Here is a 60,948-nt window from a genome sequence, read left to right as displayed (position 1 = left end):
ATATGCACAAAGGGCTGTCAGCTTGGAAATTAAGGAATTCATGATGCAAATGAATGTATAAACACAAGAGGCTTTTGACACCTTGGAATCCATGTGTTAGAGGCAGAACTTCTAGGCGTCATCTAGGGGTCCCTGAAATGAGGCATAGAGCAGAGCAGATCATGGACATAATCAAAGACTAGATTTCTGTTGTGTGACATTTTCCAATGTATCTTCACAACACCTAGGTCACTATTTTTTCCTCAGTATTTCTAGCCATTCCCCTTCAGTCAGATGTGCCCTCAATCATGTTTCATTTTTGACTATGGTTGGTAAAATCTAGGTAAAGAATGTGTGATTGATTTGTTCACAAATTATTTATTGAGCATGTATCATGGGACACTGTTGCAGCAACTTATAAGTACTTCAGTGAGCATAGATCTTTGCCCTCACTGCATTCTATCAATAGCAAAGAACAATTATACAATGTTTAAAAAAAAAAAACAGCAAAAGGGAAGCAGATCATGCTGAACATGCCCTGCCTGAGATGGCGTTTGAATAAAAAGATTTAGCCATGATTTTATGGAAGAAGTGCATTTTAGATAGAGAACAGCAATAACAAGGGAAGTACGCAAGCTGCACTGGAGGAACAGCGAAGGCGGCCAGTGTGGGACACACAGTGAGCAGCAGGGAAACTCAGAACTGAATGAGGTGGAGTGGAGAGCTGTAGACCACTGTAAGGTCTTTAACTTTTATACGTAGGAAGCCATCTAAGCCATCCTTTCAGTTCAGTCCAGTCGTGTCTCTTTGCGACCCCATGAATCACAGCACGCCAGGCCTCCCTGTCCATCACCAACTCCTGGAGTTCACTCAGACTCACGTCCATCGAGTCAGTGATGCCATCCAGCCATCTCATCCTCTGTCGTCCCCTTCTTCTGCCCCCAATCCCTTCCAGCATCAGAGTCTTTTCCAATGAGTCAACTCTTCGCATGAGGTGGCCAAAGTACTGGAGCTTTAGCTTTAGCATCATTCCTTCCAAACACCACCCAGGACTGATTTCCTTTAGGATGGACTGGTTGGATCTTGCAGTCCAAGGGACTCTCAAGAGTCTTCTCCAACACCACAGTTCAAAAGCATCAATTCTTCGGCACTCAACTTTCTTCACAGTCCAACTCTCACATCCATACATGACCACAGGAAAAACCATAGCCTTGACTAGATGGACCTTTGTTGGCAAAGCAATGTCTCTGCTTTTGAATATGCTATCTAGGTTGGTCATAACTTTCCTTCCAAGGAGTGAGCGTCTTTTAATTTCATGGCTGCAGTCACCATCTGCAGTGATTTTGGAGCCCCAAAAAATAAAGTCTGACACTGTTTCCCTATTTATTTCCCATGAAGTGATGGGACCAGATGCCATGATCTTAAGTTTTCTGAATGTTGAGCTTTAAGCCAACTTTTTCACTCTCCTCTTTCATCAAGAGGCTTTTTAGTTCCTCTTCACTTTCTGCCATAAGGGTGGTGTTACCTGCATGTCTGAGGTTACTGATATTTCTCCCGGCAGTCTTGATTCCAGCTTATGCTTCTTCCAGCCCAGCATTTCTCATGATGTACTCTGCACATAAGTTAAATAAGCAGGGTGACAATATATAGCCTTGATGTACTCCTTTTCCTATTTGGAACCAGTCTGTTGTTTAGAAAGACCTTTAAAGGATCACTGGCTATGAGAATTGACTGGAATAGGTGAGGAGACACAAATGAGGCAAAACAAAGACCACTTTGGAGGTCACTGGAATCACCCAGGCAAGACACAAATGTCTCCTACAAGGGTAGTAGTAGAGATGGTTGAGATTTTAGATGGAAAACAAGATTGGATGAAGGATGTGAGGAATTCAGTACTCTCTGAAAAGCTTCTGAATGGCGATGCCATCAACTGAGGAGTTGATACTAGAGGCAAGGAGCCCCAGGTCATCTCTAGACATGCTTTAAAGTTCGGAGAAAAGACCAGGCCAGCAACCAGCAAAGGAAAGAAAATCAGGCCAGTGTGGTGGTATCTTGCCACCAACTGAACAAAGTGTTTCAAATGTTGATTAGATTTAGCAATGCACAAAATGTTGGTGGCTAATGAGTGGCTGAAGAGTGAAGACAAAGCCTGGCAGGCATCACCTATCATAGCACTTTGTGTGATATAATAACAGAGATCATAGCATCATCTTATACCATGAAGTTTTAACATGAAACTAATAAATGCTTTAGACTTAACTTCCAGATTACAGTACGTTTAAAGCAATAGAAGAGTTAATGACATTAATTATGACAAATATTCAATAAGATGACAAGTTTAGTTGTTCCAGAAAGTCAGAATCTTAATTGAATTCTGCTTTAGGGAGAAAAAAACCTGCAAAAGACATTTTGAGGACAAATGGGGAAACCTGAATATGGATTAGATGTTAAATTAGGAAAGCATTCCTTTAAGTAGGAGGTAAAAGAGTCCACCTGCTAGTGCAGGAGACCCGGGTTCAATCCGTGGGTCAGAAAAAGGACAACCCACTCCAACAGTCTTGTTGGGAAATCCCATGGACAGAGGAGCCTGGTGGGCTACATGTTCTTAAACAATATACATACAAAGCAAAAAGGGCAGAATAATTGTTCCCTTTAAGAGGATTGCTGGACTGTATTTTTAGCTTTTGATTTTCTAATAAAATTGACCAAAAAAGTGGGAGAAGAATAGAAGTTTAGAAAATTCTCGAGTTTTGTTCTAAAGATTATAGAACACAAAAATAGGTTAATACCTAGAGAGGAATTATAGGATCAAAAGACTTAGTCTTTTGTCAAGTTTTTTATGAGAATTAGATATAAAAGGAAAATAGGTGCAGGAGAGGACTGTTGGCCCTACCTTTGAATGAGCTAATGCTCCCCAGCTGGGGCAAAGGTAGGAGCACATAACTGCTGGAGCCCTATCTATGAGTAGACAGGGACAGGCTCATCAGGTGCTTTAGCAGGATATTCACTTACTAACAGCAGTTACTGTGTAATTTTGAAGTAAGGGAGTAACCCAAAAAAGGCGGATACAATCATTTCCAACCTTGGATCAGCTGGGGAACATGTCAAACAGATTCCAACAGTCTTCACCCCCCCTCAGTCTTCTAAAGCAGTCTCTAGGGGTAGAACCTGTAAAGGGCTCCAGTTAATGTTGCTGATGCAATAAATGTCTCATTTGGAAACCATTTTCTTTAGGATGTAAGTTCTTGCCATAGGCCAAAGATAGCATTGATATTTTTAAACTTACTGTATTTTTTTCACATTGCCTGTTTTTCCTATACAGGAAATTATATCCGGTGATTTACCCTAGTTACATTACAGTAACCGGGTACAGCTCAATACCAGCAGGGCCTTTTACTGTAAAGAATATGACGACTGTTGGCCGACTAAATTCTGTACTTACTGGAAGCAATTTCAGAGCTTTTTGGGAATTCAAAGTGAGGCTTGTATCCACTAATCGCCACCTACTGGGTCCATCTAAATCTTAACTGTTAATAAATCCAAGAAGTTGCCCACATTTTTCATTTTCTGAAATTACGTCACACACTAAATTAGTTAAAATCAGGAAGCAGCCCATAAGACAGAATTTTGGGGTCAGGTGGATAAGCAGAAATTTGGCTGTGGGGGAAATTTTGTTCTTGACCAAAGTTGAATCTAGAATTAAAAGGTTATTTGAGGGTCCATTCAGACTGCCAGCACTGGTTTTCCTTATAGCATATCCTCTATACCAGATCAGTTTATAAACTTTAAATCTACACGAAAAGTCACATGTGCTTATTATATGAAAAGAATGTTCATTTTGGAATGAAGAAGAGATGAAGCATATTTACATTCTATCCTCACTCCTCCATAATTTTTACTTACTCTTGCATTCTAAAATGCTGTCCCACTAGACCAGTGGTTCTCAGCTGGGGACCATTTTAACCCCCCTGCCCTGACATTTGTCAGCATCTGGAGGCACATTTTTGGTTGTCAGGACTGGGGGAGGGCATTACTGGCATCTAGTGGTAGAGGCCAGAGATGCTGCTAAACATCCTACATGCAGTAGTCTCCCCACAACAAAGATTGAATCTGGCCCCAATTGTCAGTAATGCTGAGGCTGAGAATCTGTCAGTCCATTAAAACCAGGTAGGATTATCCACCTTATGGCCACCCTTGCTATACCAACGTTTCTAAAGCACTTAATGGGCATATGGATTACCTGAGGATCTTGCAAAGGCCCTCTACCACTTTTTGGCCTTGTTTTAGACAAAGAATATAATTTTGGTGAAATATAATCACTAAAGTTAAAAAGGAAAAATAATCTTTTTTGTCTTCTACTAATTAGGTCAATTATAAACATATCCCAGTATATTTATGACTTAATTAGTAGAAATATGTTAATAGAATTTAAAAGAATTCACTGAAGCACTCTTTGGTCACTTCATTATAGGAAAGCTGTGTCTGGAAAGCACATATGGAATGGGAATTAGATGTACTGAATGACGCTTTCATAGATTTTCCTTTAAAGTATACAGCTGTTAAAACTAACCTTCAATCATGCAATGAGAAGAGAGACAACTTGGAATCAGAACTCAGTTTATGAAAAGACTGATTTTGAAATCTTATCAGAAAATTGATTCCTGGAAAATGCTTACATTTAAAACACTGGCTTTATTCAAATACTACCCATCTGTACATTAAGAACAAGCAGATTAGAAGTAAATGGTTTATTCTTCCAACTAAATTCCAGTACTACAAGGGCAGTAAAACAATGATACACGGTGGGGGGAATGCAGCTATAAACATTCGTTAAAAAGACTGATAGAATAAATAAAAACTACCAAAAAAAAAAATCCCAACAGGGAAATCATATAAACCCATTTGAAACCCCAAGAAGTCCTGGAATACAGAAATGCCCTCCTCCTCCACTAGTTCATAGGAAGCACTGTAGGCTATTTGCTTAATAATGTCCTGGGATTACATCCTAAATTATTAACAACTGGTTATAGCTTGGTTGTAGTGCACAATTAAAATCACACTAACTTCATCTGAAGTGTCTTTCTACAGTTTTATTTACACAACCAGTGAAGGGCATGTTCTTAGAATACCAGCTTTAATCCTTTCCAAACATATTAATAGAAGCCAAATTGTAATGATACAGCAAATGAGGCCACTGGCATTAATACAGGTAGCAAAGGTCCACATCCGGGTGGTATTGACATCAAGGAAATTTCCAAATCCGGTTGCTGCCTAAGAGTGGTTGCCACTGACGAAAGCTTGAAATAACCTGTATTCACAGAGGGGTATTGGCATTGCTGCATGTCATAATTGGGACCTCTTGCAACAACTCAACAAGGAACAAGGCAGCCCATAAATGCAGAAAACGTGATTCATGAAACATCTAAAGGGAGAGAAAAGGAAAATGAGTGCAAAGTTCAGATCAAAATTTAAACACGCCAAAGCTTCATCCCTAATATACTGCCCTAGATATTTAAATAAGCAAAAGTAATAAGCCTGAGTAAAATTTTACTGCTTATTTCCTCCAAACTTTTTCTCCTTGATACTGTTAAGTTCTCTTGTGTATGAAGATAATTATAATAAATTATAACAAACATCTCCATAAGACTGTCTTGTATTTGGTTCAAAGATGAAATACTTACAACTAGCAGGCTGTTCTCCATATCGTCGCATTATCTGATCATGTGTAAACTTCACAAATGCATCATATTGTTCTATAAATAGAGGTAATTATCAATTACATGATTTGTAAAAATGCCCTCTTAATCTCTCAAGGCCAGAGAAACTCAAAAGTCCAATATATATATAGTGAAATAATTCTTATTTGGCACTTAGACACACAACCTCAATAGTAACAGCTTTTCAAATGGAAAGAGCATGGAGCTTAGGAAACCCACATCAGCTCAAATCACACAACCTCATGTATAAGCTGGGTGGGGCTTATTTCTTATTAAAAGTAAAGATATTTTTCCTCTGAAAATTATTATAAGTAGTCTATGAATGGTAATGTACTGCAATGAGAGGAAACAGGACAAAAAAGCATAGTAAAATATGTAATTAATCCAAATATCCACCTGTAACCTAATTAGATGCCACAGAAAAAGATGTTATATAACTAACAAATTCTCTTACCTATATTAGCACTAACTCCCTAAGCATGAAGTTTACAATATCAATATCCATTAAATCTGTGGCTTAAAAATCAGGGGGGAAAGTCTGATTATGTTAGCACACATATTTTATTTACTACACTTAAATTATCAAATTTTATGGAAAAAAATTTTCTGGATAATTAAAAGAATGCAGCAGATTGATAAAATTATGTACACAGTGCCAGTTAAAATTATGTACACAGTGCCAGTTAAATTTCAAGTCTTCAGATTGATCCAAAATTATCGTGAAAGGTACAAAGTCAAAAACCTCTTCAAACAATGTGACCGATAAAGAATTAATCTCCAAAATTTACAAGCAGCTTATGACAACAGCATCAAAACAAACAATCCACTCAAAATGGGCAGAAGACCTGAACAGACATTTCTCCAAAGAGGACAAACAGATGGCCCAATATGCACATGAAAAGATGTTCAACATGGCTAGTTATTAGAGAAATGCAAATCAAAACTACAATATCACCTCACAGTGGTCAGAATGGCTATTATCAAAAAATCCAAAAAACATGCTAGAAGATGTGGAGAAAAGGGAACCCTTCTACACTGTTGGTGAAATGTAAATTGGTACAGCCACTATGGAGAACAGTTTGGAGGTTCCATAAAAAAGTGAAAATACAGCTACCATATGACCCTGCAATCCCACTCATGGGCATATATCTGGAGAAAAACGTGATCTGAAAGGATACATGCACCCCAGTATTCACTGCAGCACTGTTTACAAGAAGACGTGGAAACCACCTAAATGTCCACTGACAGAGGAATGGATAAAGAAGATGTGGTGTATATATATATACACAATGGAGTATTACTCAACTATTAATAAAAGTGAAACAATGTCCTTCGCAGCAACATGGATGGACCTAGAGAGTGTCATACTAACTGAAGTCAGAGAAGGAGAAATTATATATATCTGGAATCTTAAAAAAAAACAATACAAATGAACTTATAAAACAGAGAGACTCACAGACTTAAGAAAATGAACTTATGATTGCTGAGAAGGAAGGAAGGGTTAGTCACTCAGTCAAGTCCAACTCTTTGCAATCCCATGGACTGTAGCCTGCCAGGCTCCTCTGTTCATGGGATTTTTCAGCAAGAAAACTGGAGCAGGTTGCCATTTCCTTCTCCAGAGGATCTTCCCAATGCAAGGATTGAACCCACATATCCTGCACTGCAGGCAGATTTGTTACTGTCAACTACCAGGGAAGCCTGAGGAGAAGAGTTAGTTAGGGACTTTGGAAAGGTCATGTACACACTGCTATAGTTAAAATGGATAACCAACAAGGCCCTATTGTATAGCACATGAAACTCTGCTCAATGTTATGTGCCAGCTTAGATGGGAGGCGGGGGGTTTGGGGAGAATGGATACATGTATATGTATGGCTGAGTCCCTTCACTCTTCACCTGAAACTACCTCAAACATTGTTAATCGGCTAATACCCCAATACAAGATAAAAAAGTTCAAAGTTTGGAAAAGTAAAATAACTTAAACAACCAAGTGTTTTAAAAAAAAAAAAACCCCACAAGCAAACTGTAGCCCTCCAGGCTTCTCTGTAAACAGCCAAAGCATAGGGTATTATCAAAAGAAATATCTAGTTTCCTAATAATGCTGCTCATCTACATGGCTAACAAATACTATTTCTTAAAGTCACTAAGGAGGGCCATGAGCTATAGCCAAGTTCATTTCCTTTCTTGAAATGAAATTCTCTGGTTCTTAGAGAGTATGCCTACCAGTGTATAGAAGGGGTAATTTAATTGATGTGTAAAATGTATGTGAGAAAGAATGCATTTCTTCGGATGAGTTTCTGGAAAGACTCTAAAACTCATCTCTTACCTGCAAGTTTTGTGTTCAATATTTCTTCATATTCTTCTCGAACTTTCTCCTCACGTTCTTTCAATAAACGTTCACAGATCATCCCAACCTGCCGTAGAGTGAATAAGGGCTGTTCTTTTTTTAATGGTGAGGATGTTCCTGATGGAGTCCCTATGTACAACATGAACAAAAACCTCATCAGATTTAGAGGCATCATAGAAAAGCATCATCTAACTGAGGTGGTTTCATGTGAGTATTTCCAGTGCTCATATAAAAGCATTTTTCTATCAGTCTTTAGCACAGTATTTCCCTAGTCTTAAATCAGGTTTAATCCTATCAGCTTACAACTTTGGAAAGACACAGCAAAATGTATGCCATCAAACATAAGGGGGGAAAATGTGAAGGTGAGTTGAGAGAATAACAAAATACAAACAATAAATTTTTTGGTTTTAAATTAATTATTAGCCACGAGAGACTTTGTAAAAATAAATACTGAGAATATATTCCTAATATTCAACATTAAATTTTACAGTTCAGCATCCTTAAAGACTATTAATGTAGCAGCCACTTATACAGTGATAGATTTCTTCAGAATGCATTCCTCTTGAAGTATTTACTTAGGGTACTTTTATTTTCCAAAAACATCATTCCTCTTTTCTTGAAAAGAACATCTGAAATTAATATTTTTTAGAACTCAGGTTATGACAGTCACTCAAGATAACACTGCTGCAAGTATCCTATAAACAGAAATACACAGATTTGCTATCAATTGTTTGTCCTGTTTATCTGCCCCAATTCCTCTTTATACCTGCTCTTTATTAACTTGATGGCTGGGACCAGTTAACTGAGTATGTTTGTCCTGTGTCCAGCATCAGCTGGACAGAATACCAGAATTCTTGTGTACTGCTTTACAAGAATAAAGCATACCAGCTTTAGTCCACAGCTACCAAACTATCTTTATTTACTTTCAAAATCTCAGCTTTGCTGAGGCTGCCAGTTAATTGAGCTTATAAGAAGTAAACTGACAAATGAGAGGAGCTTGCTTTCCCACGATACAATCCTGTCTCTACCCTTACCTCCCCTTACCAAATTTCACCAACTTATCCCCTTCACGTGAGAGTCCCTTGGACAACACGGATATCAACCAGTCAATCCTAAAGGAAATCAGTCCTAAATATTCACTGGAAAAATTGCTGCTGAAGCTGTAACTCCAACACTTTGGCCACCTGATGCGAAGAACTGAGTCACTGGAAAAGACTGTGATGCTGGGAGAGACTGAAGGCAGGAGAAGGGGACGACAGAGGATAAGATGGCTGGATGGCCATCACCAACTCGATGGACATGAGTTTGAGCAAGCTCCAGAATTGGTGATGGACGGGAAGCCTGGTGTGCTACAGTCCATGGGGTTGGAACAGTTGGACCGAGCGACTGAACTGACTGAAAATTTTAAGTGTATATGCAAACTATCCTCTCCAATAAAAGGTAGGTAAAAACAGATGTAGCATCAAAATAATCAACCTTTAGGCATTATCCTAAAAGACAAGTGTGTGTGAGGGTGCATGTTCAGGGACATTTTTGGTAATAGGAGAAATCTCAAGTCTATCATTATTAAATAATTATGGGAAATCCGTAGAATGCAGTATTTAGCCAAGGCAAAGTATATCTATACCTGACAGAGAAGCATATGGCTGTATTTTTTTTTTTCTTTAATAGAGGCTATGAATCATAGCATTTATGGGGAAGTCCACTTAAGGGATGTTACCTACAGATGGCTGTCTTTGAGTCATGGGAATCCAAGTGGCTATTACCTTTTTTGTACCATATTTTTAAGAGATTATGAGTTACCTGTATTAATGTTTTTTCAAAAATCAAGGAGAAATAGGAGCTTGATGACTAAAGGCAATTTGTTTTCCTTTTTCCCATACTAAGTAACATTCCTTTCACACTTATCAATTCTTTTATTACCTGGTGAAGCTGGTCCGCTGAGGAGAAATGCAGGTGGCTGTGCATCAGAAGTACAACATGGATCTGTCTGTTGAAAACTAGTTTCTAAATGTCTTCTCTTCTGCATGCGTTTATACTCTTGTTTTATGTTGTACAGAATTTGTTCTAGAAGAAAAAAAGTCAAAATTTGGCAAGACAAACACTTTCAAGTTAAAAAATAGGTTGGGTTCTACTGAAAATATTCTCTTCAAATATCTAGAAAACTTATGTTTTGGGAGGAATTCATTTCAGCATAACGGGAACACTCAATCAGAAATAACACATACACACCATCTGGAATCCAGCTATTCCAAAATGCCATTCTTTCTGAGCACTCATTAGTTTAAAAATAAGTTTTTAATTCAATGGTAAAGATAAGGGAGTCTGAACTGAAACATGTATGTATTTCACTCATATTCTAAGAGTATCAGACTCAAAGGTCATTTATTCACCACACAGAGAACTATTAAACAGGCTTTTCCAAGACCATAAATAATTAGAAGCAGGGAGAAGTATGTAAAATACAGGTACACAAGAGTGAGAGGTGACAGCAATAGGTCAGCAAAATGTCAGAGTTGATGTCAACTAAAAAACCATTATACATTAAGCAGCCATGGCCATTAATATTAAGCTCAACAGAACTGATGAGTATCACAGTCTTAGCAGCAAAGTTCTGTCCTATATCTTTGGGGTAAAAACCCATGTAAAGTGATTGGTACATCACTCATTAAAAGATGATTAATTAAAAACCACTACACTACAGTGCCACCCTCTTGAACCACGACCATCAAATGAGGAATGAAAAAGAAGCAGCATATCCTTTAGGCCAGTATGATAAGTTTCAGAAGACTTCTAATTCAAAATAGTGACAGTTAGCCAGCCTCTTCAGAAAATCCCTCCCTCAGGTTCCCACTCCCTTCAAACAGACTTTCTTACCACCACCACAGTTCTTAAATTCATAGGATATCCATGGGAAACTACATCCCAGGGAGCTTGTTATTCCCGACTCAAAAGCAAAAGTAAACAAAAATAACAGGCAATAAAATGTTTTGTAAATATAATGGAGTGTAATTCCACACCATTCTAAAATGATGCAATTTTAAAATGAACTGAAATGCAACTGAAGGCTAAAGATTTATATAAAATGAAAACAATCCTTTTTTGAAAAAGTTAATACTAGAAGGTGTTTTTAGGTATACACTTAAATCTTACTTCTCTTTTCTCAGTTTAATTTCCCCAGTAAGAACTTTTAGAGCTTTTGAGAGAGAGACTGTAAGGGTATCAATCAGTCCCTTAAGCATTTAGAGTCTGCCAGTTTCAGTACTATAACCAGAAAGCAATTAAAAAATAAAGTCTTGCAAATAAAATAAAAATTTTAAAAATGTCTTGCAAAAGACATCTAGTGAAGAGTCCATTTATGTAAAATTTTGTGTGTAAACCAATCTGTTTTAAATATACATGAATACAAAAATCACACATTGGAATGACTAACCTCAGGATGGTTGTTTGAAAGTCTATAACATTTCTCAAAATGTTCTATCATTTGTTTATATTAAACATGGTCATCATTTTCAGTCCTTTTCCATTTATGTGAAATTGTAATTTAAAACAAAGTTACCAATGTGAAATAAAATAGCAATAGCTATCTACTAAACAGCTAAGCACCATAAGAGAAACACGCTTCCTAAGATTCAGAGGTGTCCAATAAAACCAGTGCAACATCCTGTACCAACCAGGTCAGGCACACATATCCTTTTTTCAAAAAATAACTCTTTCAGTAGCAAAATTCTTTAAGAGGTTTCTAAAATAATGATGTTTCGATCTCATAGCAGGCTTCACTCATTTATCATTTTATGTTCAGTTACCATCATGCTGATCAAAAGTACCATTCAAAGCTTACTCACGAAGACTTCAAATATAATAGCACAAAGTAATTTGGCTTTAACTTCTTTTGTGTGACTTATTCTTTGATCAGTGTGGTGACAAAACTGTTCTCAAGATTACTTATTCTTCCTTTTGCTTCACCCAAAGCACAACCAAATGTACCAAAAGAATAGCTGTAACAATTTGTTCATTTGAAAGTCTTGAACAAGTTCTAGCCTGAGAAGAAATATATGGTAAAACTTTTAAAAATTTAGCTTTATATATATCTCCATACTATCTAAAATTTAAGAGATTTTATTAAGGACCTGTAAGGCACAACTTACAAATGAATTCACCAATTTAAAAGTACAATTTGATGAGTTCTGACAAGTGCATACATAGTTCTGGAACCACCACAACCACAATAAAGAATTTTATCACCCCAGCTGTTCTCAGTCACCACCTTTACCGCCACTACTTTCTCTGCTGTCAGTTTTGTGTTTTCTAAAACTGCTATCTTAAAGAGTAGATTTTTGTCTTCTTTCACCCAGCAAAATGGTTTTGAGATTCATACATGATGTTACATCAACAAGTAATCCCTTTTTGTTAATTAGTATTCCACTGTGTATATACGGTATATATCACACCTTATCCATTCTCCTTTTGGTGGACATTTGGACCGTTTCCAACTGGGGGCTATTATGAATATTCAAGTACAAGCCCATAGGTGGACAAATTTTTATTTCGCTTAAGTAAATACCTAGGAGTGGAACTGGATGGACTGATTATATGGCTAAGAAATTGACAAACCATTTTCCAGAGTAACTGTATGTTTTGCATTCCCACCAGCAATGTGAGTTCCAGGTGCTCCACATCTTTGTCAACACTTGGCAGAGCTGAAGAATTCTGAATGCTACAGCATTGCTTTTTATACCTATTAAGATAGAACTATGTCATCTAAGCCTCACTGTGCTCTTAAGATGCTTTAATACTGGTAACATGCGATCAACAATGTTACTTAGTGAATGGCCCAATTTCAGTTCAGTCAGTTCAGTGGCTCAGTCATGTCAGACTCCTTGTGACCCCAGAGACTGCAGCACGCAAGGCTTCCCTGTTCATCACCAACTCCCGGAGCTTATTCAAACTCATGTCCATTGAGTCGGTGATGCCATCCAGCCATCTCATCCTCTGTCGTCCCCTTCTCCTCCCACCTTCAATCACTCCCAGCATCAGGGTCTTTTCAAATGAGTCAGTACTTTGCACCAGGTGGCCAAAGTATTGGAGTTTCAGCTTCAGCATTGGTCCTTCCCAATGAAAATTCAAGACTAACTTCTTTTAGGATGGACCGGTTGGATCTCCTTGCAGTCCAAAGGACTCTCAAAAGTCTTCTCCAACACCACAGTTCAAAAGCATCAATTCTTCAGCACTCAGCTTTCGTCACAGTCCAACTCTCACATCCATACATGACTACTGGAGAAACCAAAGCTTTGACTAGACGTTTGTTGGCAAAGTAATGTCTCTGCTTTTTAATATGCTGTCTCGGTTGGTCTTTTTTTCCAAGGAGTAAGCATCTTTTAATTTCATGGCTGCAATCACCATCTGCAATGATTTTGGAGCCCCCAAAATTCAACTCTATCACTGTTTCCATTGTTTCCCCATCAGTGATGGGACCAGATGCCATGATCTTAGTTTTCTGAATACTGAGCTTTAAGCCAACCTTTTCACTCTCCTCTTTCACTTTCATCAAGAGGCTCTTTAGTTCTTCTTCGCTTTCTGCATAAGGGTGGAGTCATCTGCATATCTGAGGTTATTGATATTTCTCCCAGCAATCTTGATTCCATCTTGTGCTTCATCCAGCCCAGCATTTCTCATGATGTACTCTGCATATAAGTTAAAGAAGCAGGATGACAATATATAGCCTTGACATTCTCCTTTCCCGATTTGTAACCAGTCTGTTGTTCCATGTCTACTTCTAACTGTTGCTTCCTGACCTGCATACAGATTTCTCAGGAGGCAGGTCAAGTGGTCTGGTATTTCCATATCTTGAAGAATTTCCCACAGTTTGTTGTAATACACAGTCAAAGGCTTTAGCATAGTCAATAAAGCAGAAGTAGATGTTTTTCCTAAATCAACCATGAATATTCATTGGAAGGACGGATGCTGAAGCTGAAGTTCCAATATTTTGGCCACCTGATGCGAAGAGCTGACTCACCACTCTGATGGTAGGAAAGATTGAGGGCTGGAGAAGAGGGTGACAGAGGCTGAGGTGGTTAGATGGCATCACCGACTTAAAGCACATGAGTTTAAGCAAACTCTGGGAGGTGGTGAAAGTCAGGGAAACCTGGTGTGCTGCACTCCATGGAGTTACAAAGAGCCTGACACCACTGAGTGACTGAACAACAACAACAAAGGAGCAAACAGCTAACTAGTAATACAAGCCTCAAGTTCAATCTCCATCAGTTCAGAGGTCTAGGCAGTTTTGAAGCCAATAACCAAGAAATCTCCCCAGATTCAGTATTCCAGAATTCACAAGTTCAATTTACATATCTGGTCAACTTAAGTTGCTTCCATATCAGCAAGATAAAGGCCTTACATACATCAACAATGTACCTATATTCACTTAATCTTAAACTAAAATCTAGCCATCTCTTATGGATCTAAAATGACATTATATTCCAAGTACATGTAACATCTGACATTGTGTTGCCAACAAATTTACTAGTCCATTAAAGAAAGTGAAGCTTTACTAACATTATCAGTTGCACATTCCAGTTTTAATCATGCAGACTTCATATTTGGTTTGTGAAGCATAGATTAAATTCGCAGCAAATCACAGAGCAAAATATGTATTTTCAGACAATCTACACTCAAATGGTTGTAGTATATCCCTTTCCAAAATCCTTAAAACTACATCACCCTTGTTCTTACATATACTTTTATCTTGAACAACATGGGGATTTTCAGGGTGCAGAATTCCTACTGTTGAAAGTCCATGTAACTTGTAGTTTGACCCTGTATCCAAGGATGTGGTTCCTCTACATCAGCAGGGTTCCACATCCTTGGATTTAACCACCTTTAGATCGTGTATTTACTATTTTATTTACTAGTGAAAAAAATCCACATAAATGGACCTGTCACTTCAAGCCCACATTGTTCGAAGGTTAACTGTAAAATATTAAGACTTTTTGCACTTATTAGGTTAAGTGAAAGTCAGTATTAGCAGATTTATGACTAAGGGCATTTTCATTCCCAAATCTAGTAAATATCACTGAGGTTGCTAAAGAAATTCTCTGTAATAAGCAGATTATCAATGAGCCTATTCCTTTGGAATATCTGAAATATATATATATAAGCAAAAAACCTAGGTAAATGTGAAAAGAAAAGGCCTGGCCTGAGACAATAAAGCCTGTTTACTCATCTTAGTTGCCAACGACTACTTTAAAAACCCTGGACACAATGAACAAGGTCAACAATATAAACAGGAGAAAGCAGGGATTAAAAAAAAAAAAAGCTGCTAATGATGGTAGAAGAAATAGCATCAAGATAGGACTGAGAGTGAAGGGAAAATGGAATTAGAAGCAATTAGAAATGTGTTTAAAGGAGAATCTCGAAATGGGGGATGGGGGTGCAGGGTCATCATCAAGTATCTTTCTAGAGTAGAGCCCATAACTATAAGATGTCTAAAAATTGGTGATACATGAAACTAAATATTTTTGCTCCAGACCTGTATGGACTTCCTGTTTTCCTACTGACATAGTTACTAGATCAAACATTAACAGTTTCAAATTCAGGTATGAAAGCCCCGTTTATCTTCACCTTACATGCTAATTTCTCTATGGAGTACCTTTGGAAAGAAACAAGCTAAAAGTTCATCTAAACAGATTAACTCAAACAATGAGATTAAAAATGAAATAAATCTTGAAAGCCTGTCAGATCTAGGGAGGAACACAAATGAAATGGAAAATCTGTACACAATTAAGTACAGAAAACCTGCAGTAGCTATTAAGACCTAAAACTGAAACTGTTCCAAATAAAATAACAGACCAAATCTAGAGCTCTGAACTACAGACACTGCCATGTCTGTATTTTAATTTATCAAGCAGACAATTCAGAGTTGCTATGGAGACCCATCTTTGTAATTTCAATTATTCTCCTAGATCATCTGATCAGAAACTAACATAGTTCTTAAGCACTCCTTTAAGGGAACCTTAAGGATAATATTCTTATCCAGTCAAGAGCTATCCAATTTAAAAAAATGAGCTGATGGCATTTTAAATTTACTTTACAATTATTGATATGTTAAAGGAACCTGAAACCAAATTTTAACAGAAGATTATCAAGGTATATCTACAGTTTTAACTTCTGTTTGGATTACCATGAATCCTAATAAGCATAATATAGCTGCATATATTTATATAAACACCAGAGTATTGGCTACAGTATTTTAAAGGCAACTGACTCAGATTCTAAATTTACATTATATTTCACTGCATTAGAGTCATCCATTTATCCCCTACAAGAAGAAGGATAACTATAATTAGTACAGGTCAAATTCTATTACTTCACTGGTACCACACAGTAATTACTTATTTGAAGTAAATGGCTCAATTTATTAAATTCTTCAGGTCTAAGTATAAATTACAAGTTAAATGCACAATGGAAGTCACTAATGAAAAGAATCCAAACCATGCTCAGTCAGCAGGTAGCGCCTCCCCGATACACATGCAGTTTCATACCTCTATTTTATATTACATTAGATTCTATGTGCTAACCATGATGCTTTTGTTGTTTACTTCTTTACTATCTTCTCAAGTAGCTTACAAGCTAGAAAGAGAGTAATAAGAACAAAAAATGAAAGAAGTAAATGGTGAAGAGAAAGAGGAAACTGAACTATCCAAAACAAAATATGCAAGCTGTGGAAAACATTTAGTGCCAAGTTTCAGCTTCTATTTCAAATAACCATGGGCCATCAAAACAAGATAAGGTCTGGAAGGATAAAGAGCAGGCTCCTTGAGGAGGACTGTAGGGCAACACAATCAAGCTAAACAACTAACCTGTTTCTCATAACAACTTATCAGGGCCCCCAAAACACACTTACACACATAAATACTGAGATACAGCATATCTGGAAACCAGAGGTTGCAAACTGATGATTCATGAATTAAATGGAGTCCAAAGACATGTCTGGCCTGAACTTTTTTCAAAACAATGTGGCCAACATTCAAAAGTTGAATGATCAGATTTCTGGCTACTGTTGATGGGGAGGGAGTGGCTGGGGGTGGGTATTGGACTGTGTGGCATAGTTCAGTTCAGAGTGGCTGCTGCCTTTTGGATGTAAGTTCTCAAGTGCTTCTAAAACTTTAACACACACACAAATCACCTAGGGACTCTGTTAAAATGAACCCTATAAAGGATGGAGCCTGGGTTAAGCATTTTCTAATGAGTTTCCAGGCATTGCAGCAGGTCAGGAGCAAGACTGGAATTCACAAGTCCCCATCTTGTTTATTTCAATCATTACTTGCCTGGAACTATGGACATTTAAGTTTCTATCCCCTGCTTAAAATAACTCTACTGGCAATTAAAAAGAAAAGTGTTTGGTTTATGTATTATTGGACATACCAGGAAATGGGAGAGGAAGAGAAGGAAAGCAGTAGCAGCTGAGATTATTACAAGCACAAAAACATTAAGGATGATCTAATTTATGTTGCCACTCTCACCTGGATGGCTTTTATAATTCTAACACATATACTTCCCAAGCATGAAAATACCTTGTAAATCAATTTAAACTTCACTGGCCCTACTTAAGGAGATTCATCACATGACATTAACATAATCACTATGTTCATTATGTGACTGATAGTGAATAAACACGTTTGCTTTTTGATTTCTGCTATATATATATATATATATATATATATATATATGCCTATGTGTATATATATAGGTATATACACTTAAAGGAACTATTAAGCCAGCCAGGAGTGGAGCTGAATGAATCTAGAACTAACGAACTCATGGCCAGATGAAGACCAAAAAACAGCTGGAAAAGTAGAAGAAAACAGTTTGCTGTCATAGTTAAAATACACAAGATATTTCAAAAAGAAGGGAGTGTCAGCAGTGTAAATGCTATAAGGACGGTCAAACAAGATGAGGATTGATTGTGTGCCATGGAAGTCATCACTGGCTTGACAAAAGCCTCAGAAGGTACAAATATACTAGGAGTAAGCTGAGAGCCCAGTGGAATTAAGCAGACTGAAACCTCTTTGAATCTAGTTTTGAAATGGAGGAATCTGGATGCCTGCTGGAGGAAAAATAAGGATGCTTCATTTCCTTTATAATGGGAGGCTTGACACTATTTCAAGCCAAAAGCAAAGATCTGGTTGACAGACAAAAACCAGAGGTTAAGGTTCCTCTGGAGACAAGTGGGATCCTTCCTTCACTATGTAAAGGGCTTTAATTATCTCATTTAATCTTCCCCAGTGATACTAAAAACAAAATATGCAAAAACACTGGTAGAGTAGGTACTGGGAAAATTAAGACACTGCCATTTGCTGGCCTCTATTTTTTCCATGAAGTACAAGTAAAAGGCAAGGTTATTCACTAAATAAATGGCAGGACTGCTGGACAATGTAAAAAGTCCCATTTGAGGTTGCCCAACTGTAACTATCTCCAGTACTCAGGGGCAGGAAATGCTCTTAATTCTCATGACATCCCCAGAAGGCAGATACTACTATCAAGTGCATACAGATGAGGAAAATGAGGCTTTACTGCAATGTCTTCTGAAAGGTCATACAGCTGGAATAAGGCAAACCCAAGCCTTATTTTAACTTATACGCAGAGTACATCAAGAGAAACGCTGGGCTGGATGAAGCACAAGCTGGAATCAAGCTGGGAGAAATATCAATAACCTCAGATATGCAGATGACTCCACCCTTATGGCAGAAAGCGAAGAACTAAAGAGCCTCTTGATGAAAGTGATAGAGGAGAGTGAAAAAGTTGGCTTAAAGCTCAACATTCAGAAAACTAAGATCATGGCATCTGGTCCCATCACTTCATGGCAAATAGATGGGAAAGCAATGGAAACAGAGAGTTGATTTGGGGGGCTCCAAAATCACTGCAGATGGTGACTACAGCCATGAAATTAAAAGATGCTTGCTCCTTGGGAAAGAAGTTAGACCAACCTAGACAGCATATTAAAAAGCAGAGACAATTACTTTGCCAACAAAGGTCCATCTAGTCAAAGCTTTGGATTCTCCAGTAGTCTTGTATGGATGTGAGAGTTGGACTATAAAGAAAGCTGAGCGCTGAAGAATTGGTGTTTTTGAACTATGGTGTTGGAGAAGACTCTTGAAGAGTCCCTTGGACTGCAAGGAGAGCAAACCAGTCCATCCTAAAGCACAAAAACATAAAGGAAATCAGTCCTGAGCATTCACTGGAAGGACTGATGCGGAAACTGAAACTCCAGTACTTTGGCCACCTGATGTGAAGAACTGACTCACTGGAAAAGACCCTGATGCTGGGAAAGATTGAAGGCAGGAGAAGTAAACTCTGGGAGTTGGTGATGGACAGGGAGGCCTAGCTTGCTGCAGTCCATGGGGTCGCAAAGAGTCGGACACGACTGAGGGACTAAACTGAACTGAAGCCTGATCTCAGGGCCTAACCTCTTAACATCTACTACCCTCTCCAGTATCATATTGGTACACCTAGTCAATATTCTATGAGTACCTGAAGTGAAAATAAATCAGAAAACAGAATGTCAGTTAGAATAGAGGGATCCACCGCCATGTACTACTAATACTTCACACAATGAAACATCAAACTCTCTGACTGTTAAGGTAGTAAGCTTTTGGCACATAATTTTCATCTACTTAGAACCCTGCAAATACAATCATTGACTGTAACAGGTTAATTGTAAGAAATGTTTGTATTACATTCAGATATTTATACAAGGGATGCTTCAAGTGTCTTTAAACTGCTTCCTCTGAGGATAGGCATCTGTAACTAACTAGAATGATATATTGGTGTTTCAACAGTTAGGAATTATTCTAAACTGACAAGTCAGCATTACCACACATGCTGAGTACAAGAACAGCCTCTGATAATGTACTATTTCACCCTGAGCTATGGATCAGGTTCCCCCATCTGTCACAACCACCTAAAACCTCCTACAGTTTTAACCAATTATACTGCTTAGAAAAGTTTTTCTTCCAGAGAATTATGCATCAGCATTAGGAACAAGGCAATCTTTTGTAACAAAAGGCAAAGTTCAAGGAAAGTAATGTTTGAAAAGCTGGCTTTCTGCAACCTTTCAAATTCTACTCCCATTCTATTAAACTGCTACATCAGTTCAATGATGCTGTGCTTTTTAAAAAAAAGAAAAGAAAGAAAAGCAACTCTTCCAGGTCCCTCTCTCCAAACTTCCTCCCTTTAGTTCGATTTTTAGAGGGAGTTTTCTAAGAATTAACATTAAGGGAAATGAAAATAAATACTAAACCAAAGTCTGAATGTACACTACAGACTAAAACAATTTCAGAAACAGTCAATAAATAAGCTTCAGTAGTAAAAGTGTGATGTAATCAGTAAGCCAATTTCAATGCTCAGGCTGTCAAAGGTGAAAATAATGCTAATATGGACAACTGTCCACAGAGAATTAAAATAGGTATTTGATAAACCATAAAGTTTATGGTATTTTTCTTCATGTTTAGATAGTTTTATAAGTACCAGCAGTTGCAACTCTTGTCAGTACCCAGAGACTGTCTTTTCTTTGCCTAACCAGCCTAGAATCTGAAACTCAAAGGAGGTTCACAAAAACTTGAGTAAGTCACTTTCAGAGAAAGTACTTACATTTTTTAATAATGGTAAGAAAATCCAGGTACATGAACAGAGAACTTAAAAATACAGTCAAGTTCAAAAATTGCATTACCGAAAAAAAAAATCATAGGTTTAATAAAATCAAAATGGTATAAAGCATTTATACTTCAGGATGATCTATGATATCTGACATATAAAAATTAGTGACTTACAGTTTGTAAAGAGAAGAAAGCAGTTATACTCTAAGACAAACTACAAGCATATTGTGAACTATTTTTCTAGCGCTGGAAGGATAAAAACCACTACCACTACCCCCAAAAATCTATCATCACAAGAAAGATTATACAATCTGGCACAATGCAAAACTGTGATCAAAGGGCTCAAAATAAATATCAAAGCTGACACTAGAATTTTAATTTACCTGCAAGGATTCTCTCCCTGCTCAATTATAATTGTAGTATCTTCCCATCAAAAAAAAATTGTTTTAACTTAAATCATTCAATTCCTTTAGAAATGAAAGCTCAGAACTTCATAGTACAAATTATTAGTCCTAAAAATCATGTAAAATCTTTGAAAATGGTAAAATCCTTGTAAATGGGGCTATTTCAAATATTGTAATACACATAACCATGTGGAGAAGGAAATGGCAACCCACTCCCGTACTCTTGCCTGGAAAATCCCATGGATGGAGGAGCCTGGTAGGCTACAGTCCATGGGGTCAGGAAGAGTTGGACACTACTGAGCAACTTCACTTTCACCTTTAACTTTCATGCAATGGAGAAGGAAATGGCAACCCACTCCAGTGTTCTTGCCTGGAGAATCCCAGGGACGGGGGAGCCTGGTAGGGTTGCCGTCTATGGGGTCACAGAGAGTCAGACACGACTGAAGTGACTTAGCAGAAGCAGCATAACCATGTTTATCATCACTATTCAGAAACATGAAGGAATACTTTTGGTGCACTTCAAGAGCCTCAAAATACTATTTGAAGTCTTTAAAATAAATACTATATTTCTTGTTACTACTCATCTGAGTCACAGTTTTAAAAAATGTCACATATTGTGGCTTTATTGTCACAGAAGGAGAAGTGAAATTATATTTTTTTCTTAAAACTGCCCAAACCTTAATTCAACAAATATTTAGTAGATATTTTAAAACTCTGTATAAGACATTAACTGAGAAGATATAGCAGGTAATTCTCAAACTAGACAAGTCCCACCTATCCTCTCAAAATTCAGAGGACATTCCTTTTCACTAACAGTCTTTGCTACAAAACTGCCACTCATATTTCTCAGGTGTGTTTAGAAAGTTGAGAAACAATGGTAAGCTGCTGAGTTCTAGAAGTCCTATGCTCAGTAGTAAAATTGAAGATGCATCTCTTAAACTAAGGTCATTTATGAAGACCTCTTCACCATCTGCAGATGCCAGACAGGTTCATATAGGCTTTAACAAGTATTCCACTCTTCATACTTTTCTGAAAGTAGGCAGTCTTCTCAAAGTCAGGAAATGCATTGTGGTTTTACATATGCATAGACAGCATTCTGTACCAGCAGAGGGTTAGCAGTAGTAACTGTTAGTGCTACTAAGTACTAGCAAGGACTGTAAGTTGCTGGTTAATTCACCTATGGGGCTTCCCAGGTGGCTCAGTGGTAAAGAATCCACTTGCCAAGGTAGGAGATGCAGGTTTGAAACCAGGGTTGGGAATGGAGGAGGGCATAGCAACCCACTCCAGTATTCTTGCCTGGAAAATCCCATGGACAGAGGGTCCTGGTGGGCTACAGTCCATGAGGCTGCAGAGTCAGACACGACTCCACCTTGAAAATCCCATGGACAGAGGGTCCTGGTGGGCTACAGTCCATGAGGCTGCAGAGTCAGACACGACTCAACCTTGTAAACAATTCACTTATGGGCACTTGAAAAGACCCAATACCATTTGTTTCTTGTTTCGTGAACCAACTACCCAAGAGGTCCAAACTTAACCTATGCTATCATTATGCATTTTTCTTTAAGTGGAAGAATCATTAAAGGTTTCTTTTCAAAGAAGAAAAATACACAAAAATGGGCACTTCCAATGAGCCTCTTTCTCAACCTTTCAAAACTAAAGCATTTCTATCACTGTCTTCCTGTCTATCTAAACACTTAGGAAAGGCCTATCTGAGTAATATACAATATATTCTTTTTCCTATAAAGCCATTCAAGAAAACTGAGGAAATTTTATTATTCTCCTTTACATTGGAGCATTTTCACCTAACAAAGAGTTAGCAAATCTATTCTCTGATCTAGACATGTTTACACTATGTGTTTCTGTGCTCAAGATAGGCTTTCATTTTTCTACTTTCAAAACAAAATAGCTTAATAATGAATACAACTGCACTCTGCTTTTAATGGCTTATAGACTTACATGATTCTTAAATGCATAATTCACAGAACTATTAAATAACTGCAGCTACATACACAGTCCTAAATAAAATATCAGGTTTAAAATCCAAAGTACAAAGACCATTAAAAACAGTTTATTTGCCAAATCCACTGAGAAACTAGAAGCAACCTAACAGCTGTCTAAATAACCACAAAATATTAAAAACACTTCTGGCTCAATATAAATGACATCTGAAGTGAAATGTTGCCTCCTCCAACAGACATCTCATTTGTTTGTGTAGAACCATTTATACTTCATTTAAGCCAGCTGGTGTCTCCATTTGCAGGCATGCATCAATGTCTACAGAACAATCTAAGTTCCTGTAAACCCTTCCCCATTCACAAACTGCAATTTCCATTCTTAATGGCAAGTTTCCAGCAAATACAATGAGCTTTTACAAAGGAATTTAACTCTTCATCCAACTCAATTCCTAAGGCAGACTAGAGCAATAGTAACAAGTCAAATGATGTGTATAAACCTGTCTAGCAAATTCACAAATAGGTTGAGTTCACAGAAGGATCACTTCATTCAGCCACTCATTCATTCACTACACAATTATGAATAATAATGTGTTGGATTTGATTGACAGTCTCATATATTTTGATTTTATTAAAATATGTTTGCTCTAGGGAACATCATGATAATCTTTTCGCTAAGTGACAATATTGAGAGGTTTCAAAAACCAATCAACAAGGATACAACTCTTAGAAATCAGTTTTCAATAAACTTGCCAGGATGAGTACTAATAAAGCTAAGTAGAGGCATTCATTTTTCCAACCACAGCAAATGGTTCCCGCCACTCCCCATCTCCAGTTATCATGCACTTTTCTTTTTCCACATCCTGAGATTACTACAAACCTCACTGCCAACACCCTCAACGAGGACTGGACAAACGTTTTCTGAAAAGAACCAGACAGCAAATATTTGATCTTCGGGAAAATACAATCTCTATCGCAATTACTTGACCCTTCTGTTGTAAAGGGATATGGACAATACTTCAAAAAAAAAAAAAAAAAGAGCATGGTTGTGTTCCAATAAAACTTTATTTGCCAGTTCTTACCTTTGTCCTATTAAGTTGCAATAGTTTGAAAAATATTGATTTAAATAACAGTCATCAAGTCAAACCTTCCTGAGATGACTAACAACCAAAAAAAACAAAGCTAGAGTTTAAAAGATACCCAGTTCCTGAAGTGACAACATGACTTCAGCAACATATCAGAAAACACATATATAAATATATCCAGAGAACAAAAGTAAATTCATAACAAATTATACACATGCTCTGAAAAAAACCGCACTTCAGTAGTCTAGTTGTAAATTGTTTAAATTATATTTGAACCCACAGAAATGAAAACAAAGAACTTCCATAGAGCCCCAGTCAATTTCATTTTGGTAAGTTGCTTTCCATTTCCAATACTAGCTACTTATTTCTGCTAAAGATATATGGTATTCACTCTAGACAAGTTTAAAGAATCACCACTTTTAAAATAGGAATTTAAAAATTAGGTAGAGGACATGAAAACTGGGAAGCTCTTTGATACCTGCACAACACTGCAGCTCCCATTATGACATCATTACCAAAACCATACAAGAGCAAGCCCAAAACTGGCCGTGTAAACGTAAGGCTAAATTAAATTACATGTAAAATGTCATTCCAAGACCACAGTTAAAAACTTAGCAACTCAAAAGTTAATCAATTTTAACTGCTGTTCTCTAATTGAAATAGCTAGAAAAAAAACTTTTCAGAGAATCAATAAATACCAGTTAGTGTGTGACTTTAGAATTCAGGATATGATCAAACTTACAGCAGACGTCAAAAACACCTTGAAAAACAAGAAACATACCAATATTTTGGGAAAATGTGAATTTGAATCAGCCGGCTTAAACAATTTCAATAATTCCAGTCATTTTACTATTTTAACAGTAATGGTCCACTTAACTGAAATATAAGAAAATGTGGAGTCAATTGCATTAGTGAATGCTTCAAATACATCAACGAAATGACAGATCTGCAAAGAATCACAATTCTTTCTGAATTAATTCCCTTTATAGTGAGGACAAATATAGCCCCTAGCTGACTTACTTTATATGCTCAAGACTATTTTAGCATTGCAATATACTTTAACTCCCAAACATAACACTGTATTAATTCACCCCCTCGAATGAAATTTACTGCTGGTTAGCTAGAGCTATTTTTAAGTGGCCTTATTAAGTACAGATTCCACAGTATCATTTCAATTTTCAGTGATAGTCTTTCACTAAAAAGACAAACTCTGAAAATAGTATTAATCCCAGGAACTCATTCTTGACACTGTTCCAACAGCAAAAGATGGTAGCCCAGGCATTTGAGGATCTCCCCATATATTTGGAAAAAGATATTTTAAAAGTATGACCTGAAAAATAACAAAACTTATGTCAATTCCAAATCAAGTTACCAGTAGAGTTAAATACTGCCCATAGATTTTCTTTTTAAAGCTGACGATAAACACGTAAATCAAGCTATGAAAAGGCTTTGTCTACAGATCTTATTATCACCAAAGGCTCACACATGAAACCTTTGCATGCTACACGCACAAAGGAAACATTTACACTACCAGTCCACATAAGCCTATCTTAAGACTATGCCAGGGCACACAAGGATTTTCAAAGTACAGGAAAAAAAGGACACAAACGCAGCACAAAGCAGTCAAGAGGTAGCTGCCCAGTCACTTTCAGGAAATGTTTCAAGACGAACAGCAAAAATATTCTGAAGTCCCTTGGAATCTTGGGTTGATTTATTATTTTCAAGGCCTAGTCCTTTCCTTCCAAAGTACTTTCATGAGCAGAAATAAAGCACTTTTAACTAAAGCTACTACTCAGCCCCGAATTTCAATACAACTTGCTTTTCATTAAAAGTTCAAGTTTCTCAAGGTCTAGACATATATAGTGTGATCGTATTACAGTATTTGGGAAGAGCATTTTCTTTGTTGTTGACCCTGCTAAGGAAACAGGTCTTGACTCAGCCAAAGTGGCGTTCTTGTGGGTGATTAATGACAGGCCTAGATCTCGCCCCAGTGACATCCCTCCCCCACCCCCACCCGCTCCGTACTAAAATCAGCCATGTCTGAACTGGAAGAGGGGCGGCCGCCTAGCCTCAAACCACCCAGTTCGAGAGTTAATAGGTGCAACCCATCGATTCTGGAAGACAGCCATCGAGATTCGGGTGAAATGTGTGACCCTTCGTTTGCCTCGATTTCCGTGTAGCACTCTCTCTGATCATTTCCGCTGGGGCTCTCCAGACTACGGAAACGCTCGATTCCAGTCATTCGGCCCAAAGAAAAAGACCTTCCTCTATCTCACAATACCCGGCAAGGCACCATCCCTACCCACCCCACCCCCGCCCCCTCCCCCGGTATCAGGCTATTCCTATTGTGTCTCCGACACTGAAAGAGCTCCTTAAGAAAAGTGTGGCCGCCGAGGACTCTGCTAAGGACGGAGAGCCCTCCTGTACCCCCAGTCCCGCGGGCTCATCCCTCGCCCCCCACCCCACGGGCGGCCGCAAGACCGAGTCCCACCTGTGGTGAGACGGGAGGAGACGTCGCCGAAGGGAGATGGCTCCATTCGGAGATACTTCTGCGGCGAGGCGGCGGCGGCCGAGAAGGAAGCGGCGGTGGCCGCGGCGGCCGACGACGGGGTGGCGGCGGCAGAGGTGGGCGCCGACAATGGCGCACATCGCCGCCGCTTCGGGGACGCCGGGCTCAGCAGCGGGTCGAAATCCAGAGTCCGTTTCAGAGTGGCTCCGCACGCCATGGCCGGGGCGCCGGGCTCGGGTGGAGTCAGGGAAGGGAGGGCGAAGGAAGCGGGGAAGAGCGGGGCCCCGAAGAGAGCCTAACCGACGGGCTCAAGAGCGGAAAGCCGGCTGGCGGAGCGCCGGCGAGGGGAGCAGAGCCGCTGCCGCCGCCTCCGCGGCAGGGGCAGTGGCCCGGGCCGGCCGGGGCGAGAGCAGGAGGGTAGGTGGCGGCGGCTCACGCTAGCCGCGTCAGGGGGGCTCTTCCGCCTCCTCAGGCGCGGCTCCCCCCGGGGACGCTCCGGCCGCCCCCGCCGTCCGTTCGGGCTTTGCGCCGCGCCTGAGGCGCTCCTGCGCGGAGACCGGTTCCTTCAGAAGTCAATAACAGCCTCGTGAGATGTGAGGCTAGAACGCGGCTCCTAAGACGCCCGAATACCGTCCGAAGTTAGAGAGCGGTGGTCGACGCGGCGAGATTGAGGCTGCGGCAGCGGCAGGAGCTCCAGCAAACACGTCCAGCCGCTTCCCCCTGCACTGTCTGACTCTTCCACCCGCCGCCGGCCCCAATATGGCGTCAATAACAACGCCGCCGATTCAAATCCTGCGGCCTCAGGGCGCGTGCGCATAGCGGGGGGGCGGGAGCCCGAGCATGCATTCTGGGAGTTGTAGTTTATTACTGCAGGGAGGACTCTGCGTGAAAAGCGGTTAGGGAGAAGTCACGAAAACTACGACTCCCGTCATTCAAGGCCAGCGATTCCGAGTTCCGGATTGGAATTTAAATCCCCCTACACATCTTGAGTGTAAAAGGAACTGAGGGTAAGAGAAAAACGAACCCGTGAGAGAGTGGGAGAAAAGAAAGCCGACCGGTAGGGAAAGCAGGTTTTGAAAAAGCTTTAAAATTCATGTAGTAGTTATCGTGGTACGCTCCCACAGTGATTTACCAACCGGGAACTTGAAAACGAAACCAACCTAACAGTTCAAGACTGATTAAAACAGTGCCAGAAACAAAACCTGTCACATCGACTGGCTAGGAAATACTAAGATTTTTGGAACCTATTTAGAATTGCAGGAGAGAACAGTGATACTATCAGGTTACAGGAACCTTGAATTGAACTTTATGCGTTGCCCTTTCCAGATAGCTGCTTGCAGCCACTTATTCGGCAAAGCCAGCTTTACCCTATAAATGAATAGGATTTGAACGACGTACAGAACTAAATTGTTCTGGTTTGAATAAAAAGCTAATATCAGAAGTTGTACTATCTCAATATTGGTGTATATCTTGTGAACGGTAAAAAAATAAATCGAAAGACAATGGAAAGTCTAGAGAGTAGATATTAGACCCATTTTGTAAGCAGAGAAAAAATTTTTTTATAAAAGTGATACTTCTAATCAGGTACCTAAAATGCAAGTCAAATACAGCATTAGTAAAAAAAAAAAAAAAATGATTTATGTGAAAAACTATCCTTTGTCCTTTGCATATGGAAGCTATCACCAACCAGTCCAATACAAAACTAGTTATCTATGTGAATGCCATAATTATCTAGTGAAAGGTATAAAATATAGGCTTCCAATGCTTATTTATTCTTGTTATTTATTAACTAAAAGATGTACCATTTTGTGTATTATTCTTTACACCATTTTTGGACAATAGTTTAATACATTTATTCTTGTTTTACAAACTGTTCAACTCCTCAAAGATCAGCAGTCATCACTCTGTGTTAACAACTAAGCTGTGCTAATTTTAACATACTGTTTGGAAAATAATCTTTGAGAAAAGATCAACATTTAATGCAACAGCAGCTGAACTATGACATCTAATAGATACATTTTTACTAAATTCTAAACACTCCATGGAATCTATGATATGGTCAAAATAACACAATATACATATTTTATGTAAATGAGTAGAAAAAGGTACGTTAACCTATGGAAAACAAGCAACAAAACATTTATATCCTGGTAAATATTTTCTGAAATTAAGATTTAACCTGAAATTATAGAACTTAAATTGGAAAAGGAGTGTTAGGAGTTGAATTGTGTCTCCTCAAAATGTATATGTAGTCCTAATTCCAAGTATCTTGGTATGTAAGGTATTTGGAAATAGGATCATTTCAGATATAATTAGTTAAGATGATGTCATACTGGAATAGGGTGGGTCCCTAATCCAATATGACTAGTACCTTCTGTAAAAAGGGGAAATTTGGACACAGATAGGCAGAACACCATGTGCACATGAAGGCAGCAACCTAGATGATGCATCTACAAACCAAAGAAAGCCAAAGATTGCCAGCAAATCATCAGAAGCTAGGGGAGCGGCATGGAACAGATCCTTCCTCATAGCCCTTGGAAGGAACTAGCCCTGCTGATAATCTTGACCTTGGCGTTCTAGTCTCCAGACAATGAGACAATAAAACCGAAAACTGTGTTGTTTAAGCCACCCACTTTGTGGTACTCTGTTATTAGAAAACTAATAAAGAGGCTTGTGTTTATTTGAGTTAGGATGATTGCCGGGAAAGGAGGAAAGAGTTGTGTGTAAAGGTGGCAGGGATTATCTGGTAAACTTGACATTTTAGTCATAATAACTACCCTTGTAATCACCACTGCACTGCATATCTGCTAAAGGCTCTCTGTTAGGATTAAAACAGTGGGCGGGCTGGGGCAGCCTCTCCTTCTACCAGTGACTAAGGAACCTGTTCAGCTTAGAGGAAGAAGGGGAACTTTACCAGTTCACCTCTGTGTCTTTGCTCAGGTTCTCTTCCATACCTTTTGCCTAACTACTGTAACACTCAACCTAGGCATTGTCTTCTATAGGAAACCTTCCCCAAGCACATCTAGTCTGAATTCGTTTTATAGATTCATAGAAAAAGAGACACTTATCTTCATTATTACCCTCCCCATTGTAGTACTGTTAATTCTTTGCTCATGACTCTGCCTCTCCCACCACTGGATTAGCTCCTGGCCAATAGCTTAGTACTTTGCACACTTCAAATACTCGTTGACTGTTTCTCAAACATTTTTAAATCACCTTATCCACCCAGTAATCCACATTATACTTATTCCTTAAGATAGATACCTATGAAAATATTACAGCAACCTTTTTAGGGTAGAAGAAAACTGTTGAAGGAGGGAAAAAAAAAAACCTAAACAAATTTCTTACACTAAAAAAAAAAAAACTTGAAAGGCTGTAAGTCTTAACATGGCCTTAAGTCTTAACAAATTTAAAAATGAATTTTTATTTTGTTAATCAACAGGCAAAGAGAATTATATTTAATGCATTAATAAGTTGAATCAGGCCACGTGAACCTAAATATACAGTACAGCTAAAGGCTTCAGTGACCCACACAGGCCAGAATTCTCTTGCGGCAACTACAAGTCTCCTGCATTACAGGCAGATTCTTTACCGTCTGAGCCACCAGGGAAGCCCCACAAGGCCTATAACAAGTTTTAAAGGCTTGAAATATTTAGAATAGTTTTGCAACAATCTAGCAAGTATTTTCTGATTGGTACTATCTCACACCCCACTCCAGTACTCTTGCCTGGAAAATCCCATGGATGGAGGACCCTGGTGGGCTGCAGTCCATGGGGTCGCTTGAGTCGGATAAGACTGAGCGACCTCACTTTCACTTCTCACTTTTATGCATTGGAGAAGGAAATGGCAACCCATTCCAGTGCTCTTGCCTGGAGAATCCCAGGGACGGGGGAGCCTGGTGGGCTATCGTCTATGGGGTCGCACAGAGTCAGACACGACTGAAGCAACTTAGCAACAGCAGCAGAAGCCTCTGGAGAAAATCAAACTGCTTTACCAAGATGCTGGTCTTTGCCTGGTATTAGACTTTCCTGCTGCTGCTGCTGCTGCTGCTGCTGCTAAGTCGCTTCAGTCGTGTCGGACTCTGTGCGACCCCATAGACGGCAGCCCACTGGGCTCCCCCGGCCCTGGGATTCTCCAGGCAAGAACACTGGAGTGGGTTGCCATTTCCTTCTCCAATGCATGAAAGTGAAAAGTGAAAGGAAGTCGCTCAGTCGTGTCCGACTCCTAGCGACCCCATGGACTGCAGCCTACCAGGCTCCTCCGTCCATGGGATTTTCCAGGCAAGAGTACTGGAGTGGGATGCCATTGCCTTCTCCTAACTACTCCCAAAATACTACCCAGGATCTGATTCTGATGAGTCATTCTTTCTCTAAAGTCAGTAAAAGTATACATCACTGGATGACAAAATATCTCATCATCTTGAGCCTGAAGATCATCTTGTACCATAAATCATTTTCTTTTTTTTTTTAACTTTACAATATTGTATTGGTTTTGCCATACACTGACATGAATCTGCCACGGGTGTACATGTGTTCTCCATCCTGAACCCCCCTCCCACCTCCCTCCCCATACCATCCCTCTGGGTCATCCCAGTGCACCAGCCCCGAGCATCCTGTATCATGCATCGAACCTGGACTGGCGATTCGCTTCACATATGATAATATACATGTTTCAATTTTTTTCTGATGTCAAATGAAGGCAAGTGCAAATATGTTAAGTGGGGAGAGGTGTTTGCTGACTTTGCATATTGAGTTTGAGTAATCATATGGTTCAGCATTAAGACTAGCAGCTCTAATTCAGAAGTCACTTCAAATCTATATTCAGAACAAGCATTGCCTAGGGCCGAAGAAATGTTTAATCATTGTGTAAATGAGTGCAGTAGGGAAGAATAGAAATTGTAATTGCTTCCATATAACATCTTGTAGGCTGGCTGGAGTCTCTTCTAAGCACCATGTTTGGCATACTATTATACTTACTCACATATTCTTTTCCATTGTAGATATGATGCTGACCAGTATTAACTTTTCATTATTTTGGTTGTGGTCATTATTTTGACCTTTTGATTTGATTTGATAGACCATAGTGTTACCAAAATCATGCACATATACGTGGTTTCTAGAGGTCACCTATTCTAGTCCCCAGCCTCAAGGTATAGTTACCAGTGACTTTCTCAAGCCAAATCAGCGTGTCTGACTCTTCCTAAATATATTCAGGAGCAACTTCCAAAATTCTGTTGTATAGGCAACTGCAAAATCTCTAATATTTAACTTTAACCTCCTCTACATCAGAGGCTGGTTTCGACTTGTATAGTACTTTATCAAGAACAATGCAGAAATTAATGCAACATTGTAAAGCAGTTATACTCCAATTAAAAAAATAAAAAGAACACTGCACTCCAGGAAGTAAGATGATTCATTACTCATTTATCCTGAGGGACTTCAAGAGAAACCACAGAAGAATCTCTGGACAGTCAAAATAAGCTTTTACAAAGTCCTTTAAAATTTTTTTTGCATATTTTTCTCAGGTTTGTGCTCTCAAGGACCTGTAGCCTTATAGAAACTATTTACAGAGAAGCCAATCATGTCTAAGGACTTTATTTCTTAGTCCAAACCATTTAGAAGAGGGGAAAGGGAATTGAAGATGCTATGTGCCAACTACAAGTAATGCAATCATTGGATAGCAAAGAGAGACAGTAAAAAATAACTGCAAAATTCAAAAAGCATTACAGCCTTGAGCCTACAGCCTTGAGCCTTGAAACTCAATGACACCTTGAGCTCAATGACACCTGAGGAATTGCTGTATTATTACGTCACCATATAATAAGGGTAGGGTTGCCAGATTGAACAAATAAAAATATAAGATGCCCAGTTCAATTTGAATTTCAAATAAGCAAGGTACAATTTGTTAGTACAAGTTTGTCTCACATATTGCATGTGTTTATCTGGAATACAAATTTTACTGAGTATCCAGTATTTATTTCATCTGGCGACCCTATATAAGACCAGGACTCCAAAGTCATCAATAAACTGCGCTTAGTGTACAGCTCAAAAACTGTCACTAATATGATATTAGAAAATGTTTCATTGATAACATCTAAGATTAAGAAAATCAAAACTTTTAGTTGTCTTTGGAAAGTTAATTTAGGTGACATACTTTGAACAATGCATGTTCTAGTCATTGCAGAATGTCAGGCTTAAAATAAAGATTGAATAAACATGAGATGAAGAGTAAAAGCTTAAAACATCATTTCCCGATGCGGGAGCCCCTGCAGGCTGTCCCTAGCCCCACCTGGTCGTTTAGTTTTAGCGTTCCTTCACACCTTCTCCTGTAGGTGTCAGTTCTTCTGTCTTGCTTGACTCCAAGCCTGACTCAGAGGTGCTGTCACTGTCCCCGTCGGGCTCCCGTGCCCTCTTGTGTCTGTTTTCTTGGGCTTCCATGATGCCACCGTGAACCTTCCCTGATGTGGCTTTTCAAGAGAATGAGATGATGCCTACACTTCCCTAGTATTTTGGGTTCCCTCTGTGAGCCCACTGATATAAGGGACACTCAGGTGTGTGGTGTGAAGGAAATGAAGAAACAGGCCCTGCTCTTCCCCCTAGGAGAAGCTTTTCCACCCCCACACCCTGATAACAAGCACCAACCTGGGCCAATGACTGGTCACTTACAACCCTCCTGGCCTCTGTCAAGGGCTTCATTGGATGACCAAGAAAGTGCTAGATTTCATCCAGAAGTCACATCCCACATTTATTCTTTGTGGTCTGATTAGTCCAAGAAATCGTCTCTATCTGAAAGGAGGTAGTCTGCATTCTTAACAGGATTTGCCTCTGAGCAGTAGAACATGGAGAGGGTCTGTGGCAACCAGATGAACAAGACACGGTTCCCACCCTCAAAGAAGCTTGAAAGTGAAAGTGGCTCAGTCGTGTCGGACTCTCTGCAACCCTGTGGACTGTCCCCACCTGGCTTCTCTGTCCATGGAATTCTCCAGGCAAGAATACTGCAGTGGGTTGCCATTCCCTTCTGTAGGGGATCTTCCCAACCCAGGGATCGAACTGAGGTCTCCTGCCTTTCAGGCAGATTCTTTACCATCTGAGCCACCAGGGAAGCCTCAAAGAAACTTACTTCCTACTCTGTATGCTTATCTGAAGATACTTTTACAAGAATTCCCTTTATCATAATTTTTTGAAAACTAAAATATAAGTTTATGGAAATAACATCATCTCAATGATCATCAATCTGAAAATTAAAGGCCCGTAATTGTACATAGTACACAGTAAACCCATAGTGAGTGATGGTTGTTGTCATCATACTAAGGCAAACTCCAAAATTTTCCCAAACCGAAAGTAGTAAAAGAATATAGAGAGTATCTTATTATTATTCTGCAGAGGCCTGTCACAGCTTCTGGGGTCTAGTTTCTGAGACCACCTCTCCCCTCTCTTCCATGCTATGCCACTAGGAGGAAACTAGGCAAGATCTAGGTTCTTAATTGGTATCATTGGGTTACAGGGTGTGCCTCACTGTGATCTCATTTAGATAGGTGAGTTAGAGCCTTGGTCGGCAATACTGGGAGGAATACAATTATTGTTTTCAGGGACCCCCACCCCATCCCCATGGCCATGTGCTTTCTCAGTTCATTCTAAATAAAAATCCAAGGGAGTAATGTTAACCCCATTTGGCTCGTGAACCTGCACATGTGTGCTAAGTCGCTTTAGTCATGTACAGCTGTGTGGACACCATGGACTGTAGCCCACCAGGCCCTCTGTCCATGGGATTCTCCAGGCAAGAATACTGGAGTAGGTTGCCATCCCCTCCTCCAGGGGACCTTCCCAATTCAGGGATTGAGCCGAGGTCTCATGCCTCTTCTGCATGGGCAAGCGGGTTCTTTACCACTAGTGTCACCTGAGAAGCCCTGGCTCATGCCTAAAATCACAGTCTTAAATGGGTCAGAGTTGGGACCATCAACCAGGTGTGTAAGATCCCAAAGGTGTGGCCTTGCACTCCACAATGTTGACTTGGGCAGTGAAGAAACCTGGAGAGAAAGAGATGGATTAATTTAAATTTTACAAAGCATCATAATGGAAATAAGCAGCAAGTGGTCAATCAAAAAAAGTGTTGTTTTTAAGGACAGTGTAAGCAAGCGTTCCAGATGACACCATAAAATGTATCCTATGACTGTTGTGTTTTGTTTCCCCATGGAATCTGATCCTTGAGTACCAAGCTTTGAGAGATGATATTGTGGGATCACATTTCTGTTCTGAGGCAATGGTGAGATCCAGAAAGTGTTAAGGAGTCACACATAGTCCATGTGACTTATTTTTCTTCCTTAAGATCTTTCATCCTGTCTTCACAACAGCTAGCTACAGATACCAAAAGTGAAGTGAAAGTAAAGTCGCTCAGTCGTTTCCGACTCTTTGCAACCCCCTTGACTGTAACCTAGCAGACTCCTCCGTCCATGGGATTCTCCAGGCAAGAATACTGGACTGGGTTGCCATTTCCTCCTCTAGGGGATCTTCCCCACCCAGGGATCAAACCTGGGTCTCCCACATTCCACGCAGATGCTTTACCCTCTGAGCCACCAGACAGATACCTAAATATCAGGCCTAAATAATATTAACCACATCTTTTACTTAATTTGCTAACAGGCAGCTAAATAGATATTCAGGTTCCTTTCATTCCTCCTGATTGCTTGCTATGTAAGATGTGGCCCAACAATGAGACAGTTTGGTGTCAGCTGGGTGCACACCTGGAGCTAGCAGACAGTTTGGCGTCAGCTGGGTAGGTGTGCACCCAGGTGACGCCAAACTTTCTCATCGTTGGGCCACATCTTACATAGCAAGCAATCAGGAGGAATGAAAGGAGCCTGAATTTCTATTTAGCTGCCTGTTAGCAAATTAAGTAAAAGATGTGGTTAATATTATTTAGGTCTGATATTTAGGTATCTGTCTGGTGGCTCAGAGGGTAAAGCATCTGCATGGAATGTGGGAGACCCGGGTACAACTGCATAAAAATCTGCATTGTAACAAAGCTCCCCCAGGTGATTCATGGACACTTTTTACACTTGAGAAGCTCTCCTCTAGTTCACTTAGCCTCTCCCTAGCAGATGTGTTAAAAACACTACACCATGGTCCTCAGGTGTACACCAGACCCTCCATGAAGCCACAGTGATACTGAGATAATGGAGACATGGCCCCCTGTGGTAGAAAAGAATAAGAGGAGGAGGTCCAGGCAATCTAAAAATGCTCACCTGGATCAATGAGAATTCTTGGATCTAGATGTCTTTCTGCTCATGAAAGAGTGGAGTTCAGAATGATTTTCAGTAGAGACAACACAACTGAAAGCTGTGTTTGCTTTTTAAGAGATCGTAACTCAGGAAAGGAGTAAGAAGAAAAAGAAGAGGTGCATGCATCTTCCATGCTGCTAAACTGTTCTTTCCTCAGTAACTAACCTATAGCACTCCAGCAGAGATGTAAGACCGCTAAGCTTCTGAGAATCCACTCACTCACACCTTTATTGAATGATTTCCATATGCCCATCTCAGTGCCAGCTGCTCCAGTTTCAGGTAAAAACTAAGTGGTCCTAGCCTTCCTGAAGCTCACTCGTAGCTGTGTGTGGACAGTTTTTTCCCAAATCTGTGACTGGGAGCGAAGGCTGTGGCTTGCAGTTTGAGAGGAAATGGCTAATTCTGCTCCAGTTTTCCTTCCTTTATAAATTTTATAACATTACTTTCATGGCTTGAGTGTTCCTCTAAAGAAGTTTTAGCACGTGAAATGCAAGTGGACGAGTAGGAGACAGCTACTTTCTTCAAAAGTGGAAATGATCTCAAAAAAAAAAAAATAAAAAGCTGAAGCATTATCTGCCATCCAACAATATTTCTTCTAAAATTAGGTAACTCACCATTCTAGAGCTGGGTTCCTTATCACTGCTACTCTAAGTGTGGTCTGTGGGTTTTTTCCCAGCCACAGCAGGATAAGTGTAGACATAGACAATGGTTTAGAAACTTTTAGAGCAATTTGACATTGTTACATCATGCACAGCCTCGCCAGAGGATCCAGTCTCATTGAACAGGGTGCTATAGATTGAATGTTTATGCTCCCCCCTCCTCACCCAAAATTCATATGTTAAAACCTAATTCCCAATGTAATGGTCTTTGGAGGCATTCCTCTGGGAGCTGGTTAGGTCATGAGGGCGGAGCCCTTGGGAATGGAATTAGTATCCTTATAAGCCCCAAAGAGCTCCCTTGCCTCTCCTACTGTGTGAGGACACAGAGAGAAGGTACTGTCTATGAAATAGAAGCAAACACTCTACTGATGTCTTGATTTTGGACTTCCCAACCTCCAGAACTGTGAGAAATGTTTGTTGTTTTTAACCCACCCAGCTTATGGTATTTTGTTATAGCAGCTGAACAAACTAAGACACAAGGTCTAGTTCAGGCATTGCACTGGAATGGCTGTCACATGTGACACAGTCTTCCTATGAGCCATCCCAACATGTGGGAGATTTTAAGTTTAGTGTGTCCACTGTCATCCCAAAGTGTATAAATTCCAGAATCCATCTTGTTCACTAGGTTATCAAAGATAATTTAAATTTAAAACTGATCTTTTAACTTTATAAGATCGGTTTTGGAATTGACTACTGATGAAGGATTGAAAGTGAATGTTGAATATACAATACCATGGATTTCGTTTTAGACAAAAGTAGAAAATGAACATCCAGAGCTTGCAGAAATGGCTTTATTTTTCCTTTCTCATGAACCTACCTCTGTAAGACTGGTCTCTCTACTCTGAATGTTATTAAAACATAGAGGGACTTCTCTGGTGGTCCAGTGGTTGGGACTCCAGGCTTCTGCTGCAGGGGGCATGGATTTGATCCCTACTCAGGGAAATAAGATCCTGAATACCTCAAAGCATGGGCAAAAGATAATAGGAAGAAACTGTTTAAATATACATGATCCCCTCTTTGTAGTGCTTTCATCTACTCAATCTAGACTAAATAAATTAGTGAGCAAAAAGCAAGCTCACCTACCACATGAAAAACTTTAAATATTAATATATAAAATGCTTGTTTCAAGTACCCATATAAGCATTTACCATGGAGAATTGCCATTTTCCTCCTAATTTTTGTTTCACCACAACTGTGGAATGACAAAAAAGTACTGAAGCTCAACTATTAATTGCCTGTACTCAGGTGTGCAGTGAACAGCAGACACATTTTTGTGATTTTTTTCCTGTGTTTTGTTCTTTGATTATGTCAATTGTAATATATATGCCTGTTGACTCTAATAAAATATATAGGCTTGTGTTATATATTTTCTCTTTTTTATTTCTTTTTTCTATTAATTCAGTTTTTCTTCTATTTCCAAATGTACTGATCCACCTAGATTAGAAGGGAAAACCTGGTCCTTCATCTCAGAGTTTGAGAAAAACCTCTCCATAGTAACCTGTGTGTTAATGACTACCGTCAAGCCCAGCTCATGAAAAAGAAAGAATGTTATTAGTATTAGATCATATGTGTATAGCATTGGCTACCTGCCAGGCATGTCCTGTGTACTTTACAAGTATTAGCTAGTTTGCTCTTACCTTGTGAATTAGGTGCTATCGTATCACCGTATAACTGTTGAGAACACTGAGGTTCAGAGAGGTTGAGTCCCTTGCTCAAGGTCACACAGCTCTAAAGCAGAGCCTAGTTTCAGAGTCCACGCTCTGAGCCACAGAGGGATGCAACACAGGTGTCGTAGTCATAGTCCTCCACTAAATATGAATTTATGTGAGTCATTTAACTCATGAGGGGAAAAAAAGGAAACATTAGAAAAGACAACAAAAGCTGCAATGCAGAGTCCCTCCCAGGTCCCAGGCATTGAGTTAAATGCTTTCCATGCATGATCTCAGTGTGTCCTGAGGGCAGGGTGCTGGAGGATACGGCTTAGGTAGTAGGGGAGGTGACTTAGTGCATGGGCAAGGCAGAAGTCAAGCTGCATCCCATAATGAGAAACTCTTCCTTCTTCAAGCCTGTGAGTTCTTCTGATCACATCTGGGCAAGTCTCTTTGGTACAAGTCTTATATGACTTTCTCACACTGGCTTATTTCTTTTTGTTCCAAAAGGAGAGCAGGACTGAGCTGAACACCTTCTCTGGAAACAAGATCTTTTTTATTTCCACTACACCTTCGATTTACGGCGAGTCATTCTCCATTGACGATAAAGATGTAAAATTTTCTTTCAAAATGTATTTAAGTTTCAGAAGTGAGCTTTAGAAAAATACAGAGAGGATATAGTTCTTACATGGACTTAGCAAAAGTTATGGTGAATGAAGTTTGACAAATACTTCCATATCTTTCAACAACCTGGGAAGAAGGTATAATTGTTCTCCATTTATAGGTAGGAGATCTGAGGTTCTGAAAAGTTCAGTAAACTTCCGAAGGCTATTCTATAGGAAGGTGACTATTGGGATTTCAACGTAGAAGTGTCTGCATCCAAAACTAGTGAGTGCCCTTACCTGTTAGGTACACTGCCTCCCTTAGATGGCAATCGTGCTTGCTTCCTCCTAGGACTGTGACTCAGAGCCCTCTGATTGTATTTCATGATAAAACCAGCTGTTCTCATTGTATGCGCCTTGCTGCTGGTCCTCCATAAGGTCCTCCTCTGGGTATTTTCATTGTAATACTAAGATGCTGTTTATCTCTTTTGCTCTTGTTCTCTCACAAGTGTACTAGGAAGTTTTTCCTGAGGCTGCATGGCATGTGCTATCACGACAGATTCAATGTAGAAGTAGATAGGAGACTCCAGCTACCTTCGATTAAGCCAAACATTAAAAGGACGAACAAAAACATAAAACAATGTCATTCTTTTCATGAAATCTTTTTAACTTGTTGGCTTGTTTTAGAAAACACAGCTATTTTTTGTTTTTGTTTTGTAACTTTTAAACTTTATTTTGTATTGGATGACATGGCAACCCACTCCAGTACTCTTGCCTGGAGAATCCCATGGACAGAGGAGCCTGGCAGGCCACAATCTATAGGGTCGCAAAGAGTCGAACATGACTGAGTGACTAACACACACAGCCAATTAACAATGTTGTGGTAGTTTCATGTAAACAGCAAAGGAACTCAGCCATACATATTTTTATTGTTTGTTTTTTTTTTATTGTTTTAAATTGGAGTAACTTACTTTACAATGTTGTGTTATTTTCTTCTGTACTACACGGTGAATTAGTTATATATATACACACATCCCTCCCTCTTGGATCTCCCTCCCACCTTCCAATATCCCACCCCTCTAGGTCATGGCAGAGCACCAAGGTGAGCCTCTGTGCTATACAGCAGCTCCCCACTATTTTGCACGTAGTACTGTATATTTGTCAATGCCCCTCTCTCAGTTTGTCCCACCCTCTCCTTCCCCTGTCCCTGCTCTGTGTCCACAGTTCTGTTCTCTATATCTCCATTTCTATTCCTGCCTGCAAACAGGTTCATCAGTACCGTCTTTCTAGATTCCATATATATGCATTATTGTACAACGTTTTTTTTTTTTTTTTCTGACTTAACTCACTCTATATGACAGACCCTGGGTTCATCCACATCACTACAAATGATTGAGTTTTGTTCCTTTTAATACAGCTGTTTTATTTTTTTAATTTAAATTTATTTATTTTAATTGGAGGCTAATTACAATATTGTATTGGTTTTGCCATACATCAACATGAATCTGCCACGGGAATACAGCTATTTTAAATTAAAAAAAAACGTGACTGATGTTAATGTGTAGTAGGTTTATTGTTCTTTTTACGTGAATAACTAAATACACATTTATCCATCTTAATTTTGAATGTATTAAACATCAGTATGTACTGGATAGCCCACATAAACATCAGTATGTAGTGGATAGCCCACTTTTTGGGGGCCATCAAGAGCATAAAGAGGTCTTAAGATGTAAAGTATGTGGTAGGATAATATTTTTTAATATTAATGGAAACTTTTTTCCCCCAATATTTCTAACCTTCCTTTCCTCCCCTCTCCATTTAAGTAGGTAATTGTGATTCATGGCTTCAGGGGAGGGACACTACCAAATGGAAAAGCAGAAATAGGGACTGCTGCTGCTGCTAAGTCACTTCAGTCGTGTCCGACTCTGTGCGACCCCATAGACAGCAGCCCCACCAGGCTCCCCCATCCCTGGGATTCTCCAGGCAAGAATACTGGAGTGGGTTGCCATTTCCTTCGCCAATGCATGAAAGTGAAAAGTGAAAGTGAAGTTGTGTCCAACTCCTAGCGACCCCATGGACTGCAGCCTACCAGGCTCCTCCGTCCATGGGATTTTTCAGGCAAGAGTACTGGAGTGGGGTGCCATTGCCTTCTCCGGAAATAGGGACTAGCTTTTGTCAAAGCTGAAACCTACTAGGGAAACTCTGCTAGGTGCTTTGAGGCTGGAATATTCAGAATACAGAAAACATAATAGCAATATTGAGAGAGGGCAGTTTTCCCAGGACTAGAAAAAGTAATTCTCATCTCTTTAGGGTGGGTGTGGGAAGAACAAAAACAAGAGAGATCAGGAGAACTGAAAGAAGACTGGGCTGAAGAGCCCAGGAAGACAGAAAGTAAGCACTGCTCAGCCACAGGGGGCATCTTCCAGTGTCCTGGAGCCACGTGGAAGCTGGGAAGTGTCACTGCCTAAACCCAGCGTCTTTGAAGCCACTCCCCCTCCATCCTCAGGCCGGTGCTCAGGAGTGACACATTCTGATTCCCCCAGCCTGGACACCCGCACCCCCAGAACATCCCTGGACCATCAGAAGCCCAAGTGGGAGGTGACTGGGGCTCCGGGTGCCTTGAGGAGTAGTGGGGGGCCGGGTAACAGAAAACAGCTCTGGGCCCTGTAACTGCAACGTCTGATTGGAATCAGCTGCAGACCGCCCTGAGCTGGAAGAGTAGGTTTTGCAAATTTTAGGAGCACCAAACATACCTGTTGGCTGATAAGCAAATAAGAACTTGAGTTCTAGCAGAAACTGCCAACTGATGGCCATGTCCTTGTTTGACCCCCAAGTGAGTGTTCTTGGTCCAGTACAGGGGATTTTCTTAGTTGGTTGGTTTGTTCTCAGATGCTCTGGGAGGAGTTCATGCACCATCCAGGGCCCACTGTCCTTTCTCCCACTCAGGCCCTGCGCTCACCAGCATTCCCTGCCAGGCCCCTGAGGACATCTGACTTTTCGGAGCTCTGCAGTATGAAGTGAGTGATCTATAATAGGAGGACTCCTCAAGGGGAAACCCTGAAACTACATGGAATTGTGAACCTCTGCATTTTTCTGAGGACAGCATCTAAACTTTTATCAGCTACACAAAGGACTCTCTGATGCCTAGGTTAAAATCCTGGCCACTGTTTACTGGCTGCGTGACCTTGACATGTCACTTAACCCGTCTGTGCTTCGTTTTCCTCATCTGTAAAACGGGGTTGTTAATAGTATTTAACTCTCAGGGTTGATGTGAAGATAAATGAGCTGTGTGTGTGCTCAGTCGTGTCTAACTCTTTGTGACCTCGTGGACTAGAGCCCACCAGGCTCCTCTGTCCATAGAATCTTCCAGGTAAAAATACTGGAGTGGACTCCAGGCAAGAATCCTTCTCCAGGGGATCTTCCTGACCCAAGGATCAAACCCTTGTCTCTTGTGTCTCTTGCATTGACAGGCAGATTCTTTACCAGCTGAGCCACCAGAGAAGCCCATATAAAGCACCTGGAATGGAAAACCCTTCAGAAATATTGACTATCATTATTATCAGGGAGGTAGACTGTTGTGGGTTGGGTGGAACCCCAGTGTCAGGGGGGCCAGCCTAGAGTAGAGAGATGAGTGAGGGCCCATCTTCAAGATGTAGCCTGTGCAGCTCTCAGAACTCACTCATTCAGCACACTGTCCAGCACACTGGAGACAAACAAGTCCTCTCTGCATGTGACCAAAAAGGCTGCCAGCAGCTAGGATGTGTGTGCCTCTCTTATCCTGGGAAAGATAAGGATCTGCGGGTAGCAGTCAGAGGGACCTGGGGCCATGATCTTGGAGACCACAGTTCTGCCCTGGAAACCAATGCTGCCTTAGCTCTAGGCTCGAGATACACAACTGGGCAGCCCAGGGAGAAGAAAGCATAGCAGAGTCCATCAGAAACTGGAATCCTGTTCCACCACTTTCTAGCTGAGTGTACTTGAACAATTTACTGTAAGACTCCCTAAGCCATAGCTTCCTCTTTTGAGAAATTGAGGAATAATATACCCACTGTACCAATTTGATAATATAACATAAATGAAACATTTAGCAAGGACAGAGTCCTCAGGAAATGGAGCCAGGGTTCTGGCAAAGTGTGTATTCCCGAGGCAGGGTTCATGGAGTCTAATTGGATGGGGATCCTCAAAGAACAAAGGGGAGATAGCCTTAAACATCTCTTTCTTTCTTTTTTTTTTTTTTTTTGCCTTATGGCACGTGGGATCTTAGCTCCCCAACCAGGGATCCCATCGTGCTCCCTGCATTGGAAGTGCGGCGTCTTAATCACTGGACCACCGGGGCAGTCTCTCCTTTCTCTTCTTGATGATGTGACCGAAACAGCTGACCCAGCCCAGCTTTGCCTCATTTTGTGGTTGAAATGCAGCATGTTAGAGGTTCCTTGTTCTCAAACCCAAGTTCCCAGAAGAGGAAATTTATTGGCTAGCTCCTGTAACATACTCACTGTCAACCAAAGGTGTGTATATATGGGATGGGAGAGGGAGGAAAAGAAATGAATGTTATGAATACACAGGTTCAACCAGTTCATATAAAAAGAAAGCCAAATGGCTAAGGGACACCTGAAAAGATACTCATCTTCACTAACATTCAAAGAAATGCAGATTAGCCAACAATGAGAAGTGCTCATTTTTTTTTCTTTTTTGACATCATATTGGCAATTATGATAAATAAAGATGATTATAGGAAACTTGTTAAGAGTATAAAGTGATATGACTTTTCTGGTTTGCTATTGAACATCATGTCATATTTTTAAAATTAATTTTTATTGGAGTGCAGCTGTTTTACAATGTTGTGTTTGTTTCTGATGCATCAGACATACACATGCGCATATCCCCACCCTTTTGGACTTCTTTCCCACTCAGGTCACCACAGTGTGTAGAGTAGAGTTCCCTGTGCTATACCGTAGGCTCTCATTAGTTATTTATTGTATGCACAGTATCAACGGCATATATGTTGTCATATTTTAAATGTACATAAGCTTTAACCCAGAAAGTCTAGTTGTAGGCATTTATCCTAAACAGATAATTAGAACATGCCCAGACATATATACATTGTATGCTGCTGCTGCTGCTGCTGCTGCTGCGTCGCTTCAGTAGTGTCCGACTCTGTGTGACCCCATAGACGGCAGCCCGCCAGGCTCAGCCATCCCTGGGATTCTCCAGGCAAGAACACTGGAGTGGGTTGCCATTTCCTTCTCCAAAGCATGAAAGTGAAAGGTGAAAGTGAAGTCTCTCAGTCCTGTCTGACTCTTAGCGACCCCATGGATTGCAGCCTACCAGGCTCCTCCGTCCATGGGATTTTCCAAGCAAGAGTACTGGAGTGGGGTGCCATTGCCTTCTCAGATATACATTGTATATATGTGTATATATAGGGCTTCCCTGGTGGCTCAGATGGTAAAGAATCCACCTGAATGTGGCAGACTGGGTTCAATCCCTGAGTTGGGAAGATCCCTGGAGAAGAGAATGGCGAATGGCAACCCACTCCAGTGTTCTTGCCTGGAGAATCCCTATGGGCAGAGGAGTGGGGTTGCAAAGAGTCGGACACAACTGAGCGACTAAGCACAGAGCATATGTATATATATAGATAGATAGATAGACAGATACATATGCATATACACATGCTAAGTCACTTCAGTTGTGTAGAACTGTTTGTAACCCTATGGATTGAAGCCCATCAGGCTCCTCTGTCCATGGGATTCTCCAGGCAAGAAAACTGGAGTGAGTTGCCATGTCCTTCTTCTGGGGATCCTCCCGACCCAGGGAGTGAACCCACATCTCTTATATCTCCTACATTGGCAAGCAGATTCTTTACCACTAGTGCCACCTGGTAAGCCCATATATAGATATTTATTGCAATATTTTTAATATTAAAGAAAAACTTAGAACATAATAGATACCCTTCAGTGGAGGGTAGAGATTATAGTATAATACTACTGAGAGGTTGTTATAAAAGGCGAGGTAGATTCATATGCAAGATGTGCATGGCAAGCTGTTTAAAGTAAAAAAAAAAAAGCAAACCACAGAAGAGAGTAAACAATGTGATTTCATTTTTGTCAAAAACATACAGTATATAAGACACACTGTACATACTATCTTAGAAATGTGTCTGCATATACACTGGATGTATTTGCCTGTGTATGTTTGTGTATATTACATAATATATAACACTTACACATTATTTGTAGTATAACAGTTACATATTTTATATATATATATATGTATATACATGTATAGATGGTGGTACTAGTGCTAAAAACCCAACTGCAAATCCAGGAGATGTAAGAGATTCGGGTTCAAACCTGAGTTGGGAAGATCCCCTAGAGTAGCAAATGGCAACCCACTGCAGTAGGCTTGCCTGGAGAATCCCATGGACAGAGGAGGGTTATGGTCCATGGGGTCGCAAAAGAGTCAGACGCAACTGGAACGACTTAGCACAGCACCCATAGACATCTGTAAGGATAGATATAAAACTAATCATTGTGTCCATCTCTTGGAATGGATAGAATTATGGAAAGCCTTCACTTCCTACTTTATCCATTTTTATAGGATTGAACTTTTTAAAAACAACCTAAATTATTTTTATAGCTAGATAAAAAGAAAAAAACTAGTAAGATACTCTATTTCAGGGGGTCAAGAGAGTATAGATTTTTTATATAAAAGAGAAACATTTGCTATTTTAAAATTAAAGAAGGACAACACAAATCCAATTTCCTAGTGGTAATAGACATAAGAGGAGGCAACACAGGCTGCCCCCACCCAGGGCTGGGATTATTGGGTGAGAGCTTTTCCTCGGGTGGAAAGGAGAAAATCAGCTTTTCCTGGTACCACAGAGTACTTTACCTCTGTCCTGTTGGGAGATTTTGGCTTACCCACAACTCAAGGGATGTTCCCCCTTCTTCAATAGATGAATTAAGGAACATGATTGAACTCTTCAGCTCAAATCTAGAGATAATATACTTTTGTATTTACATATGAAAAGAGGAGGAAGGTAGTAAGTGGTGAGAGCTGAGGTGTAGAGTTAAATGAGGGGTCAGATACAGAAAGAACCAGAGGCCAACCTGGAAAAAGTGAAGGTGGCCTGGTTCAATTTCAGTGACATGTTTATCTGCTGTCCATCACAGATTTGTGTAGGACCTTGGGGCCTTTTTAAGAAACTTTAATAGGTTGGGAAATTGAAACTCTTACTGGCATTATTATTAAGTATTTTTATTATTTTTAAGTATTTCCCTTCAGATTCTTCCTTTTTTGATAGGAACATGCTAAATATTAAAAGAGGCCATTGTGAGAAGCAGCGAAAGATAAATTAGAAGTTTGGGATTAAGATATATACACTACTGTATATAAAATAGATAACCAACAAGGACCTACAATATAGCACAGGAAACTCTACTCAATATCTTATAATAACCAAATATGGAAAAGAATGTAAAAATAGAATATATATTTAATATACATATAACTGAATCACCTTGCCATGTACCTATAACCAATACAACATTGTATATCAACTATATTTAAATAAAAATGTTTAAAAAATCCAATCCAACAGAAACAAATAAATGAATATAAATAAAAGAGCCATTGTAATTTCTTTCAATACCATAGTGAATTTCAGTGGGAAAACAATGATTGTTGTTGAGTAGGCCACTTTACAAGAATGCCTCAAGTTCACACATGGCAGGAGATCTGTATTAATTTGGCATAGATAGAAAACAATTTCAACGAACAGTCTTTTGTCTTTGTTTGTAGTAGACAGTTCACCAATAATGCATTTTAAAGCATTGTTCACCAACAGCATTAGAAGTCAATTTCACCATATTACTTTTTCAAACCTCTACCACCTGGACAGGCAGACTCTTGGAGAATAAGACCCATTTTCTCCTTCTCTTTTTCTTTTTGAATTCCACTCTAAGCAAGAAACATTTGCTTAATGCCTACCTAGGGACTTCAACATTGCTAGCTCATATAATGACCTTCCAAAAACGTCTACAGTAATGGGAATGTTGGGGATAATATACCCTCGGCCATACTGCAAAGACAGCTTTTTGAATGATTGTTCATATAAAACCTGCCAAATTGCTGATATTAGCATTGGTCATTCCTTACATTATGAGATTTTGAAGATGAAAATAATAACTGGAGACAGCAAGAGCTGGCAGGTCATCTTATTCAGCTCCCTCAGGTAACACATGATAAAATGAGTCTCTGAGAGAGCAGGACCATTGTCTAATTTCATGACTAAGAAGTGGGAGAGATTTTTTTTTTTTAATTCCAAATCCTATGCTGTTATTATTACCACTCAGCCTGCCTCTCTCAGACCAAAGTCTGTCTCAGAAATGCCAGACATTCCCTTCTCCCTACCCACATTCCACATTGGAGTCTTTGCCCCACTCCTCACCCTGGGAGGAGTGGTACTACCTACCATGTGACTGCACCCCACCAGTCTCAGCGACTGACCCAGGGATAGACGTCTGACTTCAGCTGAGCTGAACGGATACTCTCCCAAGAATTTGGAACAGGGACAAAGAGGCTGAGTCATTGTGCTGTGAGGAGCCAAGCTGCAAGGTCACAGCCAGTGGGTCTCCCACAGCAGCCCCAGGCCTCGTCCTAATGAGTGAGGGGAAGCTGAGAAATCATGAGTCAGCAGAAAAGGTCCATCTACAGAAGGATGGAGCAGGTGCTCTGAGGCAAATAGAGACACTGTGCACGTCTGCAGGCTAAGTCGCTTCAGTCACGTCTGACTCTACGTGACCCTATGGACTGTAGCCCGCCAGGGTCAGCTGTCCATGGGATTCTCCAGGGAAGAATACTGGAGTGGGTTGCTGTGCCCTCCTCCAGAGGATCTTATCGACCCAGGGATTGAACCCACGGCTCTTATGTCTCCTGCATTGGCAGGCAGTTCTTCACCACCAGCACACCTGGGAAGCCCAAAATAGAGACACTACCTCCAAATGTAGAAGAGAGACAGAGGGAGAAAAAAAATCTACATAATCCCCTTTTGGTCCCCAAACACTCAACTTTATCTCCTGCACTGGCTTATTGTAACCCCATAATGAACTCTGCCTTTCAATCAATCCTCTTTTGATTCGAGCTAAGTGGAGTTCTGTTCTTTGCATCTAAATTTTTCCTAAGACATTCCAATTCATCATGAATGTATTTTGGGGTGAAAAGACTGCTCTGTTTTTTATGAAGATTATGGAAATTGAAGTCTTATCTCAAAACCCACAATGGAATGATTGGTTTTCTGTATTCTCTTCATTAATTATCCAGACCCAACAGATGAAGCTTTCTAGGTGAATAATTTCCAGAATTTCTGATGGAAGTTAGCCCAACTTTGGGTCAAAATATGCTTAGAGTTGTTCTGTCCAGAAATAGAAATCTTACTGGAGTCTATAGCTGCCACCTTGGGAAAATACATCAGGACTTCCTAGAGTATTTCCATTTAAAGTTTCCAATGCTTGAGCCTGTTTTCTCAAAAAGAAAACTGTTCCTTTAGAGGGACCTGTAGCCCAACATTGACCTAACCAAGAAGTGGCCATATCTGTCACAGGGATATTTGTGTTATCTAAATAATGGAAAGAGCCTTTAAAAAAATTCTACTTATCTTTCTAAAATTCTTAAAACTAATATAAGTATAAAATAATGGAGAAATGATTGAGTACTTTAGGGTTCATTATATACAGTATATATATATGTGTGTGTGTGTGTGTGTGTATATATATATATATATATATATATATATATATAGTATATATATCTCTGTAACTATGTGATCTCAAATAATGGAAAGAGCATTTAAAAGGAAATTCTACCTATCTTCTAAAATTCTTAGAATTAATATAAGTATAAAATAATGGAGTAATGATTGAACATATTAGGGTTCATCATATATAGTATATATGTACACTCATATATAGTATATATATAATAATTGTGTGATCTCAAATAATGGAAAGAGCCTTTAAAAAAATTCTACTTATCCTTCTAAAATTCTTAGAACTAATATAAGTATAAAATAATGGAGAAATGATTGAGCACATTCAGTTCAGTTCAGTGGCTCAGTCGTGTCTGACTCTTTGGGACCCCGTGAATCGCAGCACGCCAGGCCTCCCTGTCCATCACCAACTTCCAGAGTTTACTCAAACTCATGTCCACTGAGTTGGTGATGCCATCCAGCCATCTCATCCTCCGTCGTCCACTTCTCCTCCTGCCCCCAATCCCTCCCAGCATCAGGGTCTTTTCCAATGAGTCAACTCTTCGCATGAGGTGCCCAAAATATTGGAGTTTCAGCTTCAGCATCAGTCCTTCCAATGAACACCCAGGACTGATCTCCTTTAGGATGGACTGGTTGTATCTCCTTGCAGTCCAAGGGGGTCTCAAGAGTCTTCTCCAACACCACAGTTCAAAAGCATCAATTCTTCGGTGCTCAGCTTTCTTCACAGTCCAACTCTCACATCCATACATGACCACAGGAAAAACCATAGCCTTGACTAGATGGACCTTTGTTTGCAAAGTAATGTCTCTGCTTTTTAATATGCTGTCTAGGTTGGTCATAACTTTCCTTCCAAGGAGTAAGCGTCTTTTAATTTCATGGCTGCAGTCACCATCTGCAGTGATTTGGGAGCCCCCAAAAATAAAGTCTGACACTATTTCCACTGTTTCCCCATCTATTTCCCATGAAGTGATGGGACCAGATGCCATGATCTTAGTTTTCTGAATGTTGAGCTTTAAACCAACTTTTTCATTCTCCTCTTTCACTTTCATCAAGAGGCTTTTTAGTTCCTCTTCACTTTCTGCCATAAGGGTGGTGTCATCTGCATATCTGAGCACATTAGGGTTCATCATATATAGTGTATATATATACACATACTCGTATATAATATATATAATATATATCTGATGGAATGCTATACAGATATTTAAAACAGTATAACTAGCAAGATTAAACACGGAAAGATATTTATGATTCAGCAAACAAAGAGCAGAATACAAAATTGTAAGTATCGACCACATGAAAACAGATACACATAAAGGACTTTTTTTTTCTTGATAGTCCTCAACAAGGTAGTTGAGATAGCCCCAACCAACCCCTAGATCCCCTAGGTATTTAAAATAAAAATCTATTGGGCATTTCTCCCTAGGATGATTTTGGCTAGGCAAAAGTTGCTGACCTGGTTCAGGTCCTACATTTTTTCTTATATTGACCTGGTTCCAAGCCTTGTGCTGGTCTATTTTTCGGCCTGTCTATAGCACTCCCAAATGACATGACCTCCTGATGATGGAGAGTTCTCAGTCTCTCTGTGCAATGACTTGAGACCTTTTGCTTTGCACCACACAGATTTCAACAACTTTTAGACTTGGATTGGTTTTTGTTCTTTTTTTTTAAATTTACCATTTCTCAAAGCTGTGACAAGGTGGAGATGTGACTTTCCTTCAGTGTGCTAATAACTTCTGCAAAGTTTCTGGGAATAGCCTCCAAAGCTGAGGTGAGATGGAGAGACACTGAATCTCTTCTTGCATTTGGTAGGAAAAAAAAAAATTATACACCAGCTACCACCTCTAAGACTTTCAATACAGAAAAGTTCTTCCATGGCTATTTTCATGATGTGTCTCCTCACCAAGCAGAGGGAGTTAAATACTGGCCTCTTGCTGCCTTATATGGGTTTGGTTGCCTAATTATCTCATGCCTACTCCAGCAGACATTTGTTATGTTTGTGGCCACATGTCATCTCTTGGAATCCTCTCCCATGTCAAGGAAGCTTAAACCTTTTGAGTCCTGCCTTCTCAAGGAGAAACAAGGACTTACTATTCCAGCCTTCTGTGCAACCAGGGTATAAGCTTGTGACCTAGTTTCTGCCATCAGGTGCAGTCATGTAAGACTTCAGTGCAGAAGAGCAAAGCGCAAGGAGCCAGATGTCATGCAGAGTCAGTTTTCTGGTTAAGGCTGCGGAGCTGGACAGAGGCACTGAGGCAGAAATGGTAGCAGCCCTAGTGGTGGCATCCCTTGTGGGGGCGGTTGGTGCCACTGCAGTACCAGTGCCAGTGTATGACTTGGATATAACTTGCAGTGTAACCTCAGAGTGTGATTCCCTGGCCCTTCCAGGAGTCTGCATGCTATCTAATATTCTTTAAAACTTTAAACATTTTTCTTAAAAACTAGCATGGGTAGATTCTGTTGTCTGCAACTAAAAATCTTGAATAATATACCGACTGTCATGTTTTTATATTAGGCTGAAGGACTGAGAGGGGCTTCCCATGTCATTCAGTGGGAATGAAACCTCCTGCCAGTGCAGGAGACACAAGAGACTCAAGTTCAATCCCTGGGTCAGAAAGATCCCCTGGAGAATGAAATGGCAACTCATGCCAGTATGCTTGTCTGGGAAATCCCATGGACAGAGGAGCCTGGCAGGCTACAGTCCATGGGGTCACAAAGAGTCAGACATGACTGAGCATGCACACTGCTGGACTGAGAAGTGATTAATTTTTCTTATTCATTACACTTCACCAGCTGGTAGATACAATTAGGGTCATAAGAATGAGAGTTTTAAACTTGCCTGGCTCTTGCTCCCACTTGCATAATGTAGACTTTTTGGCCTTATGCAAAGTCTCCTTAGAATCCCCAGAGTTGTCTCCTATGTACTCACAGACAGTTCTTGAATGTTCTTCTCTGTGGCTGCTTGTGTCTTTGGCTGTGGCTTAAGAAGCTATGTGCAGGTCAGAATCTACATCAGTGCCAAGCATGATGAGACTGATACCCATGACAGATGTGTACTGCCTCTAATACTTTCACTCTGTGTCACTCCTGGACAGAAAGTCCTGCAGCCTATGTGCACTTATTTTATAGGTATCTTTTATAAAAACGCATGCTTTACTGACCATGTAAAGCCCTTCTCTCTAAGACACAGATGTGAATATCTGGGACAAAGCCAAGGGATCGAGCAGGTTGCTGTTTATCATTTCCACTTCCTTATTCCTTCCCCAACACACATGCTCTCCCCCGCCTCATCTTTCATGCAAATCAACTCAAGCAAATAGCCATCTGCAAATAGACATTACTGGCTGTAACACTACAGTTCGGCCCTCAAACCTTGTCCTAGCAGTATCCTCAAAGTGGGAACAATTTCAGGCCAAACTGATGGACTTCAGAAGCATGATTTTTATTTTCTACAATTTACAGTTGTTGTGATCATGCTGTTTTTCAACAAGTAGAAAAGCATGACCTGAAACAGTAAGTCCTATGAAATGTATGTTGACAGGGCCTGCCTTTGCCAGGATCCTTTCTTACAGACATCTTCTCCTACACCCTCGGGTATTTCTCTATTAATGGAATACAGGCAACTTCTTTGGCAAATAGATACAGAATGTCAGCGCCTGCGATGAGTCTTAGGAAAATGAAACAATTAGGGGATTTTTCAGCAGTCCCACTGCCAGTTTTCCCTGGACACTTATATCAGTGTTTCTGTTAATGACTTTAATCAGGACATTTTACTCACCCTAAGCAGAGGCTCAAGATTTGAGAGATCAACAGAGGATTCAATGTATTATAGTCTTGCTTTGTGGAATTTATTGGGTAGAGTTTTTCTGTGAGTAGATGCAGCAGTAAAAATCCCTTCTTACCACTACTTTCCACCCAGTTTTGCCACTTGGCATCTGTCCACCTGTTGTTATTATAACAATTCCAGATTATGGTTTATAAAAGATCATAAAGCAATATTATGCCCACAGATTGAGCCCTGCAAGTAGCACCCTCAAATCTCTCTGCTAGAACATATAAAAAATGCTTCAGAATTCTATACTTATAAAATTCCCATTGCTTTTTTGGTCTGTGTTATGATTTGGAAGGAAATAGGTTTGCTCCTGTACAGTGAAGTCCTATAACCATTTCCAAATTTATCGAAGAGTAAAAGAAAGGAAAGACTGGTAAATGTGAGCTGGGACATCCAGCCATGTGCAGAGGGAAAGATTTCACAAGCTGCGGAAGTCGTCCAGGGACTTCCCTGGCAGTCTAGAGATTAAGAGCTCAACTTCCAGCACAGGGGTTGTGAATTGAATCCTTGGTCAGGGAGCTAAGATCCCACATGCCTCAAGACCAAAAAATCAAAACATAAAAAACAGAAGCAATATTGTAACAAATTCAACAAAAACTTTAAAAATGGTCCTCATTAAAAAGTAGTCCAAAAGGATTTAAAGGAAATTGACACTCCAAGGAAGGCATAAGCCTTCTAGTTGAATTCAATCTAAAGTTGCCCTCCAGTGAGATCTGACTGTTGAAAAATTATCTTAAGATTCGTACTTACTTAAGATAAGTAAGCTGTATGAGAAGGGCTAGTAGGAGATGTAGGGAGAAATGTGACTTAAGATCTATGTGGGGCAGGACTTCCCTTGTGGTCCAGTGGCGAAGACTCCATGTTCCCAATGCAGGAGGCCTGGGTTCAATCCTTGGTCAGGGAACTAAATCCCACATGTTGCAACTAAGACTCGGTGCAGCAACAACAACAAAAAATGTATGTGGGGATGGTTTCATTCCCAGAGAGATGTGATTCTTTCATCAATGCCTGTTTCTATCACTGTTATCACTGTAATGCAATACCTACCCTCTCTTACATTTTCTGACAACCAATTTTTCCAGACATCCACAAGATATGTAAAAATACTCATTTAAATTATCCAACCACACATGAGTTAAATGTCATGTTTTAATGTATCTGAAATACACTGTCAGGGGCTTTTTTGGTGGTCCAGTGGTTATGACTTCTGGCTTCCAATGCAGGGGGTGCAGTTTGATCACTGATTGGGGAACTGAGATTCTACATGGCTCATGGCAAGGTAAAAAAAATTTTTTTTAATATACTTGAAATATATTATCAGTTTATTTTAGCAGTGGTTGTATTCAAAGTGTAGAGTAAAAAGAGATAATGAGGGAATAAGATACTGAATATATCCATATTTTAAATAGGGTATAAAACATCTCATGGTACATGTTTGGTTAACCCGAAACCTTAAAGTGCATTAATCATAAAACTTGAATTCTGAGATAGATATGATTTTTGCTTAGCCTATAAAATAAAATTTGAGTTTAGGGCACAAGAAGTTTAGGGCACAAGAGTTTAGGGCATAATATCTTTTCTGAGATATTATGTTTTCTTTTTATTTTTCTTATTTTTATCAGAAAAGCATAAGAATAATGTACAAAATTTATGGAAAGATGAAAATTTGCTTGTGTCTTTCTGATGACAAAAAGGTGAATGAGTCATTTGCTCAAACACCAGCCCAGAAATTTTATCTCATGCATCATTGAATAAGAAGACTCAGCTGGGCGCCCCTCCAGTAAGTAAGAGGATCTCTGGGTCGCATGATGAAAGAGGGAGGGGCTGAACCTGCTGCCCTCCCTTGCTCCTCCCTCTGGTTTCTGGCAGCTTTTCTGCACACACATCATCCTCTGCTGTGATTCTGCAGGTGAGTTTCCAGTGCCATTCCCCTCAGCCCACTTTCATTTGTATCAGGACCCTGAGTCTCTGTGGAGATGCAAAAGCCAACGGGTCTAACTCAGCCTCATTATGACACCAAGGGTTATGATTTTTAGTTTCCCTGGGAATGATTTACACCATTGGCTGAGCCCCCAAGATCTAGGTCATCAGTGTGATTCTTGGAAAGAGATACAGAGTGGGTATCTCTAGTCTGAGCCAGGTGTCTCAAATCCTAAAATTTTATTTTATTCGTTTAGAAGATTTTTTGATTTGGACCATTTTTAAAGTCTTTATAGAACTTGTTTCAATATTGCTTCTGTTTTTTATGATTTGTTTTTTTTTGGTCTCAAGGCATGTGGGATCTTAGTTCCCCGACCAGGGATCAAATCCACATCTCTTGCACTGGAAAATGAAGTTTTAAACACTAGACTGCCAGGGAAGTCCCTCAAATCCTGATTAGTATAATCAATGTATGCTGTGGCTCTTGAGAGGAGCAGGTAGTGAGGAAGGCTGCAGGGAGGCATATCAACTCTTGCACTAGAGAGAGATGTGAAGGCGTCACTTAGCCCAGACAGGTCACCTACACAAAAGCAGCTCAGAAGCACAGACTAGGCCCAGGGCAGGCTAGGCTACCCTCCTCTCCAGGAGAGCCAGTTCCAGTCACTTTCCCTTGCAGAGGGGGCAGGGAAGTCCTTCATTCTACCTTGAATTTCCATCGTGATAACTATGCATTTAAAAAGGAACTCAGATGAAGGAAACTCTGTGGCTTTCTTGGTGAAGTAAACTAGTTTGGTCCAGAAAGAGGTGAGTAGCCCATGTCAGAGTAGGAACCCTACTTCCTGTCTCCCCTCCTGAATCATCATGTAATAAGCTTCTGACATGCAAAAAGTCCTGAAGAAAGGCAGCAGAGGAGGAAGTGAATGAGCCAACTGCATTGGCTCCAAGCCAGAGGAACACCCTGCTTTGAGGATAAAATTGCTACTCTCGTGCCAACAGTTCAGGCAAGGACACCTACATGAATAATGTTTGGAATTCAATGGAGGAACAGCTCAAAGGGATCTTGTGGTCATTATTTTTGTATTGGCCTTTAAGAGTGCTCTTTTACTTGCTTTGTTTGTTTGCCTGCTTTTGCTCAGGTGATGAAAAGTGGAAGTAAATAACCCACACACTATTGGTTCTGAGTAGCATCTGTTTAGATGACACAGAAGGATGTCAGGAAGGTAAAAAAAGGGTGTGGAACCCCATCACCTCATACCTCCTTCCTGAGTACATGAAAAGCCGAGGTCTATTATAAAAAGTAATTTGTGTCCAGCTCTTGGGGGAGGGAAGTACATTTTCACACTCAGAATGTCACACTCCAAATTTTAACCTAGTGCTGTTTCCTGCTCTTACTCATAAAGTGACTCACAAGACTTCTGGTAACTTTAGCGTCTTCAGAATGGAGGAACAAGCAGGCCAGTGACCACCTGATGGATTACACAACATAGCTTATTTTGGAGGAAAGGGAAGTCAGGGTGAGGATGGTTTATTTCATTGGCCTCATGATCACAAAAGTTATCCAGGCTAAACACAGTCTTTAATCACTCTGCCATTTACATCAATACTTCTCCCCCGAGCTTCCAAATTCTCATACTTCAATTCTCTTTTTAGGAAAGCTACTTTTGACTTAAAAACTCTTCCTTCTGTCCATACTTTTCCACCACTTTTTCTCCTCATTGAATCATTTCCATTATCCAATAATAGAAATAGGATAGCATAAGGAGTTGAGGAGGTTTCCTAACTCAACCCAAAACCAAAGAGTAAGAAGAAAAATGGAAGACTCTCATACACCAGTTTCTGGGCTATAACTAAGAAACCAGGCTGTCACCAAGTCCAATCAGTTAAATGAAAGAAAGCTGTAGGTCGGCCATGGATGTTACCATCAAACTGAAGTCATGAGGACACTAGCGTGGGGGTTTGACAAAGGATACCCAAAGATGAAGAATTTCAGGATCTGATAGTGAATCCAAGGAAGAGAGTTTATTGTGTGCTGGGCACTTTACACATATTAACTAAGCTACCAGGTATTTGGACTTCCCTCAAAGCTCAGTCAGTAAAGAATCTGCCTGCAATGCAGGCGATCTGGGTTCCATTCCTCAGTTGGAAAGATCCCCTGGAGCAGGAAATAGCAACCCACTCTAGTATTCTTGCCCGGAGAATCCCATGGACAGTCCATGGGGTCGCAGGGTCGGGCACGACTTGGCGGCTAAACCACCACCACCACCACCACGTATTTACCATTATTATCCCCATTTTGCAGATGAAGAAAACAGAGGAACAAAACCGTCCCTGTGATGGGTATAGAGAGGCCCACTCCTTCAAAGGATTTTCTCCCCAGCTGCCTTCACCTGTGAGTGCCTTCAGGCTCTGCCTCTGCTATTTGGCCCAAGGTCATGAACTTCTCAGGGCAGCCTGCACTGGACAGAGAGACAAAGTATAAAGACCCAATTATTGTCCTAATAATCATCCCAAGGTGGGACTATTCTCATGGTAATAGTCATAGCAGAACTCCCTGCCTGGTTGGTAGAAGCTTTGATGAGTTGGTATCACATTTCAAGTTGTACTCCAGTGAGGATGACTAACCATCCCAGTTTGCCTGAGAATGTCCTGGTTTTAGCACTGCAAGTTCTATGTGCCAAGAAGCTGTCATCCCAGGCAAACCAGAATGGTTGGTTGCTTCGGCCAATCCTGCTTCCTTCCCCTTACTTTGAAATATATTGATCCCTAATAATGATTTTGGGCTTCCCAAATCCCAGGTGGCTCAGTGGTAAAGAATCTGCCTGCCAAGGTAGGAGACACAGGAGATGTGGGTTTGATCCCTGAGTCAGGAATATCCTCTTGACTGGAAATGGCAACCCACTTTAGTATGCTTGCCTGGAAACCTCCAGGAACAGAGGAGCCTGGCGAGCTACAGTCCACGGGTTTGCCAAGAGTTGGACACAACTGAGTGACTGAGCACGAGTGTAGTAATAATTTTGCACCCCAAACTCCATCTCAGTGGAACTTCCTGAGAACCCCACATGGACAGAGTGCTGATTACATTGCAAACAACAGACATTCTGGCATCAGACTGTGGGCTCCTAATCTCCAAGCATCACTCATCCATTATAAAAGTGTTCTGGTCACTAAAAAGGGGTGCTCAACAGAGAGCAGAGGCAGATTCTGCAGTTCCATTTGGCCCAGGGGAAGTATTTCTCCACAAGAATGAAAGTAGTTCATGTTACTCACTATGCCTAGCCTATGAAGGAGGTTATCTATCAATATTCTTATTTTGCAAATGAGAAAGCTAAGGCTTAGAGAATTTGCTTGCCTTAGGACTTTAACCTGGGCACTCTGCTTGTACCTTAGTTTGGATAAACCTGAGTAGCTTAGCATGATAGAATGGAGAGGATTTTTTTGGAGTAGAGGTCATGACAACCCACTCCAGTATTCGTGCCTGGAGAATCCCATGGACAGAGGAGCCTAGAGGAGTTCATAGGGTCTCAAAGAGTCGGACATGACTGAAACAACTTAGCACACGGCGCCCATAGAGTGGGTTCAGTGAAGATTCTACACTTCAGAAAAAGGCCCAGAAACATGGCAAGAGGCTACAATCCAATTTATTAATAAGAGCTAAAAGAGTTTAAGAGCAGGGATTTAAATAATTAGATGTTAGTTGTTTATGTTGCAATAAAGAAAATCTCTGTTGCTCTCTCCATCCTCTTGAACTTCTCAAACTCAAAGCTTCAGTAAAGTTTGGCACAGAAGAGCCTCACATTCCGGATGTGTGTAAACCACCAGGGGCTGCCTGAGCAGAGAACAGGAACTAGTAAAGGCAAGAAGTCAGAGTTAACGGGGCCATGAGGCAGCCGGCTCCAAATTCACCTCATCCCCACCTGCCACCAGGCCTGGAGGAATTTGCAGAAACGTTCAGGAGATTATTAGATTTTCCACAGGCCTGGAAAGAGATTGGAGCCTAATTTGTTTATATCTCTGGGACTAGGGAGATTCCAGATGGCAGCTGAGATGCACGTGCAGGACAAGAGCTTTATTAAGATAAATCAAAATAATAAAGGCAGCTCTTTGGGAGAAGGAAGTAGGAAAATGGGTCATTTGTATTTTCTTTTTTTGTGTGTGTTTTTTTCTGGGTTTTTAAGATTCCTACAATAAAATCGTGTTACCTCTGTAATCCGAGAGAAGAGCAATAAATGATCAATGTCTATGTCTTCTGTGTTCCTGATTATATAGACTCTTCTGTCTCTTGGGTGTGCCTTGTTACTGAAAAGAAACAGATGAAACAAAAACCGCCAAGTAAAACCATGTCACTCAACGTAGATGGGTGGGATGAGGAAGGAGGTAGGAGGGAGGTTCAAGAGGGAGGGGTCATATGTACACCTATGGTTGTTTCATCTTGATGCATGGCAGAAACCATCACAATATTGTAAAGTAATTATCCCCCAATTAAAATTAAAAATTAAAAAAATTGTGTAACTGAGTCACACAGAGGTATTTCATATAGTCATAGAAATATAGTCTACATATTAAGTGAGGCCTCATTACCTTAGTGCAAGAACACTGAAAATGTTTCAAGTCAGTATCCTGGGTCTCGGAAGAGCAAAAGGTCTTTAAGATTTTACATTAATCCTTCAGACTTTAATCAGGTCAAGTTGACATTGATCAGATCAAGGTTTAAACTTGACTTGATTTCTGGCTCATGAAATTTTGAGTGTGCAGGTCATTTTCTCTTAACTTTCCTCTTCTCAAAGTGACATATATATATATATATATTATTTATTTTTTATATTTTATTTTAATATTTTATTTTATATTTATTATTTATATTTCCTCTTCTATTTAACTTTCCTCTTCTCAAAGTGACATATATATATTTATTTATATTATTTATTACTTATATTTTATTTTTATATTTTATTTATATTTATTATTTATATTTATTTATTTTGCAAACAGATAATGCTTACAAAAACCTTTGAGGTCTCTGGATTAAAGATTCTATATAAAAAGGGAGTTATGACACATGACTGTCCAATTCTCTTGATGATAGAGCTTAGCTAGTCCCTGGTAACTGAGGTGCCCAAATGATGTCAAATCTCCGCTATAAATGGGGGCCTCCTTCACCCTCAAGCAGTGAGGACTGTTGTCATGTCCTGCCTGCCGCTTGTGGCACATGGTGGAATGTCGCTCCGGGACCTTCCTCAGCTGTGTTAAGATCCCCCGTCCGATACACACCGATGCCTCTGCAACTGTCTCTAGGGTTCTTTCTTCGGTCTCGAGGTTGGGCAACTCCAAGACTCGCAGGCCTGTGGGGTGCAGCCCAACAATCACTAAAAAAAAATCAAGGAGAGTTATGATCGTGACATATTTGTATGTTATTGGTCAAGCGAGTGACCAACATTCAGACCAAAACCAGAAACAATTATAAACAAGTTTCTTTACCTCTTTCGAGTAACATAGGTGGTAGTCATGAAAGAAATGTCTAATCTAAAACATAAATGTTTTTCCCCTCTTCATCAGAAGTGTTTAACAGAAAAAACAAAGGCATAGTTTATTACTTTGAAATAATTTAAATATTCTGGGGTACAGAGGGCTGAAATTTCCCTGATGTTGTGTCTTGGAAATATCATCTTTTGCTTGCTAATTTCTACACTTGGGCAGAGAGTGGTTAAAAAATGAATACTCCTTGTTTTTTTAAAAAGTGAAGAGATCCTGAGTGAAGGCATGAAAAATTTAAAGTGTCATTATAAAGAGAAAAGAGATTCTGCGAGCATTTAGATCCATGTCTTGTTTCTTTCTTTTTTTTTTTTTTTTTTTGGCTGCACTCCATGCTTTATCAGGATCTTAGTTTCCTAACCAGGGATTGAACCTGGGCCTTGAGCAGGGAGAGTGCAGAGTCCTAACCATTGGACCACCAAGGAATTCTCCAGATACACGTCCTCCTGACTGACAGGTCGGAATGTATTGTTTCTCTCATCCCTGACATTTTAGCCTAAACCTGACCATCAAGCTGTTTTTCCTTCTGCTGAAATGGTACTTACTGTCCAGGAGCTGCTTCTGCTTCTATTCCCGAGTCATTGAGCAAGATTTACTTCTGGGGCCTAATTTATAAACAAATATATTTAAATCTTATAGTGATTTTGAGGTTTCTTTATTACTAATAAGGTCTCGAGAATCGTGAGAATATAAATGTTATCAGTTATGGTCAACTACTCTAGAACTGAAAGAACTTGCAAATATCTTAACCAGATGCATGTGACATTCATTTATGGTAATGACAGCAATAAAATTAGTGGGTAAGGTAAGAAATTAAAAGGAAAAGTTTGTAACTAGGTGATAGACTGTAAAGTTTTTGTATGCTTGTTTTAAAACCTGTTTCCCTGGTTTAGATCCTGGTTTAGAAACTAGCTGTAAAAGACATTGGGGGATAATTAGGGAAAAATTTGAACGTGGACTGCATGTTAGATTATATTAAGGAATTAATCTTAATTTTGTTCAGTGAGATAATCTTATATTCACCATGATGAAAAGTGTTCTAGCTTTTTAGTGATGTGTTCTGAAGTATTT

At 40.0% G+C, this 60,948-nt stretch overlaps 1 protein-coding gene across 2 annotated transcripts; it reads right to left on the bottom strand.

Moving 5' to 3' along the window:
- Positions 1-4,651: 4,651 nt before the first annotated feature.
- AKIRIN2 (akirin 2) lies at positions 4,652-27,421 on the bottom strand. Of its 2 annotated transcripts, XM_027551422.1 has the most exons (5): positions 26,626-27,420; positions 9,964-10,107; positions 8,020-8,169; positions 5,661-5,732; positions 4,652-5,401 (listed from the first exon to the last, which is right to left on the bottom strand). In XM_027551422.1, the coding sequence occupies exons 1-5, from the start codon at positions 26,858-26,860 to the stop codon at positions 5,391-5,393; spliced, it is 612 nt and encodes a 203-aa protein (XP_027407223.1). In that variant the 5' UTR covers positions 26,861-27,420; the 3' UTR covers positions 4,652-5,390. The 2 variants fall into 2 exon arrangements, with proteins under 2 accessions (XP_027407223.1, XP_027407224.1); XM_027551423.1 differs by lacking the exon at positions 5,661-5,732 and having other exon boundaries at positions 26,626-27,421.
- Positions 27,422-60,948: the final 33,527 nt, after the last annotated feature.

This window comes from Bos indicus x Bos taurus, chromosome 9 (genome assembly GCF_003369695.1).
Source record: "Bos indicus x Bos taurus breed Angus x Brahman F1 hybrid chromosome 9, Bos_hybrid_MaternalHap_v2.0, whole genome shotgun sequence".
NCBI lineage: Eukaryota > Metazoa > Chordata > Mammalia > Artiodactyla > Bovidae > Bos > Bos indicus x Bos taurus.
The sequence above is the reverse complement of the archived record's forward strand: the minus strand, read 5'-3'. Positions and strand labels throughout refer to the sequence as shown.

Bases quoted from the DNA above. Each gene is read 5' to 3' on its own strand.
- AKIRIN2 (XM_027551422.1), bottom strand. From the start codon at position 26,860: ATGGCGTGCGGAGCCACTCTGAAACGGACTCTGGATTTCGACCCGCTG. The intron at 8,170-9,963 runs GTAATAAAAGAA...TGTTGTACATAG, and splicing joins CAGCGGACCAGCTTCACCAG to GGACTCCATCAGGAACATCC. The intron at 5,733-8,019 runs GTAAGAGATGAG...CTCTATTTATAG, and splicing joins ATTGAACACAAAACTTGCAG to AACAATATGATGCATTTGTG.